The sequence below is a fragment of the Eleutherodactylus coqui genome, chromosome 4 (assembly GCF_035609145.1).
Source record: "Eleutherodactylus coqui strain aEleCoq1 chromosome 4, aEleCoq1.hap1, whole genome shotgun sequence".
Taxonomy (NCBI): Eukaryota; Metazoa; Chordata; class Amphibia; order Anura; family Eleutherodactylidae; genus Eleutherodactylus; species Eleutherodactylus coqui.
This window is the reverse complement of record NC_089840.1, coordinates 236,175,672-236,247,417: the sequence shown is the minus strand read 5'-3', so window position 1 is coordinate 236,247,417 and position 71,746 is coordinate 236,175,672. Positions and strand designations below refer to the sequence as shown.

General features: G+C 44.6%; 3 protein-coding genes and 1 long non-coding RNA gene across 8 annotated transcripts in view; 2 read left to right on the top strand and 2 right to left on the bottom strand.

The window, feature by feature from the left end:
* The window catches only part of CYP17A1 (cytochrome P450 family 17 subfamily A member 1), a 22,052-nt gene extending 20,480 nt beyond the window's left edge, over positions 1-1,572 (bottom strand). Inside the window, exon 1 of the mRNA XM_066600915.1 lies at positions 1,250-1,572. Coding sequence (XP_066457012.1) covers positions 1,250-1,564 — 315 coding nt within the window. The 5' untranslated portion in view covers positions 1,565-1,572. The remainder of the gene's footprint in view (positions 1-1,249) is intronic.
* Positions 1,573-16,687: 15,115 nt separating this feature from the next.
* On the top strand, positions 16,688-29,475 carry BORCS7 (BLOC-1 related complex subunit 7). 5 transcript variants are annotated; one of them, XM_066600909.1, is made up of 6 exons: positions 16,688-16,800; positions 17,978-18,150; positions 18,915-18,977; positions 22,825-22,868; positions 22,955-22,975; positions 25,880-29,475. In XM_066600909.1, the coding sequence occupies exons 2-6, from the start codon at positions 17,989-17,991 to the stop codon at positions 25,929-25,931; spliced, it is 342 nt and encodes a 113-aa protein (XP_066457006.1). In that variant the 5' UTR covers positions 16,688-16,800; positions 17,978-17,988; the 3' UTR covers positions 25,932-29,475. The 5 variants fall into 5 exon arrangements, with proteins under 5 accessions (XP_066457006.1, XP_066457007.1, XP_066457008.1 ...); XM_066600910.1 differs by having other exon boundaries at positions 17,973-18,150; XM_066600911.1 differs by having other exon boundaries at positions 16,688-16,842.
* Positions 29,476-32,914: 3,439 nt separating this feature from the next.
* Positions 32,915-60,890, top strand: AS3MT (arsenite methyltransferase). The gene is made up of 11 exons (XM_066601661.1): positions 32,915-33,003; positions 42,497-42,551; positions 45,482-45,609; positions 46,946-47,096; positions 47,554-47,690; positions 48,670-48,739; positions 50,646-50,727; positions 52,017-52,148; positions 55,259-55,401; positions 57,118-57,243; positions 60,553-60,890. Exons 1-11 carry the CDS (start codon positions 32,915-32,917, stop codon positions 60,637-60,639), a joined length of 1,200 nt encoding a protein of 399 aa, XP_066457758.1. The 3' UTR covers positions 60,640-60,890.
* Positions 60,891-67,732: 6,842 nt separating this feature from the next.
* Positions 67,733-68,997, bottom strand: LOC136624905 (uncharacterized). Its single transcript, XR_010792487.1, has 3 exons — positions 68,954-68,997; positions 68,515-68,559; positions 67,733-67,777 (listed from the first exon to the last, which is right to left on the bottom strand). It is a non-coding gene; the product is annotated as an uncharacterized lncRNA (long non-coding RNA).
* Positions 68,998-71,746: the final 2,749 nt, after the last annotated feature.

Genomic DNA, 71,746 nt, shown 5'->3' with positions numbered 1-71,746 from the left:
ACCGCTTGTGCACAGTAACGTACATGTACATCATGGAAATTCCATATATGTACGACATGTAAATGGTGCAGGCTCAAAAGCTGAGCCTGCAACAGTAGCCGCCTCTGACAACCAGCCTCTTGCTTGAACAGAGGAGATCGGTGTGAATGTTGATCGCAGCATGTACGAAGTTAACAGAGGGAGGGTGCTCCCTATGTGATGTCACCAGCCATCCACTATGAAATTGTGGAGATCTGATGGGTACCCATGGCAACTGGATGCCAGTCTATGGCATCCAAGTCTGCCATGGCCTGTGATCAATATGATAAGAAATAAAATACTGCAATACAGAAGTAATGCAGTGTATTATCTGAATGATCGTGAGATCACAAGTTCAAGTCCTCTAGAAGGATATAAAAAAGTAAAAGATAATCAAAACAAATAGTCCAAAAAAAAAGACATTAAAAAAAAAACCTTTTTTTGTTTAAAAAAAAAAACATGTTTGATATTGTCACATCCATAACAATCTGAACAGTAAATTGAACCACTTTTATCCTGCATGGCAAACACTATAAAAAAAGGAGAGAAAAAAAGGAGCCAAAATGCTTTTTTTTGTTCATTTCGCCTCCCAAAAAGCACAATAACGGTGATCAAAAAAGCCATATGTACTCCAAAATGGTACCAGTAAAAACTACAGCTTATCACACCAAAAAACATCCCTCATATACTCCGCCGATGGGAAAATAAAAAAAGTTATGGGTCTTTGAATGCAGCGATGAAAAATAATTATTTTCCAAAATATATCATTTTGGTATCGTAATCATACTGACAAGCATAAAAAGTTATCATGTCATTTATAACACATCATGATCATTGTAAAAAAAAGAGCAAAAGGAATGTTTTTTTTTCACTCAGCTCCCTCTCAAAAAAAAAAACAAAAAACAAAAAAACAGTTATAGAATATATTATATGTACCCCAAAATTGTACTAATAAAAACTACCGCTCCCCACACAGAGAATAAGCCCTCATATGGTGAGGTTGATGGAAAAAATAAAAAAAGTTATGGCTTTTGAAAGGTGGAGATGAAAATCCTCCCCCAAATTGTCATTAGGTCCACAGTAGACCACGTCCTTAAGGGGCTACAGTTTGCTGATGGTCCAGTTAATGTTTGCTATGTGTATGTATGTGATTGTCGCTGCATATATGAAGTATTACATTACATTCTCACTACATGATAACTGAAGTCCGACTTATCCCAGTGATACTTACCGTGCGGGGTCTTCCAGCAAACGTCTTACCCTTCTTCAGTAAAACCTCCCTGGCATCTTCATAGTTATTCACCACAACTACATAGTGGGAACCCATCTTAAAGGAGTACAGCTTGCCATACTTTTTCTGCAGGTTACAGAAGAGGATGTGTGGAGGGAGGTGATTCCCAAGGTGGAGTAAGCTCCCAATGACAGGCAATGAAGGTAAGCTCTTGGGATACTTTACTGTCCCATGGCTTCTTAATCCCTGTCTCCGGATAGAGATGAGAATGAGCCCAAAGGCTACAAGTAAAGCACCACCAAGCCACACAATCATGCTGGATCTTCTCCACCTTGTAAGGACTGTTACAGTTCAGAGCTCAAATAAGTATTGCTGGGATTTTCACAGCAACCAATCACTGCTAAGAGATCATTAACTCCCTCAGTACTGGAAATAGTTGCTGTTCCTCATTTCCTTATTGCAGTTAAATAAATTGTATCTTTAACCCTTAGTCTATACTGATAATTATGAAAAGTCAGTATTAAATTTGCAAAAGCAGAATAGTTTTGAGAAATGTTTTGCATAGGTACTGCCCAAACTTAGAACGGGCTGCAGCGATTCAGACCGTATTGGGACCCTATTATTGGACTTGGAGTTTGTTTTGGAACTTCTTGTGACAAAGCCTATAAGCTGACAGTTATATATTGTACTAAGCATGAGAATCGTTTTGCCTGCCGCTGGCATCGCTGCACCCTCTGTGATGGAATTTGAAGAGAGCATGAACCATCTTCTTAGGCCTCCTTCCCACGAACGGAAATCCGCTGCGTTGCCCGCAGCTTTATGTTCTATTGAACCTAATAGCTCAGTGCGCACGGTGCGGAATTCCACCATGGAATTCCGCACCGTGAATTCACCCGTCCTCACCCGCGGCAAATAGGACGGTTGAGGCTCTATTTGCCACGGGTGTACGCGCGGACGGCTTCCATTGCAGTCAATGGAAGCCGTCCGTTCACGCTATCTTCCGCTGTAGCACAGTGGAAGATAGCGTGAAAACGCTTCCCCCCCCACCGCCAGCGCGTCATGTGACGCGGTGGGCGAGGACACTGGATCCGCAGGTAAGTATGGGGGTCTCCTGGGGGGCGCTGTGACCGGCTCCGCCGCGGAATTTCGCGGCGGAGCCCGTCACGGCCGTGTGCAGTCAGCCTTAGGCTGGGTTCACACAGGGCGGATTTGCCACGGTTTTGCTGCGCGGAATTTCGCCGCGGCAAATCCGCCCGCGGACGCTAATCTCGGGATTAGCCAGCCATGTGGACAAGATTTCTCAGAAATCTCGTCCACACGGGACGGCCAATCCACTGCGGTAAGTCAGCCGCAGCCGCGGTTTCAGAATATGCAGCATGTCTATTTATCTTTTCTTTCCGCCGCGGCCGCGCTCTCTTTTATGGGAGCGCCGGCCGCAACGAAAAAGCAAGCGGCCGGGCCGCTTCAAAGCTGCTGCAGGTTTTTCCGTGGCGGTTCTCCCGGCGGAAATCTCGCGGGTTTTGCTGCGGCCAAACCACGGGATTTCTGCTGGGAATACGCCCGTGTGAATCCAGCCTAAGGGTGCCCACCCACTAGCGTTTTTTTACTGCGAAATTTGCAGCGTTTTTTTTTTCTGCAGGGGTCTTTGGGCTATGGGACATGCAAAGCTAAAATCGCGTTCGCGCAAAATCGCGATATCGCGGTAAATCGCGATTTTGCGAGATCGCGATTTTTACATTACAAGTCCCATAGACCCCCTGCAGAAAAAAAAAACCTGCGAATTTCGCAGTGAAAAAAAACGCCAGTGGGTGGGCGCCCTTAGACTTCATAAATCAGTTCATCAGAAAAGAGGAAATGTTAGAAAGCTTGATTTAAGGGTGGGACAGATGATGATGCGCGGCACAGTTTTCTGGATATGACACGGTAGACGAAGTTACAAAAATATATGATATTATAAAACAAAGAACTGTAAATAAACAATATGTAAAGAAAACAAAGCAAGTGTTTTGGCACCATTAGGCTGGGTTCACACGAGGGAATGGCCGTGGAATTTCACCTGCAATCTTAGAGACTAAGCAGCAAAGTCGACCAGATTTGAAAAAATTTTTGTCCCCGCGCTGCGGGTAGCCCGCTGTGGCCCAGCGGCGCCAAAACTGACATGCTGTGAGGAATTCAAAGCCGCGACATGTTGATTGTATCATCGTTTCCGTTCTCTTCTCTCTATGGGGAGAGATGGCCACAGCGAAATTTCTTGGGACTTCAGATGTGGAAATCTTGCAAAATTTCAGTGCAGTCCTGCTACGGACATTCCACAAGATTTCTGTCCCATGGGAATATGGTCTTAGAGTGGTTTCACACCTGCGCCCAGGGTACCGCTTTCCTAACCCTTTCGGGGGAATTCCCTTAGCCGATTGGCTCTGTCTCAAGATGGAACTGAACAACACGGAATGGACCCCAATGACTATAATGGGGTCCGTTTAGTTTCTGCTCAGCAGCCAGGCCTTTAGACAGTAGAAAAACGATGCAATTGGTGATTTTTCTTCCTGTATTTTGAGCGAATCTGCAGCAGAGCCTCCGACCGGAAGTTCCAAAGCGGATGTGAAACCACCCTTACTCAATCCTAAGGCCACCTGCAGACAGCCGGGTCGGATCCGGCAGCGAGAATTCTCGCCGCGGGACCCGACCCAAGCGCCTGCAGAGAGCAGCGCGGAACTCACCCGCGCCCCACAGCTCCGGATCTTTCATGTGCCGGCTGCCGGGCAGCCGGCGCATGCGCAGACCGGGGCCGGCGGTGGGTGAGTGACGTTTCTATGCGGGGCTCTGAGAGCAGCGCACAGAAATAGAAATGCCGCGGCCGTCTCCATAGGATTGCGTTTGTTAACGCAGGCTTCCAGTGGCGGAAATCCCGCCGCGTAATTTCTGCCCGTCTGCAGGCGGCCTAAGTATAGCTAGCTAAGGCTTAGAAATCTTAGTTTATGCACAATACAAAATAGTACTGACTGTTTCCCACTTTTGTATACAACAAGTCCAGCATTGGCAACACCCAATATCAATAGGGCAGATGAAGTTTTAACACCAAACGCAGATTTGTGCACACAGTCTGTTAATAAAGGAATATTCCTTCATACTTCACGGTATCTGGCAACTGTTTACTAAAACTCTACTCGTATATAAGTGTCTTTAAAAAAGAGATTAAGGGCAAAAAACACCGCAAATTTACATGTGATTGTAAAGACTTTGAAACAGTTCAGATTTATTTTAAGAAAAATAATATGTTTCCACTTCAAAACAGATACACCGACATCTCCGAATCAGAGCAACCAGAAGAAGATGAGAATAGTGCCAACAGACACCCTAGAAAGTCAAGAAATAAAGTATAAAGGGAAGTCTTATCGCACTTGTGCCACTTATCTTACATTCCCCAACACTGGGGACAGGTTTACAACGGAGCACAATTTCCCCTCTACCCTCTCTGACAAGATCTTCTAAATTAAATGATACACAATTACTGAAGGGTACTATCTCAAAGATTACGCCACTGTACCCACCCTAAGTTCCAATATGTACCGCACCATTGGTAAATATACGCACCGAGGGGTTACCTGTTATCTCCTCCACACTTTTTCGAACTACAGACTCAATTGAAGTCTCTTCACAAACACCAGAAGCATGCCTTGCGGTGAACTCTTCCCTGTCACGCACCGCTGCTAGTTTTTTAGGACAAGCCACTATGCAGTTACCGGAGCGAGACAAATTAACTCGCTCCCAAAAATAAATGAACTCACTCAAAGGCATAGCTAAAGGCTGAGGTGCAAAAGTTTATCTTGGGGCCCCCCAACTTCTCTTAACCCCTTAACCAGAGGTGTAACTTGAAGCTCCCGGGCCCCAATGCAAAACCTGTAACAGGGCCCCCAACTATAATGCTTTATTCATAGTACTGGGCTCCCTATATGGAGAAGAGAGGCCTTATGGGCCCCCTAAGGCTTTTGGGCCCTGGAGCAACAGCATCCCCTGCATCCCCTATACTTACACCAGTGAACCCACTGCTGATTTGCAAATATGTAATCTTTCTTTTGCGCAACTCACGGATGCACAAATTTCGGTCCTGAAAGAAGCACTATCCCTTCCTCCCACTCTGTCCTTCTTTCACTTTGAATGAGTCAAGGATAAACATCTGTTTTCTAGGAAACTGGTTTTGTACAAATATCACATTATGAGAAGCAAATTGACTCCATGTGAAAATGTCTGTTCTGACCGAGATACATTAGAGATGCTAAGTGATCTGATTGAGGAATGGTTCTGGTATGATTAATGTCAAACCACCACTTACAAATGGACTCAATGAGGGTTTTTCATTTGGGCCTTTCTTTAATTTTACCTATTAGGTCAATTGTAAAATATACTATAGGCAGTTCATTGACATGTTCATTATTATTGTAGTTTGGATGTTCACATGGACTAGTCTTCTGGCTCAGTAGCACACACAGTGACTGCTAGGGAGTAAACAGCCATGTAGGAACCCCACCACCTTCTCACGGAATTTCGTTCCCCTTCTTTTCTTCTCCCACTCATTTTTTATAGTCTGCATGATACCACCAGATTACCATGATTTAAGTATGTTGTCAGTATATATAATTTCAATGTGACTGCCAAGGTTTACTGAGTATTGCTTGGGGCTTTGTCATCTTATCGGCACGATCAAGTACTATTTATGCGCTAATCTAGCTGCATTTCGGAGATCTTTTATAGTTATAGCAGAGCTCCCATTTAGGTTTTATTCCAATGGGTAGACGATCGCATGGGTCTTATATATTTCATCTACTTTTAGCGATGGACCAGCCAATCATGCAGGAGACTGTCTCTTCTTTTTGACATAGGACATGCGTGGTTATCCTCCCCGAGTCCTCAGCGATGCATGGGCAAGTGAATGCGTGCTTTCTCCTAATTTTATTGGCTTTTGCAAAGTATCAGCTAGACATCTCTAGAGACTAAGTGTCTAGTGTCTTCTTACTGCGAGCTTACTGGGAGTTCCCAGGTTTGGTGTAAATTGGGTCCTGCCTCCCTTTCATTGGGTTGGGTATCAGAGGTAGAAGAGCTCCAGCCAATCATTGGCCGGGAAGTATGGCACAGAGTTGGTATTGGTGGTTGAATATACTGGGGTCCCGCCTTGTTGTGTGATAAATGTGCTGACAAAGTCGGCCAGCACAGTATTAGCCTTGATATTCCCTGAGGGCGCCAGGGAGCTGGAAAAACATGTTGGGAAGCTAACAGCAGTGTTTTTAGTACCAGTTGCTTGGCTGCATTTTGCCCTCTGCCATGAGCGCTTGTTTAATGATTCCCCTTGATACTGAGGAGGGAGTTTGAGTCTTCCACTTGCACCTGCATATGGGTGTATCATCTGATGATTTTTCCCTTTTTTCTTGTATATGATTTTTTGCCCTTAATCGTGACCATATATTTTAAGCATTTTCCTATACTGAGGAGGGAGTTTGAGTTTTCCACTCATGTCACTGAGAAATAGGGCAAATCTGTACTCTCATACACCTAATGATTGCCTATTTGTTTCAGTCAGCCTGCAATCTGGATTTTTAACCTTTCAGTATGTGAATTTAAATTTATATCTAAAAAAAGTGATATTTTAGGGAACTTGGTATAGGGGTTAATGTCTTTTGGCAGACTCGACCCTTGTTAAAGTCCTAATAATAGTTACTCCTAGCTAGTCAATTCCTGGGTAAATCCCTACTGTCTGTGTAGCTAGTATTTGAATTCTCACTGACATACAGCAAGCCTGATGGCTAACTCACAAGTCACTATTGCTGTCCACACCTTCGGCTTTTTCTGAGGCCGACCTCACTTACATAAGTCATGTGGAAGTACTAGCATCGACCAGCTCAGGCTAACTCCAAGTTCAGAGCATTCATTGATCTTGATTTCCAGGTTTTTGGATGGTGGACCCGAAGTCATCTTACAGTCGAAGTGAGAACACAGCGCTGACTGTCATCCTCTCTTTCTCTGTCTTGCAGACTGTTGCACCCAGGTTAACAGCATCCTTATAATCCTTGGCACCTCTGGATCAGCTCCTCCATAGTTTCAGACAACTTCTGGTCCTCAGTATAATGGACCCAGCATTTTCAGAGAATCTCCTCTGCTCAGTCTGCCGTAATGACTGGCCTCCTGCAGGCTATCATGTCCCAGCTTGCTCCTGTGTCACACAGCACTCCTCTTTACATTAAAGTCCCTGTGCATTCTCCTGGCTGTGACGCAGCTTCCACATCTTATATAGTGCTGACATCTCCTCTCTAGAATGTCCTCACAGAGCATGATCAATTCCATATTGCTGAAATTCGGTGCAAATTTTGGCACAAATCATAGTCTGGCATCAAGTCAGCAATTTAACCCTTCAGGATACCCCCTTACATTGGTGCTTTGGCTCAATACACCAGAGTTGACTTTGATTAGGAACCGACTATTCTGCCAGCAATACCTGCTGGTATTTGTATAAAAAAGGGAATGGGGGAAATTGGACAGGAAGCTTAACTTTGACAACCAGTGCCAAGAAGCTGCAGCAAAGGCAAAAAAAAAAAATCATAAGATGCATGAAAATGTCTGAAATACACCTAATGAGAACATAATTTTACCTTAAGGAGTCATGTCCACGGGCGTTTGGTAAAACGCTGCAGGTCTCCCCGCAGCATTGTACCAGTGTTTGCCAGCAGAGAGCTGTCAGAGATCGCATATGGGCAGCAAGTGTACTGCACATGCCCGCTTATCACACGAAGTGGTCATGCACAGTGGGACTGACTTAAAAAAAAAATGTCCATGGCACGTGCAGATTTTCAATGCGGATATCCACGGCGGATGCACTGCAGATCATCTTAAAAATGATATTTTAATGGCTTGTGGGTGATCAGTTTACATCAGTTTTTGCACCAAAATTTTTGAGCAATTTTTGGCACATCAGGTTGCATTAGGCACCTGCTAAAACATTCCCTTCACAGTGAAAATAGTGTCTATAACACATCATAAATGTGGCGCAAAGCATTAAAGACAGTTTTGGTGCAATTTCCATTACATAACTGCCGCATTTTCAATAGTAAATCTGCCCCATTGAGTAAATTTTTTGGCACTAGAGTATAAGAAAAATGTAGCTGAACTGGAGCGGATTCACAGGCGGATGGTGAAAGTCATTAACCCTTTCCAATACGAAAAAAATGTCAGGGAGGCGTTACCCGTGCTGGCTTGGAGCTATCAACTCTTTGTGTAGTTACTCTAAATAAGAGTTAGAGTACTAAGAAAATAAGTAAATCAATTGGACTCACCCGGTGTCTGGCGAGCACCCCTGTACAGAGGTCTCACCAGCACCTCCACATCCTCGTCGGCTTTTAAATAATCTGGTGTGTCCGTCCGGCTGCTGGGCTCCTGTGTCCTGCTGGCTAGCAGGACCCACTCGAAGTATCTTCGTATAGGGACTTGGTAAAAAGAAAAAGCCCGCGCCCTTCAGGACCTAAACACCAAGATCGGGCTACAGACACCACTAGTTTCAAACCTTTACAGAGGATATTTAGAATAAAGGTTTGAAACTAGTGGTGTCTGTAGCCCGATCTTGGTGTTTAGGTCCTGAAGGGCGCGGGCTTTTTCTTTCTATTAACCCTTTCCAATCCACTGTCTGACGTCTAAAGACATTATGATTTAAGGCTATACAGCTCCGATATTGGAAGACGTCCAGGGTTCTCTTACTGTATATTGCCAGCCTCTCTGCTGTCAGAGCCTATCCAGCGTGTCACCTCACGCAGTACTGGCTTTAGCCAGCATATAGCGCCGTTGTATAACAGCAGAAAAAGAATAAGCCCCCTAGGAAAACCAGGATACAAGCTGGATTGGAAAGGGTTAAGGGAATTAGTAGATGCATCATGCTCAAATAAGCTGGGAGCATATCAGGGTGCAGATATTTTCAGAAGTACTGAACAAGCATGGAGCAGAATGCCAGGAGTAGCTGCAGAGGGGCACATGTGATCATTGCAACCGTCACGTGTCTAAACAACACACTAGAGGTCAGGATGCCAAGATGGGGGGGGGGGGGGGGGGGCTGGGGAAGGTGAATAAATGTTTTATTTTTGTTACTTAACAGATTTTTTATTTTACAAACTTTGCATACCGGTGGATCATCAGCAGTAAAATCCGCAACAATTGAACTCAATGAAGAAAATCTGCGGCCAACCCATAGGTCAGTTTATACTACGGATTTTTTCCCATAGAGTGGGAATAAGTTTTGTTGAAAGCTCATCCACTTCACTTCTACCATAGGCTCTGTTTACACAGCGGAAAATTGGACGTGGATTTGAAACGGAATCTTTGTCAAATCTGTGCCCTATGGGTTTTAATGGAATTTTGTACTGTAGTCTATACGGCATGTTTTTTTCCCATCTTTTGTCCTTAGGGAGAGGTATTGTTCCATCTCCCTTATTTGCATTTTTTTCCATACCCGCATGCAGAAAAAAAAGGAATTGACATGTCACCTCTTGTAGCAGATTCTGCACTGCTTGCATGCTGATCTATCCAATGAAAACAGCTAAGTCCACATGTGGATCCACAGCCACGAATTGCACAGCTTGTACTAAGCTGTGGATTTCTGCCATGGTCTTCAGGCAGAAACATAACGTGAAGCTTCTGGGCCCCAATGCAAAACCTGTAACAGGGCCGCCAACTATAAGGCTTCATTCATAGTACTGGGCTCCCTATATGGAGAAGTGAGACCTTATGGGCCCCACTAAGGCTCCTGGAAGTGGGTGCAACCGCATGAAATCAGTATTTGATATCACTATGTGCTGCATGTAAATTAGGCTAGAACCGACTGGTGTATGGTCTATTACAAGCGAATGGTCCTGGGCCTCCTGCATTATACAATATTCAACCCCTTCATATGGCTCTTGATTGGAAGGTGGCATCAGACAATGGGATGAGTACACACCATATTTTCAAATATGTCCTAATAAAGTGATTATTCATCTGTGCATCAAGTCTTATCTGGATCCACTTGTCTATTTTATGGTGTTAAGCTGCTTCTTTACTTTCTCTATGATACGCTTTATGGGAGTCTGAGATGGTCACAATGGGAGTAACCTCCAAACTTATATAAGTCCTGATCCAAGGGTAAAGTTGTCCATTAGTGTGACTGGCACAGGAGTGGCTCTAGGTAGGATAAAGGAAAATATGATGACTTTCTGTGAAGTCAGTGTCAATAAAGAAACCACTGGCACCAAAACCAAGAATAGCTGCAGCTTGGCTTTGGTTCCACTGAGACAGGACAGAAACTATCAGGTAATTTGAAGGGAACACAGGTGGGTAACAACTGCATCAAATAATGTGAAGGACTTACCCAAACAATGCAGTCAGATAGAGCAAGTGTTCGGAAAATGTCCAGACTTTCCACAATACAGACAGAGATAAGCTTGTTGTCACCTGTCATGCTCCTCAGAATTAAAAGCAGACTAAGTGAAGCCAAACATTGGTTTGGGTTCAGAAACAGTAGAGTCCTAAGGGACTCTTAAAGAAGATGCTGGCGAATCCAACCAAGTGGTTTGGACAACCTGGATAGACAAGTTGGTGGTCAACCCGGATAGACAGCTGGGTAAGAGCTTCTAGAGACTCCAGCACACCTGTACGGGCAAGTTTATCCTTGAGCTAATCCATTAGCTCCAGATGAAATTGTAACTTGAGTGCTGCATCATTCCATTGTATATTGGCAGCAATCCTCCAAAATTCCAAAATGTGGTCTTGCACTGGCCAAGGATCCGGATGTAGGGAGCTGCTGATGGAAGACTCTGCCCATGCTATTTTTTGGGAGTCATCATGAACTATAGCCATAGCATCTCGGAAGGCATTGAGCTTGAGGAGCAAGAGACTATCCTATTCTAGATGTTTTTGTATCTTTCAGCAATGTAAGAACAGTGGCCACTTTAACACGGTTAACATAAGTACAGGACTTGGGAGAAAAAGAGCAAGCTCAAATTGGTCAGAAATAACCTATGCCATCAGAAAATATCTCAAGGGTTCAGGGGGAAATAAAACTGGGTCAGAGACTGCAGACTGGGGAATCAGATGATGGTGCAGAAGCGGATATCACAATTCCTGAATGCCTTTTCACATAGTTTTCTTCCAATTCTTTCAGCGTAGAGCATAGTGATTATTACCGCTACCTCATGAGTCTTGATACCACTCTAGCAGTTTCATCAACCTCCATCCTTTTGTCGCTGTTTAATGGCTTGATTATATTATTACACTGAAGTACAATCAGAGCGTACCTGAATGCAGATATTATCAGGAGTACTGAACACAATGGCAAGGAGCCAAATACCAGGAGTATCTGCAGAGGTAAGTATGAGGTCCAGACCCACAGGGTCGAGGCTGCAGAACATCAAAAACAGTACCAGATTGCCTTAAGTGAACACCAGGGAATATGTATTTCTGGCAAGATAATCAAGCAATTACCTGCTGGTCAAGTGCTCTTTTAGAGTATGTCCACATGGGATGTATATTCTGCCACAAATCTGTGGCAAAATCTGCTTTTATTTCACGTGGATTTGCATGGATTTTGATGTGGATTCGCTATGGATTGCACCTCTGCATTTAAAGGAGTGAAATATATATCATTGTTGCAGTGATACTGTCACCTTTGTCACCCAAAAATACTGGCCAAGGTAAAGGGGGGGGGGGGGGTGATTTAGAGGACATGGCTTATCACGACGTATGATTTTTTTCCTTGGTTATTCTAGTGGCCCTCGTAGTAATAGTTTAGATCCCACTCTCAGTGGCCCCTACAGTAATAATGCCCTCTCTCAGTGGCCCCAATATTAAGCATTCTCTCTTTAGTGGTCCAAGTATAATAGTGACCCCCTATAGTAATATTGGCTTAGTAGTAAAAGTGCACATTTTATTGGCTCCAGGAGCAGTTGTGTCCCCAGTAATACTAGTGACCCCCTTAGTGGCCCAGTAGCAATAGTGCCCCCACTTTGTGCCCTCCCTACTTCTGCATCTCTAGCTGGGCAACAACCACACCATGAAGTACTTTAACTAACTCTCTAGCTCCGGCCCGTCATTGGCTGATATAATCAGAGACTCTGATCCCTGACACCTCCACCAGCGTCTGTACTCCGTATAGGATGTGTAGGACCGCAGGCGCCGCTGGCCAAACTGGAGCTAGAGAGTAAGTTAAAGAACTTCATGGTGAGGTCGCTGCATGGCTGTGCTCACATTTAATATTTATTTTTTATCAGTCATTAATATGGCTTGTAAAAACTAAATACGGACCCTGGCCTTTGGATTTAATTACCGGCTCGGCCTGTGATTTACCAGTCAGGTGGCAACCCTAGGTGTGTAGATGAGATCACTTGAAATCGCATTCACTTGGTTTGCCATCTTCTGGCCATTTACAGAATGACAAAATGAACCAAGAAAAATAATTTTTTTAGTGAATTTAATTAGGGTTTATTCTCATAGCGTTTAGATTCTTGAGGTTCCATTCCAGGGTTCTATCTGGATTGCCAAAAATGGTGTCCAAACGAAACCCTGGATGGCTCCAAATTAGTAACATGGAGACCATAGCTGCAAGTGATGAGAACGTAGCCTTAACTACATAATATAAAATGAGGCTCAGATAACCTTGTTGGGAGGTAACTTGGTACAGATTTTAGTCCATAATTTATATTATATTACGTCTGGTACCTCCTACCTCTTTCTCAGTCATCTCTGAAATGCCAAGGTCTGTGGCATCTTTTAAGGTTTACACAGGAGTAATAGTCATTCTGTGAATGGAGATGAATGATCTCCGTCTCGCTAACTTCCGTTCACGTAAAACAGGCAATCGTTTGCACGTAGGAGGAAACTTACTGTGGGGGGGACATAGGAGGACACTATCACTGTGTGGGGAACACAGGAGGACACTTTCACTGTGGGGGGCACATAGGAGGGCACTATCACTGTGTGGGGCACATAGGAGGACACTAATCAAAAATCAATTTTAAAAAGATACATTACATTAATTCATTGCTCAGGAATAGGGCACCAAATTGTATCTGCGCCCCAGGTGCATGAAGACCTAGCCATACCTCTGATCACATGGTGACTGGGTGAGGGAGACGCAAAAAATAGAGCAATTTTTTTGTAAACTGAATTAATTGACATGCCCTAATGGTCATTGGTGCTAGACTAGACACAGGATTTCATACACTGCCAATCTTGTGGGGTTTTCTTACAGAGAATGTTGTAATCAAGGAAAACATCCATCAAAACTGGATCCTGTGGATGTACACAACTTTACAAAAGGGGTCAGAGGAGGATGTCAAGAATCATTCTGATGAACAGTTGGTGCACAGTCAATCAAATTGTAGCCAAATATAATGCTGGTGCTCCAACTAACATATCAGAATGAACAACTTGACGTTCCTTGCCAGAAATAAACCGCAGTAGAAGACCAGTCCCAGTGCTATTGCTGACTAAGGCCTCATGCGCACGGCTGGGTCGGATTCCAAATGCAAAATATCGTAGTGGTATCAGACCTGGCACCCTTATACTTACCTATCCTGATCTGTGGCGAGAGTCTTGGCCGGCGGGCCACTGCGCATTCGCAGTGCAGCGCATGACTCACCAGTGCTGAGCTGTGGCGCGGTTTCTCACTGTACTTCCACAGTGCTCACAGCGGAACTATCGTGGGACGGACAGCTTCCATCGACTGCAATTCACACAAGAGTAGGCATTTTTACGTTTGCCTGACGGCACCGTAAAACCGTGTGAATGGGCATTTTTCCGCGACCCCAGCCAATGTTTTCTCGCCCATTCACACGTCTGTGAATGTTATTTTTAACGAAAAAATACACAGCACCCTGGAAAACCCTCGCTATACAAAAATCTCGAGATGCGTTCCAATGCCTATATAGAGGCACCTGTAAGTTTTTCACAGCGTTAGACGCTGCTAAAATGCGTCCCCCTCCCTTTTTTCCCCCCTGCTCCCATAGGAGTCTATGGGACCTGCCGGCGTATATTGGTCAAAAGCTAGTTCCAGAACTTTTTGGCCACCGGATGTATTTCAATCACGTATGTTCTATTTTCAGTGGGTCAACGTTTTCACATGCCGTATATTCAACCGTGTGAACAAATGCATTGGAAACCAATGACTCAGATGGTTGTGTATATACGGTCGGGCGTAAAAACGCAGCGTATATGTGCTCATGTAAATAAGCCCTGAAAGTGATGCATCAGCACAGCTATACCAGTGGCTATATGATTTCTTGCAGGTAGGACAGTTTAATTATCTTTACCTTCATCTAAATAAGCTACAGACCATAAGTATACAGCCAGGAGGATGAGCTGTGATCTCCTCTATTATAACTGTATGAAAAGAGCTGTGTGATCTTTAAGAAGGAACATGCCTGTGATGCTTAACAAAGATCAACAAAGTATCTCACAGCACGGTAGCATCACGGCCCTTGCACTCTGCCGGCAGAGACCGAGTGGGGCAGCGATTGGCAGAGCGGGGATGTGTATTGAAACGCTGCCCCTTCGCAATACCTGCATAGAGGCAACGTTTCATACATAGTGCTGCGTATGATATGTGAAGAAATAGAGCATGCTGCGATTTATGCTGCACACTTATGAACCCATTTTTTGGAATGGAGTCATATACAAGAGCGATCCCCCCCCCCCCCCACATCGCACAATTGCAAACAAATTGTGGTACATCCTATCTTTTGGCGTAACCTCGCATCGCATTGTCAATTGTTTTTAATGGGCCCGGCGGCAGCATCGCACCGTTGCAATGCAAGGTTTGCCCATTGAAAACAATGGGAGAAATTCCATGATCGCTACTTCCCCGAAGTTATGCGAGGTGCTTTTGAGATAAAAAGACCTTGTATCCGTGGGGAAATCGCATGCTGACGAGCGCAATATCACACTCACCCGTGTGAAGTTAGCCTTAACTGACATATATACTGGGGAAAAGCTGCATAATGAATGATTTAAAAAAAAAAAAATCAGCGGAGTGGCCCTTTAAGAATCACCCATTACTTTCTATGAGAGCGTAAATAAAAAGCATCGCAATCACATGCCATGCAATTTACATACCTGTGCAGTAAGGTGTTATTCACAAGAGTGTTTTGAAGGGGCTATGTAGCCACTTTTTCACGCCCGGTCGATATACGCGGCCATCTTACGCATTGGATTCCAATGCATTCGTGCACAGGGGTGAATTTGCAGTGTGTAAAAATATCGCACCGGAAAAAAAAGAACATACGCGACTGAAATCGGCAGGGGGCGTTTTTACACACGTCCGGAAAAGAAAGTCCTGGTTCTACCTTTCAAACGATATGCTCCGGCCGCTCCCGTAGACTTCAATGGGGGCTAGAAAAAAAGGGAGGGGGATGGAGTTTAGCAGCGTCCAAGGCTGGGAAGAGCTTACGAGTGCCTCTATTTAGGCATTAGAAGTCACTCCGACTGCGGCGTATTTTTTCGCTAAAACATCGCGCTTGGCCGTGTGAATGGCCGCGAAAATGCTAGTTAAGCTTAGGACTTGATTGCAGAAAATCATCCATTAACGCAATCGTAAAAACACGTACGCTCGTATGAAGGAGCCCTAAGTTAAAAAAAACTCCCTTTTCCCAGTTGTCTCATCAAGAAATTAAAAAAAAATGTAAAACGAGGTATTGCTGCATCCGTAAGTCTAGAGTCACACAAACATAATTTCGCACCCTATTACGCACGAAAAATTTGCACATGCAGTAAGCAGTGAATAGAACCCGTTTATTTCAATGGGTTCCTTCATGTAGAGTATTTTGCACGCACAATTTTTTTGCGCAAAAAATCCACAGCATGCTGAATTTTCTGTGCATTTGTACCGGGAAAGCGCACATACTGAACTAATCGCGCGAACTGACCATTCCAACGGATGTTTTTTGCACGCACAAATGCGCACGATTTGCACGTGCAAAAAGTACAGTAAAACAAGCACACGCAAATATGTGGCGCAAATACGCACGGCAATGCACTTCCACCGGCCTTCAGGTCAAATTTATTAAAATATCCCATTATTAACCCAGCAGGCTGAACACCATCATAAAAAAAAATGCAAAACAAGAAGTGGAATAAAAGTGATTAAAAAAAAAATTTAATATGAACCCCAAAAAGGTACCAATAAAAACTACCGCTCAAGCCTCATAGCGCCCTATCGATCGAAAAATAAGAAGTTAATGAACTGGGAATGCCAGGACTTCAGAATGTGACCCGGATGCAGGAGCATCAATGAGCCTCGGTCATAAAAGGGTTAAATAAAAGAGCTTCAAGGCCGTCCATTGTATAATGTCTTAAGTCTACAATGCAGCAGACTTTACTACAGAGCGCTGCTAAGGTTAGTGAGACCACGTGCTGCGAGAGGGGGAGGAGGCGCAGTGCATCATGGGATGACAGGAAGCTGCTGCTGCTGCTGCAGGGCGACATGTCACAGTGCAGATAATATGTATCTGCTGGCTGGCTGGGGAGGTTTGCAGGATTCCTATAAAAGTGGGGTAAGGAGCAGCGCCGATAAAGAGCAGCGCTGAGCGTAGAAGGTACAGAGTACGCTGTGCATGCAGTGGATTTGGTGTGTATTGCTTTGTAGCCGATCACCGGATGGATGTTTTTGTTTAAAAAAAAGGATTTTTAATCAAAAATTGCAAGAATTACATGTAGATCTATAAACGTGTCACCGGCTTTAGGAAACGTATGTGGAGAAGTAGACTATATATATTTATAGTGTTGCTTCGCCCGGCCTTTATGAGAAGTGAGAAAGTCGCGCCCGCGTAAATGCGGCGTAAGGCCACTCGCACACAAGTGTATTAAAAACGCAGCGGGTAACTGCATGCAGAGCTGCATTTTTGTACATGCATGCATGTGTTTTTAAAGCATCTTTTGCGCAGTAACAGCGCAGGAAGTTGATGATGTCACAGCTTTTTTCCCCGCTCTTCTGGTGGCATAGTATACTGTATCATACCGCGCTTTTACTCCTTTTTTCATGCACCGTGTTCAGCGGAAACATGCTACAACGCTGAAAAATAGACCATTCAGCGTTCGGTTTAGTACGCACTAAGGCGCTCGCCTGGGAAGCCCTATTGAAATGAATGGAGGCTTAGTGCGGCGTTCGAAAAATGCACGTAAATTGCAGCAAAAAAACACCTGTGTGAAAGCGGCCTAAGGTTCATTTCAAATGGGCGAGTGCAATGCCGGGCCGTGAAAAATGTCTCGCATCACTTCGATGCGATGTTCCGGCGCGGCTCACAGCCACGGCAGAGGAGACCATGGAGTGTTTCCTATTATTGTCACTGCGAAGCCTCGCATCGCACTCGCGTGCACCAGCTTTGCTGGCCCCAATGACAACAATGAGCGATGCGAGGGCACGCCCAATGATAGGTCATACCATGACTTTCTACTTTTCCCCTGCATCGCATCGCGGTGCGGGAAAAAAAAAAGGGAAGGATATTCTATTTTGGGGTGATATCGCTCTTTTTTCCCTATAGACCTTCAAAAAAAAAATTGCGCTGATTTGATTTGCATGATTTGATGGCTTATGACAGCAACATGACTGCTTATGATGGAAATACCCTTTTCAAGAAAAATGTGTAATAAATTTATAAGGGATGGGGAACAAAAAAAGTGACTTTTTTGAACTATTTGCAAATTGACGTATTTCTCTTCTGGCCAGCACAGCAGCTGTACTCATGATGGAGAGGGAAGTGGTGGCTAAGATGGCAGCCTCCGCAGATGGGCAGACTAAATATGGGCAGTCGGTAAAAGGGCTTCTTACCGAAAAGGTCAGTACGTGCGGCGCTGACGTCATCGCGCTCACCAAGCAAGTGCTGAAAGGATCACGAAGCTCTGAGGTAAGAAACGTGTTGCCATGATAAATATTGGCGCGGTTTGGGGCACATTGTCATAGTTTTCTAAACTTTCCTGACCTGATGATGTTTTAAGACCACCACAGATGCTGCAGGGCAGACAAGCACTTCATGCGGCTACTTATCTCACAAAGCATTGGGCATGTTGAAATCCAACATGCCTTAGGGACCTTTTACACGGGCCAATCTGTCCGGCGCAAATATAAGATTGTCTAAAAAGTTGACTGCAGTGCTTGCACAGACACTTGCATCTATTTTTTTTTATTCTTAGTGAAACCTTAAAGGGGTCGTCTTGCGATAGGTTTTACGTAGCATGCAGAAACCTCCACCACAGCTCGTCCCGAAGTGTATGGTAAACGGGGGTCTGCGCATGCACACCACCACTCCATTCACTTCACTGGGACGGCTGGGGGTAGCTGACTTTGGCGGCCCCACTTTAAGTGAATGGAGCGGTGGTGCGCCTGCATGATCATTCACGTCGGGCTATGGTGACCCCACAATTTCAGTGCAAATCACTTACAGGTGAATGTAGCTGCAGAGTAAGGAGTCAATGAGTGCAACTTGTAGCAGCAAAGTAGGCTGCAGTCCCATAGTTCTAGATCAGTTGGCCCTGACTTTGGCTTTAGGTGACCGGGATGGGGCAGCAGCAGCTCCTCTTACATTTAATGACAGTTTTGCTGTTAAAAATAAATTCGTTAATTCCCTTTTTTTTTTTCGTTTTTTTTTTTTTTTCTCTTTTACTCTTTCAGCTCCTTGGCCATGCAGCAAGAAACATGGTAATGCAAGAAGATTCCATTTTACATTCAGAAGATGTAAGGATACTATATTACCTCACACAAACATAACTTATTAATCCCATACCTACGTTTTTTTACATTTTTGCAAAGCACGTTCATATAAGTGAGAGATCCTATATGTCCATGTCTTCATTGAAACGAGATCCTGTGACCAGTAGGAGGCAGAAGTTGCCTTTTGCTCCATGTAGATTGGATTTAATCAATGGCAACTAGAGATGAGCGAGCATACTCCATAAGGCAAACTCCTCGAGCGAGTAGTGCCTTATTCGAGTACCTGCCCGCTCGTCTCTACAGATTCGGCTGCCGGCGCAGGTGAGAGGTGAGTTGTGGCGGTGAGCAGGGTGGAGCGGGGGGGGGGAGAGAGAGATCTCCCTTCCGTTCCTCCCCGCTCTCCCCCGCCGCTGCCCGCCCCCTGCCGGCACCCGAATCTTTAAAGACGAGCGGGCAAGTACTCGAATAAGGCACTACTCGCTCGAGGAGTTTGCCTTATGGAGTATGCTCGCTCATCTCTAATGGCAACTAATCACTATCATTGGTTGTTCCTATTAAACAAGCCCGACCTGTAGAGCTGGAATACTTACAGGTCATATCCAGAGGCTCCCTGTGAATAAACCCTTCTGAAGTGCTATAAGGCTCCATTCACAAGGGGGAGTTTGGTTGCAATACAAAATGCACCAAAAAGCGCATTGGTGAAACCATGTGTGTTTTTACTATGTTTGTAGTAAAGTGTGGCAAAAAACGCATGCAGTTTTGCAAATGCCCTTTTTGGTGCGGTTTTTATTGCAACCAAACTGCCCCGTGTGAATAAAGTTTAAGAAAGTTTTTCTAGAGCTACAGACACAAAATCCAAAGCAAACCCACATGCAAACTTTAATAGCATTTGATTAGCATTTATTTGACAGCAACTCAGCGTAACTGGAATACCCCTTTAAAGAGAACCTGCACTTTCACTTCGGAGCACTTCTACTCCATCGGACGCTTCCAGCTCCTCCCAGTAGCTGAAGCTGGCTCCATATAGAGCTATCTTGGACCGTCTTCAGCTGCTAGAAGAATCCGGAAGCATCCGACGGAGCAGAAGTGCGCCGAAGTGAAAGTGCAGCTTCTCTTTAAAGCATCACAGTATGACCCTAAAGGCCCATTTGAGCCATCTTTTGAGCGATAATCGTTGTGTGTATCTGCACTGACATCGTGCAGTTTTCTTTAATGATCTTTCAGCATGTGCCCTATCAGGGATTCACAGCAGGATACAGCTGATACTATTGTTTCAGCTGTATCCCGCTCCCTGATGACAGGCTGGGTATGAAGAACAGAGCCTTCCAGCTGTGTTCTCCATACCCCGCTTGGCTGTATAACAGCCGGGCGCTCCAAGCAGAGAACAGCTGGATGCAGAAGACAACTGGGGCCATCCCACTTGTCTTTTGCATCCTCTGCTCGGAGCACTCAGCTGTATAACAGCCGGGCGCTCGGAGCGGGGAACAGCTGGATGCAGAAGACAACTGGGGCCATCCCGTTTGTCTTTTGCATCCTCTGCTCGGAGCGCTCAGCTGTACAACAGCCGGGCGCTCGGAGCGGGGAACAGCTGGATGCAGAAGGCAAGCAGCCCCGCTTGTCTTCTGCATCCTCTGCTCAGTGCACAAGGTGATGGCTCAACGTTTGAGCGATCACCTTGCGCTGTAAATGACACAACGATTATCGCTCAAAAGTCGCTCTGAGACCTCTTTTGAGCGATAATCGTGTCTAAATAGGACATAGATCACTTAGACTTCAAAGATATCAATCTGTCCAATTAGGAAACATAAGTGATTGCAAATCAATTCCACCTGCTTTGGTGCAAATAAAAGGTGCGCTGAAGAAGCAACAGCAAGGAAGCCCCCAAAAAGAGAATGGTTTTGAATATGCTTACCACACACAATTCCTCTCTCCTTATCCTTCCTGATTGAGTCTTGATTAGTGTCCTTGCCTTTACTGGTAGCATGAGGTGGTAGCTGCAGCCCAATCAGGTGGCACAGGTTGTCCTGCTCCTTCCAGGATGGCGCATCTATACGTGCCATTGCAGGGTTTACCATGTCTCCCAGCATGGAGCAGATACCAGGACACCGTCTGTTCTAGGTGGAGAGTTTTACAGGGTTTTGGAAGAGCATCAACCCAGCAGCAGGCCCAGGGAAACCCTTCCAAAATCCCCAACAGAATGACCCCTATTGGGCTCCCAGTCTGCAGGTTTATGACCAAACTGTTGTAGTGGCCCAGAGTTTGGGGTTCCCACCAGCACTTTAGAATGCATGTTTCATGTATGTCGTGTTGTTGTCATGAGTGTTGTATGGGTTAGTGTTACGTGTATCACAACTTCCAGGCGTGAAAGGGCTAATGTCTGGAAAATGTATCGATTTGTCTGTGAGTTGTGGGTCAGGTGTCAGTAAAGTGGTCGTTGTGAGTTGGAGTTTGAAGAGAGACGAGGTCGAGTGATAGAGATGGAGGAGAGATGGACTGTTGCTCCTGCCGGTGCTCAGACGATTCAGAACCTCTCCTTAGGAGAAGCTTGCCCTTTCAGGGTTTTGGAACGCAGGACATGCTGAGATCGCGTGGGTGTGAAAGCGCAAGAACGGTATGTTCCGATGCAGAAAACAGCAAGTTATGCAAGAGCAGTGAATAACCCCCTGTTGATAGCCACAACTATAAAAGTGTTTTGAAGTCCCTCCAGTTGAGCGTTTCAAATGAGAGAGAGAGAGAGAGAGAGAGAGAGATCCATCACATAACTGTAACTGAGGATATGTGCGCCTTGGGAATGCCAAACTGCATGAGAGTAAGTAAAGAGGCGAGCGATGTAAGCCAACTAATAATCTACTACATACTAGTTGTTTCCCTGTTATATGAAAGAAGAGAAGTTTAAGTAAAGGAACAAGACCGAACGTTCCCGTTTCTTATAGAAAAAGTACTTTCTGTGTATGGACTACTCTTTATTCAAGCTGGGTAATCCGCTGTGGATTTAGGAACGTTGGCGTCACGGTGACAAAACAGGAACTTCGGGTAACCTAGGTTATTAAACGTGATCTTCCCCAGTTAGTAACGTGGTTGGGTTCTTGGCCACCCCTTTGGAGGAGACAGTCGAGCCTCCGTGACAGGTTGCTATTTGGTTACCCCGCTGAGGGCCTGCTCCTCGGGCGCTGCACTGTTAGACTCCATGAGGCCGGCCTGACTTCCTGTAGTGGAATCCGCCATCACAGTCCAGCACCGTGCAGCTTGATTGGCATGCACCAAGAAAATGGATTTTCTGGAAATCCAGCCTTCAATTAGTTGATGAGTTTGGTTTCCATTGACGCGCCATCTTGCATGGTTAAAGGGGTTTTCCAGGCAGCGCTGGCTGTCAGTGCTGGGATACACAGAGGTCGGAGCTGAAGCAGCTGCAACAATCCCTGTGTAGCGGCTGGCGTTCGTAATTGTTAGCGCAGCTCTCATTGACCTCAATGGGACCCCAACCTGCAATTACAAGCACAGCTCCCATTGATTTAATTGAAAGCTGCGCCTGCAGTTACAAGCGCTGGGGTCGGAGCAGTGCTTCTGCTCAAACCCTGGTGTATCTCGGCGTGCGCTGCCTGGAAAACCCCTTTATCTCAAGTAGTTGGGAACTCAATGGAACGGAGTTGCATTATCAGACAAAACTCATTGACGGGTGTGGCGCTGTTTCTGACGGAACGCAGGCATGTTTTTCTAATCCAGTTCAACTCCTTTAATTCTCTATGGACGCCATATAAAGTGTATCTGTCTTGTGAAATGTAATATACCATAGATATGTGTGACATCCAGCTGATTAACCCCATCCGCTTTAATGGCTGTTTCTGACCTGCACTATGTGTGATCTTTGCAGAGCCTGAGAAAAATGGCCATTATAACCACCCATCTACAGTACCAGTAAGTACACTTATTTATTCCTGCGTGTTTCATCTGCTTTAGACTGTACAGTAATACTACTGCCATCTTTATCCTCTATCCTTCAGACAAGAAGCCATCCAGAAGAAGTGAGTGCTTTTATTACCATTATCACTGATAGTGTGGAATTGTATCTGTTTTACATTCTCTTGCCCTTCTTCAGGCTCCTGAGGCTGCTTTCACATCTGTGGTGGGGGCTCAGTTCTCCTTGTGCGTTGAGGAAGCAGGAGAGGGGAATCTCCTGGCGGAACGGACCCCCCCTCCCCCCCCTGACTATAATGGGATCCGTATAGTTTCCGCTCAGCTGCCCGGCATTTTACCGGAAGAAAATGCGCTATTTCTTCTGGTATTTTGTGCCGGATCTGCGACGGAGGTTCCAGCACAGATGTGAAGCCAGACTAAAATTTATGTATTTACTTGCAGTTGCCTATATAATGGCACCAACGTATTCCACAAAGCTGCAGAGAGATTTCCAAGGAGGCTCACAATCTAACGGTCACACACTAGGGTGTTTAATCCCCTTCTGCTTTTTATGCCCCTTGTTTTTCATCATTTTTTTTTTCCTCCCCACTTTCAAAAATGTATAACTTTTTATTTTTCCAGTGACATGGCTACATGAGGGCTTGTTTTTTGTGGGAGGAGTTGTATTTTTTAATGGTTGCATTTAAAGTACCATCTAATGTATTGGATAACTTCTTAAAACTTTCTAAGTGGGAGGCAAAAAGGAAAAATAGTTTCTGCAGCAGTAAAAATGTTATCTTAAGGCCTCATGTCCACGGGAAGTCGAATTCTGCATGTGGGAGCCCGCAGCGGAATCAGACCCTGCCCGCGGCTGAGGACAGTGCTTGCCTTCACTGCAAAAGTGTCGGCCAGCGCACCGCCGCACAGGCATGGTAGAAATTCATTTTTTAAGTTTTAAATCTCCTGCCTACCTGCGGAGTCTGCAACTCAATTCAATTGCGGATCGGAAGGCTTCCATTGACTTCAATGCAAGCCATCCAAGTGAGAACCGCAACAAAATGGAACATGCTGCGATTTGTTTTCCAGACCAGAAGGCCCACAAAACAAATCTGCATGCTTTAATTAAGCTGCGGACGCCCATGTCTTCCTATTGGTGGCTTGAATTGCGGATCGTCGACAATTCAAATTTGCCCGTGGACATTGGGCCTTACTCTGCGAGTCAGAACAATTATGGTTCTAACATAATTATATATATATATATATATATATATATATATATATATATATATATATATATATATATATATATATATATATATATATATATTATATAATATGCTGTGAAAGCCCTCACTGACTCGCCAAAAGTTCTCCAACTTCCCGATATCGTAGCAACATGAATTTTGGCACGAGCATAGATTATCTCCAAAATAGGAAAAGTAATTGGGTCCCAACTCGATTATTCAATTCTAGCGCAAAAGAATTGGCGTCGAAATTTAACGTACATAATCTAAATCTCTCACTTCCCAATGTCATAGAAACTTAAAACTTGGCACGGGCATTGGATATGTCATAAATAGGAAAAGTTAATGGGTCCCAACTTGATTATTCAATTCTATGCGCAAAAGAATTAGCGTCCAACTTTTACCTACGGAATCTAATTTTTTCACTTCCCGATGTCATAGAAACGTGAAATTTGGCACGAGCATTGATTATGTCATAAATAGGAAAAGCTAATGGGTCCCAACTCGATTATTCAATTCTATGCGCAAAAGAATTAGCGTCAAATTTTTACGTACGGAATGTATTTTTCTCACTTTCCAGTGTCATAGAAACGTGAAATTTGGCACGAGCATTGATTATGTCATAAATAGGAAAAGCTTATGGGTCCCAACTCCATTATTTAATTCTATGCGCAAAAGAATTAGCGTCCAAATTTTACGTACGGAATGCAATTTTCTCACTTTCCGGTGTCATAGAAACATGAAATTTGGCACGAGCATTGATTTATGTCATAAATAGGAAAAGCTAATGGGTCCCACCTCGATTGTTCAATTTTAAGAGCAAAAGAATTAGCGTCCACATTTTACGAATGGAATCTAATTCTCTCACTTCCTGATGTCATTTTATATGAAGGAAACGTCGCATGGTTACCTCCCGTGGTGTTTCCTGGGTAACGCAAAGAACTATGCAAAATGGTGAACATATGTTTTTCCGGTATCTCTAAAGTAACCACGACTTCATAAGATTTCCGCGTGAACACCAGATAAACACCAGTACCAAATTAACTCGGGCGAAGCCGTGTGTGTGTGTGTGTGTGTTAGTTATAATATTACTCTTTAAATAACTTAAGAAAAAGTACTTCTTGTCCCCATCTTTTGACCTCCATAACCTTATTTTTTTCAGCGTTGGGTTTTGTACGAGGGCTTTTTTTTTTTCTTGTTGCGTGACCTGTAGTTTTATTTATACCATTTTGGGATACCTATAGCTTTCTGATCTTATTTTTATTTATTTTTTCTTGGTGACGAGAGACCAAAAAAGTGCAGTTCTGGCATTCTGCATGTCTTTTATTTTTTTATTTTTTTTGACTACTCTCAATGTCTGTGATTAAAAATGGTATTTTTAAAAAAAAAATAATTTGGACTTTTAAGCATGCAGATATAACAATTATATTCAAACTAAAAAAAATTTTTGATGCCCATCTCCACTGTATGCAGCTTTGGGTGGTTGTGCTTATGTAAACAGACAAGTGATATTGTCTTACAATGTTTTTGTAACTCCCTTAGAGGTGAATTAATGTTACGGGAATGGCGTCGCAAGCTGCTCTGTTTCCACATCTCCCAGCTGTTTCCCTAATCCCCAATCGGGGTGGATCGCACACATAGGTATGGGTATCCCAACCAAGGCCATGAAAGACTGACCTGGGAATACCCCTTTATACCTCTGACCAATGTGACCACACAACATCTTTTGTGCAGGATATGTTGTTGTATAGAACCATATGTTTAACCCTTTCTCTGTTTTGTGGGCAGTGTTGAGCAGTCATCAAACCTTCAGGATCAGTTGAAGCATCTACTGAAGTGACAAGAACCCAACTTGCTCTGGACTTAATCCTGCATAACCCAAATCTGAAGAGCACTGAATGTTGTCGCTAGTTTACACGCTGTTGGATGGCTCTTGTGGTCGTTCCAGCAGAAAACTTCTACCGTACTTGAAGATGTTGTGACTCATCATAGAGGATTCCTAAGGCAGATATATCAATGTGTCAAAGTTGTAAGACTGGTTTAAGGGTGTATTCACAAGGCTGGGTTTCGACCTTGTACTAACAGCTTGTTCACCTACAGCAGCCAATGGCCACACTATTTTACTAGGATTACTGGCAAGATCGTGCATCCATTGGTTGCCGCAGGTCGGCAGGGTTTCAACCGAAGGTGGTTACTGCAGCGTGGAAAGCTCGCCTTGGAGCGGATGACTGCAGCATATATGGGCAACTTCAACAACGTATAAGCAGCATGCCTATATATGATGCAGATTTCAACCCTAAGGGTGAAAATCCACCGCAAATCTGCATAGTTTAGGATCCGATTTGGCTACTGCTTATTTCCAACATATTTGCAGAGGGCTTTCCACTGCAGAAAGCTTGTACCACACACACGCTGGTTTATGAAGGTACTCTAATCGCTGAGATATTTTATGGAGCCAGTTGCCACAATGAAGACAATTAAGTATTTTGTCTTTCAAAAGGGACATGGCTTGTTACCGCTGCACTATATTTATCGGTGTCCGCAGACAAGGAGCACGTGTGTGGCAGGTCAGACTTGCAGGTTATTCCCATTGTGTTGGTGCAGTAGGTTCTTCCACTAGTAACACTTTCCAATCCACTGTCTGACGTCTGAAGACATTATGATTTAAGGCTGTACAGCTCTGATGTTGGAAGACGGCCGTCGGGGTTCTCTTACTGTATATTACCAGCCTCTCTGCTGTCGGAGCCTATCCAACGTGTCACCTCGTCGTTGTATGACAGCAGAAAAAGAGTAAGCCCCCTAGGAAAACCAGGGTACAAATTGGATTGGAAAGGGTTAATGCACTGTAACAAACCCAAGATAAATGCATGAGGCTTTTGCAGGGCTTTTAACATGTTTGCAACAAATAATCCCTGGAATTTGTAATGCTGGGCTTGCTGTGAATAAAGCTCTGTTTACATCTGCTCTGTATGGAGCACAAAATCCTAGATGTAATAATGCAGCATGCTGCGCTACTTTGGGAAAAATTCAGGCAAAATACCGGTGGACTCCATTATAGCCGGTGGGGTTCATCAGACAGGTTTGGTGTCAGTAATGTGCCGGATTTGGCATTTCTGCCATTTTTGTTGATGAACATGTGACCAGCCCTTATATATTATGACCGTTAAATAATATATTACATACTGTATATGGTTCAGATTAATGACTGATGATCACACAGCACCAAACATTCATTCCACGGCAATGCTGATCTACCCCAGTGTGTAACGGATGTCCTATTTAGTTCTATATTTTTATTTAGATTTTTTATTTTCTTTACGCTTGACGACTTGGCGCTATAACTGTATGTCCGCACGGGAAGGAATCTCCACAATGGATAATCTGCAGCAAAATCCACGTGTCACATTTGGATTTGTCACAACTTTACAGCAGAATTCATCCCGCTTATTGAAGGAGGTGAGATCTGCGGTAAAATCCACAACCTAAATTAATGTGCTCTAGACTTTATATTACACCCCAGCTCTATTTAAGCATGTTGATGAAGTTTTTCAATCTCATCAACTTTGCTTGTACTGTACTATGCTTCCAATTAGTAGTGGAAAATCTGCAGTCTATATACATCACATGTGAACATATACCCTACACCTCGCTGTATGTTTCGTACACTATGTAGATATAGTATCCTTCTTATGGCTATAGTGTTGCCCGCACTCCTCCGTCATTGATAATGATGAAGACCTGGAAGAGGAGGGTAAAGTATTGCATATCTGGAGTTCACATTAAAGGGATTCCGTCATCCAGTTCCTGCTGCCCAAACAATGAGCAACATGAACCTGGGACGGGGAAGCCTGATGCACTGAAAGCGAATTAGTCTGAAACTTTGTGTCATTTCCGAATAAGTATACTGTGAAGTTTGACTCTGAGTTGAGTTCTGAGTCATAGAGGCGGGCCGCATCGCCTCTGCCCACCCGTTGCATAAAGACGACAACTCTCTCCTTCTGTGATAGAGAAGAGCTGTCATTCTGCATGCAGCCGATGGGGGGAGGTGGTGCGGCCCGCCTCTGTGACTCGGAACTCAACTCCAAGTCAAACATCAAAAAGTGTAATTATTCTGAAAAGCTGCAGTATTTTAGAGTAAAGCACCAATACGGGCATCGGGCTTCCCTGTCCCAGGTTCATGTTGCCCGTTGTTGGGGCAGCATAGATCTGACGACAAAATCCCCTTTAAAGGGGTTTTCCAATGAGAATACTATTGATGACCTGTCATCAATAGATAATCGGTTGGAGTCTGTATCTCAGCAGAATGACCGATCAGCTGAGCGGGCGCATGCTGTCATCACCGCAATAACACAGAGGTCAGGGCGGAAGTCTCAATGCCGACCTCTGTGTAGTGGCTGGCGCTTGTAACTGCAGGCATGGCTCTCATTGAAATCGACTCAAGCTGTACCTTCAGTTACAAGCGTCAGCCAAACCCCTTAACGTCAGCAGATGTTAGTTGTATTTTCATGTACAAGAAGGTCATAGCAATATAATCTGAAAATACAATCTTCACTTGCGTTGGTTCCCAGTTTATTTGAAATGGTGCTGTGATAGGTAAAATATGCACAGAATTAGATTGCAAAACACACAGTTTACGGACAAGATACATAGTTTCTAGATACAGACCATTTTTCTAACTCCTTTCTAACTAAATTCATGTATTAGTCAGCATGGTCTATAAGGGAGGGTCTCCAACTCCCATTTCCCCATATAGCCAACGCAGGGCGGTGTTAGGCCTAAGTCATATTGACATCTGGTGACTTTTAGCCACTCGTGCTATTGATCCATGACCTATCCAAAGTGACTGTTCAACTACATAGTCACTTTAACTCTCCATGTACTGATTTTCTTGTGACCTTTTGTTTAAAGGCAATAGCCAATCTGAAAATGCAGAGCTAAAGTATAAAACATGACAAAGAGACGGAGCAGCGACCTGAGCCTGCAATGACACAGGAAGTGAAAATTTAGACCGTTCAATCAGAAAAGATCGGTTTGCTCTCCTGATTTGTCACTTTTTATAAATCTATTTCTCTTTTTCTTAGAACTCTGTTTTGTTGTCCCTCTGTTGTTCCTCCTGCAATTATGTGAATGAATTGAAAACTCAGTTTTCTCAATTCTCCTTTTTGGTGGGGAGCATCCCTACACTTTCACACGGTCCAGTCAGTACTGAAATGACAAAGTAGCTGCTTGTATCCAGCTGTAGAGAAACATCCGCTGAGAATGTACAGAATGTTGTTTGTGAAGCTAAATTCTATTGTTAAAATGTGTTTTCATTTTCTGAAGACTTTCACTTTTATAAGGAGAATATTGTTAACGATCTTACATAATAAAATGTGAAAAATTCAGTTTGGGCCAAGTACTGTGTTTTTGTGGTTGTTGTTTTTTTGTGGATATGGTTGTTGATGTGTGTGGGTTTATATTTATTGGTTTATTTTTTTAATACTTGGCTTTCTATATTTTGTCATTTTTGTTTTTGCAACAAAAACAATTCCATTAATTCTAAGGCCGGCTTCACATGGGCAATAAAATTGTGCAAGATTTATAAGTTGAGACCCACAAATCTTGCTCAAATATGAACCCCGTTCTTTTGAATGGGGTCCTACACATGAGCGATGTTTTCCCGCATGGCACCGCGATGCAGGAAATAGAACATGCTGTGATTTATCTGTTCATGCTCTCACATCGCAGCCCCATTGTTTTCAATGGGGCCAGTGGCAGCATTGCACCACATGCTAGGTGCACGAGATGTGAGGTCTGCCATTGAAAACAATGGAAGAAGCTCCGCTATCCTCTACTGCAGCTATCAGCTGTGGCGGGGGGATTCCCTTCATCCCTGAAGTGATGCAAGGCTGTTTTCACATTAAAATTCCTCATCCCATCGCTGGGCAATTCACATGGTGGGGAGCGTGATATGGGGGCAGGATTCATGGCCCTATATCACACTCGCTCGTGTAAAGCTAGCTTTAGGGTGCCTTCACACTTGTGATAAAATCGTGCAATGTGAAAGCGAGGGAAAACACAGAATTATGAAACCAATGATTTTTCAATGGTTTCCTTCACATTTGCGATAGGGTTAGGGTTAACCCTGTGTGTGGCGTTGCAGGGAGGGGAGAAGGCAGAGAGCCACAGACCCTCACAGGTGACTGCACACGGCTGGAGATGGGAAGCTGTGGGGTACTGGAACGGCGAGCGGAGGCGGCCCAACAAGAACAGTGCCGGAGCAGGGAGTGGAGGCGGCGGTGTGGGGAGCCGAGCCACTCCAACAATTACAGCGCAGAACTGGGGAGTGCTGCTGTGCATTCAATGACAGGGGCGCTGCAGGGAGCCGAGATGTGAGGCCAAGCGCTGGGATGAGCCAAGAAGACCCGTGTGTGATGGGCTCTCATCTGCGCTGCTAAAGATTGCTGCTGTCACTCTCACCATCACTGCTGTCACCTGCTGTGAACTGGCCCCCGCTGTAAGTGTTCCCTGCTGTCGCCTCAACACCTCCGCTCTCAGTGTCCTCCTTGCCACAGTGCGAGCCAATCGGCAGCGGGGGGCCGGACAGCGGCGTTCCCTCCTGCTAAGGGCTTTCAAACCCCTAGCTTCCGGTGTCAACAAGATACACCAGTACCTGTACCAGAGTACGTCACTAAACTTTTGGAGCTCTGCATCACTACAGTCTAACACGAACCAACATTTAACATTACAGCATTACCATTCCACGTACATTCTCATCTTGGTGCTCTGTGCTGCTACCCCCGTGAGCCTCCTAGAATCATTTAAAAAAATGGCGCTCTCTTGTGCCTGTTCCATGGCTTCCTATGTCTCTCGCTGCCTCCCCTTCCTTGGCAGTGGCTCTGGTCAGTGGTGGGGAAGCTCTTAGCACAGTAACGGACTGGAGGAGGTGGAGCCTAGCCTGCAAGCCGCTGTAGCGTAAGAGGGAGCACCGCAGCAGCACTATTCCCTTACAGATGTCACATAAGAGATGCAATCACCCTACAAACATTTGCTCGTTTGTCTGACGATTGCCAGCAATGATCAGGTGGACGAACAGTTAGATAAGTGATTGCCCGTGATCATCAGCCCATGTAAAAAGGGTCTTAAAGAGGTTGTCCCACAAAATTAAATTACTTCCTATCCACAGGATAGCAAATAACTAGTTGATCGCCGGTACTCCAACAACTAGGTTCCCCTACTGATTGCATACAAAATGACAAAAACCTAACAGAATGTCACATATACTGAATTATAACAATATAGGGGCAGACAGGAAACCTTTCTGTAGTGCAGAAGGTGACCACACTGCACTCCCCCAAAGTGTGAATCTCCTATTGTTGCCTCTGGAAACGGCATATTTTACTTGGAAGCCTTTCTGATGAACAATGGGACATGCTCTGGAGCTGCTCTAAATATTGTACTAATACTGGAGATTTGAAACATACTATATTAAGGCTATGGACATCTTTTGGGGAGAATCTTTTCACTTAAATGTATGTATTTAGGACTGACAATCATTTCTGCAATAGGATTTGATTAAAATTACAGGAAGAAATAGCCAAAAGAACTGGTGATTTGGCGCAACACTCCAAATATAGATATATTTATTCAAAATGTTGCACCATTTGTCTTCTGCAACTTCTACATACCTCTGTACATTGAAACTGCAGTCTAATGGGCCATTCACACAGGTGTATTTTCTGTCCGTATTCAGTTAGTATATTTTATAGACTGAACCCAGCCTTACAGATGCTGTCCTGCTGGAGAACAATAGCGATGTATTTAGAGAGCAGACCACCCACTGTTCTCTAAATATATGCAATGAAGTGCTAAAGGACTGATTAACCCATTAGTACCTATGCAAAATGATCGCTCAAAACTGTCACTTTCTGACTAATTTTGAGCAATCATCTGTGTGTGTAAATGCACCTTAAGCCATCTGTCCAGTTTAACTGATAGATGATCTATTGACTGTCTGCTGTTAACTATAACATTGATGAGCAGAAACTCCAGAAGACTAATGGTGCAAACATTTTAAATAAATGCTATTGCAAAAATGATTTTCAGGCCAAAATTCATATATTTAAAGGGATTGTTCAGTAGTAAAATATTAATGGTCTACCCTTCAATAGTATATCAGTGGGGGAGGAAGGGGGGTGCCACCCAGGATCCCCTGCCAATCAGCTGTCGTCTGGGCACTTTGTGTGTAATACCAAGCCTGGCCACTGCAGCTGGAACAGAGCTGTCTGCTTACTGTAGAAATCAGCTCAGTGCATGAGCGCAGTGGCCCAGGTGCCAGACTCTAGCCTATCTATTACTGATGGCCTATCCTAAAGATAGAACATCAAGTTTACAACTAGACAACCCCTTTAACCACTTCAGGAATGCCCATAGACTATAAATGTCATGGTAGTCCTTATCCCTGCATGGACTTTTAAAAGGTCCCTGCAGAGAATCCCCCTAGAGCTCTCCTGTTCTGCAGGAGCTCCCTGATCTGAGAGTCTAATGACAGTTCAGATCATAGGGCTTTGCCTGGAGACCAATAAGTGAGGTCTCCAGACATGTGATGGCCATCCTCTCCAACTCAGAAGTCAGGCAGCTAGTCTAATAGTCTAACAAGGTAGTGTTAGATTGCATCAAACCGAAAATATCACTAGAGGGCAAAATCAATAAACAGCGGCTCTGTTTTTTTGGACACGTGTTGCGCGATAACTCACTGGAAACAGTACTGATGCTTGGCAAGGTCAGTGGGAGGAGAAGATAGGATGACAAAGAACAAGATGACTAGATACAATCAAGGCCACCATGAACATCTCAATTGCCGAACTGAAAGAAGCGGTGAAAGACAGGAATGCGTGGAGAACATTGATCCATGGAGTGACTGAGGGTCGGATGTGACTGAATGCATAATCATCATCATGGTAAGACTACCTGTATTACAAGAAAAAGAATGTCAAATTTTGAAAAATGCTAATTTCCAAATCAAAAAGTCCATCATCTGCAGCCAGGCCATCACATACAACCGGATCTGCTCCAACCCAACAGAGAGGAACATCTATACCATCTTGAAGGTCATTTTAAAATCAAGGCTACCATCCATCATACCCTACACAAAAATGAGTATCTGAAAACCATACTCCCCTTCTGTGTTACAGGCAACCCCCAAATTTGAGAAACTTTATAATCAGGAGTGCATTTCCCTCTGACAGACAAAGAGGAACTTATCCCTGTAAGACCTGCTCACATATACTGCTGCGGACAGCATACAAATCCCCAACACACAGCAGGACTGTAAGATCCTGGGGACATTCACATGCTCCACGTCCGATGCTATGTACCTGATCCTGTGCAGTAAATGTCATGTTGGGACCTTTATGTTGGAGAAACAGGGCAAAAACTGAAAGCGAGAATAAGGTCTCATCGTCACACAATTAAAGAGAGAAAGACAGAATTACCTGTGGCCGAGAGACAACATATAACACATGAAAGTTCTTATACTTAAAAGCAATTTCAGATCACAAAGCCACAGAAGAATTTGGGAGTACAACTTTTGACACTTTCAACAGAGGGTTAAATTGTTAGAGGATTCATGTGTGAATGGGAAGTATGAGACATCTATAGCACAGATAACACTCTGGCCTGGTGACCCTCTAACACTAATTCAGGGACCATAAAACCGTCACATATTTATTAGTGGACTTATTAAGTATTTATTTATTTCTCTACTCATCCTGTTATAGTATCCTCTCGAGTGCAAATTAATCACATCCATGTCTGTGCCTTTTCATAAGTATGTGTGTATATATACATGCATCTTCGGATCTATTTCATTACGCCTGAGGAAGAATCCTGAGAGGTTCGAAAGCTTGCTATAACATCATGTCTTTTTGGTAGCCATTAGAAGGTATCATATCTACAAGATTACTTGGTGTCTCTTGCTGGGAACAATCACATTTTCCTACATAAGGTGAAAACGTCAGATTTGAAAAATTGAACTTGGCCACATAGGCCAAAACTGGTTTGAGGAGCAAGCAGTTAAGTGAAAAGACTTCTTGCCGATAATTCCTTTTCCATGAGTCCATCCTGACAGCACACATGGAGGTTGCCCGGCCTGTGTTCCTTGGGACAGGAAGAGTTCTTTAAAAGGCCACCTCCCACCGCTTGACACCAGTGACTTCCAAATCATCACAACGGATACGTGGCCCAACAGTTTTTTTTATTAGCATTGAAAGACATCAATTCATGTAAAAGCATTATAAATCGTACAAGGGTGGGAAAGTATGTGCTGTCATGATGGACTCATGGAAAAGGAATTATCAGTAAGGAATAATTCTAGTCTTTCCATCACGTCCATCCTGACAGCACACATGGAGGTATACCAAATCATCAACCTTTGGGGGGGGGGGGGGACTACTGCCTGGAGAACCTTCCACCTAAAGGCTAGCGCCCCATCAGTATAGAGATCCAAGCGATAATGCTTAGACCATGTGTGGATGTTACATCATGTTGCAGCTTTATAAATGCTCTGTAGAGCTTCACTGCGTTCAGCCCATGAGGAAGCGAGAGCCGTTGTAGTGTGGGCTCTCAACCCTCAAGGGAAAGCAGATCTTTGGCTTTAGATGCTCCCTGAAATGATGTTTTAATCCATCCAGCGATGGTATCCTCAGACGCTGGTTTTTCCTTCCTTCTGATATTTATATTTATTTTTATTTTCTTTAAAAGGTTTTTGAGACCTGTGAATAGGCGAGGACTGCACGTCTGACGTCTAAGCTGTGCAAGCACCGTTCTTTGTTGTTTTAAAAACCCGACAGAAGGAAGGCAATATTATTCCCTGTTTCATGTGGAACGTCGATACCGCACTAGGAAAGAGAAATAAGTCTAGTCTCATGACTATCCTGTCGTCAAGCACCTTTAGGTAGGATTCTACAGGATAATGCTATATCTCACCAATCCACCCAGGGGTTGTAATAACTACCAGCAAGGCTACTTTGATGGATACGTCTTTCCGTGATACTGAATGTACAGGCCTCAGAGAACTGTTCATAGAGGCTGTCTGACCCTAAACTAGGGTCTCAGATCTTGTAAAGGTCCCGGCTGCTGGGATCTGGACTATCTGCTCCATACCAGTCTTGTATATATTGGAGATGGATTTCTTTCAACCCTTAAAGGGGTGGTCTCGCGAAACCAAGTGGGGTTATACACTTCCGTATGGCCATATTAATGCACTTTGTAATATACATCGTGCATTAAATATGAGCCATACAGAAGTTATTCACTTACCTGCTCCGTTGCTGGCGTCCTCGTCTCCATGGTTCCGTCTAAATTCGCTGGCAGCTTGCTTTTTTAGACGCGCTTGCGCAGTCCGGTCTTCTCCTTTCAGCACGAGCCACTTCAGTGTGCTCCCCGCTACAGCTCTTCTGCGCATGCGCAGATGAGCTGTCACTGCTCGGGAGCGCGCTGCAGCGGCCATTCTGTACCATCCTCTGTTAGAGGAAGGTGCAGAGCTGCCCAGCTGTCCGGAGAAGCCGCCCAGCTGTCCTGCCGTCCAGGTAAGTGATGGGCCGGGGGGGCTGCCGCTGCGCTGGGGGGCTGTCGTCGCTGCCGCTGCGCCGGGGGGGGCTGCCGCTGCGCTGGGGGGGCTGTCGTCGCTGCCGCTGCGCCGGGGGGGGGCTGTCGCTGCGATGGGGGGGGCTGTCGCTAGGCCGGGGGGGCTGCCGCTGCGATGGGGGGGCTGTCGCTAGGCCGGGGGGGGGGCTGTCGCTGCGATGGGGGGGCTGTCGCTAGGCCGGGGAAACTAGCGCTGGGCCGGGGGGGCTGCCGCTGCGATGGGGGGGCTGTCGCTAGGCCGGGGGAACTAGCGCTAGGCCGGGGGGGGGCTGTCGCTGCGATGGGGGGGCTGTCGCTAGGCCGGGGGGGCTGTCGCTGCGATGGGGGGGCTGTCGCTAGGCCGGGGGGGCTGCCGCTGCGCTGGGGGGGCTGTCGCTAGGCCGGGGGAACTAGCGCTGGGCTCCGGGGCCTTCACCTGGGCTCCGGAACCTAGCGCTGGGCTCCGGGGCCTTCACCTGGGCTGAGGGTCTAGCGCTGGGGAGCCGGGGGCTAGCGCCGGTTACCTGCTGCCTGGCGGTGGGTGACTGGTCGGCGGCTGCAGGGCGTCCGGTTGCCATGGAGATTACAAGCATTTGAATTCCCCGCCTCCAGAGATGACGTCATCAACAGAATCACGTGACTGGCGTCTCGGGAGCGCGCACGTCGGGCTGAAGCAAGGGCTGTACACTTTGGGAGAAGAACCGGCGGCCATCTTTGGAAAAGTTTTTAAAAGTTGCTGAAACGCTGGAACAGTGAGTAGAAACCGGCTTTAAAAGTCATTTAAACGGGTGCTTAGTTTTGTATGCTGAATAAGGGGGACTGGGCAAAAAAAAAAACTCACTGCTTCCTCGAGACATCTCCTTTAAGGACTATCTAGTTCTCTGCCCAGAAGAATATTCTTTTGATAGACATTCGAAGATGGTGTCTGGTGCTGAATAAGACACCATTGGCCAACAATATTTTTATGTGTTTCCCACGAATTATATTTTCTGTTTGAATCGATACTTAGGGCGCCCACCCACTGGCGATTTTTTTTTCTTTGCGTTTTTCCTGCAGAGCCATTAGAATTGAATGTACTCCTGTCCACAGGCGTTTTGCGTTGCGTTGCGTTTTTTAACATAGGAACTGTCAGTTGCATATGTGTCCTTATTTTTCTCCTAATGCACCCATGAAAGTCAATGGAAATTAATGGAAAAGCCGCGAAAACGCCGCGAAAACGCCGCGTTTTTCACGCACGAAAATCGCAAACGCCAGTGGGTGGACGCCCTTAATCTGCTCTGAACTTTGTAAAACTCCAAGATTTAGAGCAGGCATAAGCCGGACAGAAACCCCACTGTTCCCCATCTGTCACCTGTGCACCCTGCAGACTCGTTTTATTTGAGGAAAGGAGTAACCCTTCAAGGAATCAAGAGAACTTTTTGGGTGTCTGGGTTCAGGCTGAAAATAAATTATTTCCAACTCATTTTTACCATCATCTAATAGATTTTTGGTATGCCAGGTGGATGGGAATATGTAGTATGCGTCTTTGAGTTCAACGTGCAAATGACGCTGCCCTCCTTAAGCCGGGGAATCAAGACCTATTAGAATTCATTTCAGACAAAATTCAGCAATGTACTGATTAAAGGACTGTATGGTTAAGTTAGCAGCCCAAGCAAAGACGAAAAATAACCATTACAGGGAAAAAAGGGGCAAAAATAGAGATTCTATTTTGGATCCCAGAGATAAGGTCGTCCAGGGCAAAGAGAGGCTATTACACAAGCCATCTTTTGATAGGTTCATCTATCAGTTTTTTCCTTGCTGTGTTTTTCCCCAAAAAAGGAAAACATTTTCCTTGAAAAGTATGGCTCTGCTGCGGCATCTGCCAGCTTCATATAGTCTCCTAGCTATGAGGGCCACAGGCACACTAGGCGTGCCACCAAGGTGGCTACTATAATGGTTTCTAGAAGAATACATGCAGTCTTCATACGATTTTTATGGAAGCTTGCCAGCTTTTTTACAAAGCTGCTCCTTTCCGCTTTAGCTCTTGAATTTTAACTTTTGTCCTTGTATCTGTGACTCTAGTATCACAGATATCAGTTCTACTAGCTGGATCTTTATATAATATTTTCCCTTTAGTGTAGAAAGTAAGGAACTGTCACCCTCAGGGTGCTCATAAATACGGGCCCTTATTTGCTGGTCTAGAAGGACCCAGCTGGGGTTAGAGACTAGTTCTCTGACCGTCTGGCGGAGATTACTTTAGCTCCGCACTGATTAGCCTTCCCCAAGCCTTGACTATGGATTTCCGTCCTGCAAAAAAACAGGTGATTGCTATTATATCAATCATATACCATGAGTTTCTGTTCCAGAGAACTACTCACCATGGCTTTTTTCTATGGAGTTTCATCTATGGCTTTGCTATGGAGCTTCATCCTGCAATAGCAGGTGATTGCCATTATATCAATCATATACCATGAGTTTCTGTTCAAGTGAACTACTTGACTATGCAGCTTCAGCCTGCAACAAACAGGTGATTGCCTTTATAACAATCATACACTATGCTCAGTTTGTAGATTTCCCCTGCTACCTCCATGCTGTCCATAGTGTTAGGAGAAGATGCAGAGCTTGAATCCCGTAGGAAACATTCTCAAGGATTCAAATCCCCTACTCTGAATGTGGCGCGCTGATGCCACTAGAGTGCATCCATCATCACGCACGGTGCAGCACTGCATCTCCACGGAGCCAGCCGCTAGTCGCAGGATGCAAAAGCATTTGCCGCAGTTCCCATATCTTCATGGGGACGCCGCCGCAGCGTGCGTCTGACATCCTTGCATACGTGTCATCACTGCGAGCCGGCCGCCGCTGGACGCTGGGACCTAAGCGCATGATGCAATTGCACCTACCGCAGTTCCCACGGCCTCCTGACCGCCTTCACCTTTTGTGCAAAGACGCTGCCGGGCGCGCGCGTCTTACCTCATCGCATACGAAGCAGCGCTGCTTCCTCACAGGAAGCCGCTGCTGCTCTTGAGTAGGTTGGATCCTGGACTCCTGGTGTGAGAAAGAAAGTCTTTGTCCAAGCTCCGGCACTAAGAACTCTGTGTCTGTAGCGTGCGTCATCGCGCACAACGAGGCGCCTCTACCTCACTGAAAGCCGGACGCGGCTAGACCCCGGGACTGACGCACAGTGCAGCTGCACCTGCCCGGGTCCCCCTACCACTGATCCGGATCGTTGGTGCCGACTCCTGGATGGTGCCACAGCCCTTGACCGCTCAGACCTGGTAGAGTACCCGCGCCTCGGTGAGTAAAAGAGTCCGGTCACCGACTGCCCCTAGCTTCCATCCTCGGCACGGAGAACTCTCCTCTGTGTGCGTATGGGACAGGAAGAAACACGTCAGTCAAGCAGTGGAGGTGGCCTTTTAAATAACTCTTCCTCTTCCTGTCCCAAAGAACACAGGCGGGGCAAATTCCATGTGTGCTGTCAGGAAAAAACATTTCTCCTAGAGGCGCCCATAGCCTTTAAATTATTTTTATCTTCTGCGCTAGTATACTAAAATGAAATAACACAGCAGATCATTTGTAGCCCCATAATCCATAGAGACAATAAATATGGCGCAGGCTTGCGTGACCTATTTTATATAAGACAGCAGAAATGTGCAATGTTACTTGCAAAGCATAAGATAGGAAAAAATGGGTTCAGTGTTTATGTAATCACCTTAGACTTTCCTCCCAGCACATTTAAAGAGGTTGTCCCGCGCCGAAACGTTTTTTTTTTTTTTCCAATAGCCCCCCCGTTCGGCGCGAGACAAACCCGATGCAGGGGTTTAAAAAAAAAACAAAAACGGATAGTACTTACCCGAATCCCCGCGCTCCGGTGACTTCTTACTTACCTTGCGAAGATGGCCGCCGGGATCTTCACCCTCGGTGGACCGCAGGTCTTCTGTGTGGTCCATTGCCGATTCCAGCCTCCTGATTGGCTGGAATCGGCACACGTGACGGGGTGGAGCTACGAGGAGCAGCTCTCTGGCACGAGCGGCCCCATTCAGAAGGGAGAAGACCGGACTGCGCAAGCGCGTCTAATTGGGCGATTAGACGCTGAAAATTAGACGGCACCATGGAGACGAGGACGCTAGCAACGGAACAGGTAAGTGAATAACTTCTGTATGGCTCATAATTAATGCACGATGTATATTACAAAGTGCATTAATATGTCCATACAGAAGTGTATACCCCAACTTTGTTTCGCGGGACAACCCCTTTAAGTTTATTTGTGCTGCCTAACAGAAGGCTGCATTCTCCTATACTGTACAATGAAAAAAGGGTATACCAGCCCGCCGCGTGCCCAAAGGACACATACAGTAGGCAGTGCATAGCCAAAGGGAATATGCATACAGTGCAGTAATAATTCAGATAAAGGAGTCCAGTTTATTCAGTGCATACAATAGGAGACACAAATCAGAGAAGCGCCTGCTAGTTAATAACCGTAACTAAGACAAATACTAAAATGAGGGGTCAACGTTCACATACAAGGCCTTTATGTTGGAGCACTGCTGAGATTAGTGAGATCACGTACTATGTATCTAGAGAGTGGGAGGCGGGGGCCATGCAGCTGCAGTGCATTATGGGATGCCAGGAAGCTATTGCTGTAGAGTGTGGATATGTCACAGTGCAGGTAATATGTCTATGCTGGTGTGTTCATGTAATAATGTTATATATCTGCACAATTTTCACTTTTTACAAAAGTAAGGGCCAGGCTCCTTCAGCAAAGCAGCGTAGTCTGCAAACTGCATAATCCAGCTGGGGGTTTGGTAGAACTGTACTTAAATATCTGATATATTATATATATAAATATTTTATATGAATATATGATATGATATTACTGGCTTTAGGAAATATGTATTATTTACTTAACATTGTGTGTTGTACATATGATACATATTAATAATAGTAATGGATAACCCGAGGAGCTGTCACCTCTCCTGACACATCTGTTTTCCTAAATGCTTGTGTTTCCAATAATATAATAATTCTGGAACCTCTTTACTTAGAACTCTTCATTGTGCCATTCCTCTATTTTCCTCCTAAAAATCTATCAATAACGTGACAACCGGTTGTTACCATTTCCCTTGTCAAAGGGGTGTATCCCTACATTGTCAGCACTGATTGGACTGTGCCATAGTATGCAGGGACACCCCCCCTACTGGTAACACCTAGTTGCCAATTTATTCAAAATTTCTAGTAGGACTAACAGTGGAACAGCACAATGCAGAATACCATATTTTTCTAAATATAAGACGCAGTTTTCAGTAAGATAAAATCTTGCTGCAAAGTGTTTGCGGATTATCATCCAGATGCAGGGAGGTCTGGTAGATCCAGATACCCCTGCCTTAATGATCTGGCAGTGCGTTGATTGATCATTGGGAGAACTCTGCAGCCATTCATACTGCAGCTACACAGTCCTCTGTCCCCTCCAGTAGATAAGGCTGCAGATCACTCACATATCCACTCCTTCCTGGAGTGCAGGTCCTCCTCTGTGCACACAGGGACAGACAAGAGCAAAGATCAAAGGTCTTACAGTAGCAGTAGGACTGCAGATGTCATAACCATGTGACCAGAAAGCAGCTAGAAGGGGTCATATTTTACTACACCTGTATGCAGGGAATTAGTGTTAGGGCTCCGGCAGCTGAGTTCGACCCAGTGTCCGGCCGGTGACCCCTGCTTACCTCTCCGATGGCTTCTTTCTGCATCGCTCATGTGCAGTAGCCACTGAGGATAGGCAATGAAGCGTATCCCACGATATTTCTGCAGTACTCCCTGCGGAAGGGCCACGGGACGGACGGCTTCCATTGACTTCAATGGAAGCCAGCCGTGCGTAGCACACACAGAATCGCAACATGCTGCGATTTCTTTTCCGCGAGCTGAAAATTGCAATTGATTTCTGCTCATGGAGATTAAATGGCGTTGTGCCATTGCATGCTCTGGGGCAGTATTTGCTGCAGAGTCTTGAGGCAGACACCCACAGAGGTCTCCGCAATGCAAATCCGCCCTTGTGCAGGAGGCACTAATAAAATACAGTGTTTAACATGCCAGGTGCAGGTGTGTGTGTGCATGTAGCAGAGCCGTGTGTGTGCATGTAGCAGAGCTCTGTGTGTGCATATGCATGTGCATGTAGCAGAGCTGTGTGTGTGTGTGTCTGTGCATATAGCAGAGCTGTATGTATATGTGTGCACATAGCAAAGCTGTATGTATGCATGGGAATGCTGCAGAGCTGTGTGCATGTACAATGTGCGTGTAGCAGTGCTGTGTATGTGTATAATGTTAACCTATATGCTGGCACCATTGTTTGGATGTACACACTAGGTTTAATGGGAGCTGACAGTTAACGGTTCTTTTTTCTATGCTAGAAGACCAAAGTAAATGGCGTAGCCCCTCCATTTTGTTAGACCCCCATGATGTTTAAATTAGTAGGAAATATGTTTTCCTGTTTTCTGTTGTGTAAACCTGGGTGCATCTTATAACCCGAAAAATACAGTAATAAGGAAAGAGCATTATTACTTTAATACGGACACTTAAATAAGCCCTTATTAAGGCTCCTTCCGGCGGCCCTACTGCTATGACGTATAAGGACAAACTGACGTGCCTGGTCTCAGCTTATATCTATCTCAACATTGAAATGCTAGCAGTGTCATTAAGAACCTCCACACTACAAACCTTGGGCTTGATGATCTGTTTTCAAAGGACTACTTGCAAAGGTAAAATAGGAAGTCATTGTGGTTTGAGGTTAAGCCTTGAAGATTTCTAATGTTCTCCTAATTTTGATTTGTCTAGTTCTCCCATATCCAGCTGCTGCTCCCAAGGTCTTCAAACCCATGAAGATGTCAAGGTATCACTGACCATGATCCAGTACCTTATTATGTCTGCTCAGATAGTGCTAGTCATTTTCTGCTCAAAATCACAAAAACCTCTTTTTTTAACTCCCCCATTAATCTGTAACTAGCTGCAGCAGTGGATCCTGATGTTCTCCCATTGTTCTCAATGGAGTCGGCAGCAGTAGGGCTGGGCCCATTGAAATCAATGGCAGATGATCGCGATCCTCTGCCACTGCTGTGACAGCAGAGGCAGGGGACTCCCTGCAGTGAGAATTTTTTGGGGGTGGGGGGCTTGAAATATAAGCCCTACCATGAAATTAATCCCTAATTGTAGTAAAAAATAATAATAATAATACATCATCTTAGAAGCGCTGTCATCTCCAGCGCGTTTTCTAGCAGGTCCCCGGCAGTCTTCTTCAGCTTCTCTTCTGGCTGGGGATTAAAATATACCCGCCTCCTGAAAGCACTGTCTCTGATTGGCTGAACGCTGTGACCAATCAGAGGCAGAGCTCAGCCATTCATTGAAATCAATGAATGGCCGAACGATGCCTCTGATTGGGTGAGCGCTGTAACCAAACAGAGGCAGAGCTCAGCCATTCATTGTAGATGGTAGTCTCCTGGATTCTTCTGATGTCCTATCTTCTACTTCTTTCTCATCTTTATTTTTGAGTTTCATATGAGCATCTTCTATTAAGCTTTCCAGGTATCGTTTTTCTTTGAAGCGTACTTTGATGATTTTTGCCTGTATCTCAAATTCTTTTTTAGAGGAGCAATTCCTATAAATTCTTTTTAGTTGGCTATATGGCAGTGGTGGCGAACCTATGACACGCGTGCCAGAGGCGGCACACAGAGCCCACCCTGCTGGCATGCGTCACCATCGGCCGCTCACCACGTTAGTGAATACCGGCAGGGGCCACGGCTCCCCTGCCGGCATTCACTGCTAGCTGCACTGATCCCGGTGCACACTGTGACGTCAGTGTGCAGCCGGGATCCTCCGCCCCCCCTCCCCCGACGTCTCCTACTTGGCTCCGCGAGAGCAGGGGAAGGAGGCGTCCGGTAGGCATAATAACTTTTTCCACACCACTTCTGCCCTATTCAGCCATTCCAGCAATCTGATTGGTTGTTTGGTGAATCAGTCAACCTTAACAACCAATCAGGTTGCTGGAATTGCTGAATAGGGTAGAAGTGGTGTGGAAAAAGTTAATTTGCGCGCCGGGCAGAGGGGGAGCAGCGCTTCCATGAGGAGGAGAGGGTAAATATGTGGGTCTCGGAGGGCCGCTGTGTGGTGTCACTGTGCTACTGGGGGGCCACTGTGGGGTGTCACTGTGCTACTAGGGACCGCTGTGGGGTGTCACTATATTACTGGGGGGGCCGCTGTGGGGTGTCACTGTGCTACAAAGGGGCCGCTGTGGGGTGTCACTGTGATACTGGGGGGCCGCTGTGGGGTGCCACTGTGATACTAGGGGGGCGCTCCGGGGCTCATTGTGCTACTGGGGGGCCGCTGCGGAGGATCACTGTGCTACTGGGGGACCACTGTGGGGTGTCATTGTGATACTGGGGGGGCACTGCGGAGGTGGGGTCACTGTGCTGCTGGGGGGCCACTGTGGGGGTTCACTATGCTACTGGGGGGCCGCTTGTAGGGGCCCACTGTGCTACTGGGTGGCCGCTGCGATGGGTCACTGTGCTCCTGGGGGGCCGCTGCGGGGGGTCACTATGATACTGGGGGCCGCTATGGGGGGGGTCACTGTGATACTGGGTGCCGCTGGGGGGTCACTGTGATACTGGTGGCCGCTGTTGGGGGGTCACTGTGATATTGGGTGCCGCTGGGGGGGGTCACCGTGATACTGGGGGCTGCTGTGGGGGGGCTCACTGTGATACTGGGGGCCGCTCTGGGGAGGGTCACTATTACCTCTAGGGGAGGGAGTCACAATTATACTGGGGGCCGCTGTGGGATGTCAATTTTATCGCTGGGGGGTGCTGTGGGGGAAGAAGGTCATTATTATCGCTGGGGAGGGGGGTGTCACTATTATCGCTGGGGCTGCTGGAGGTGGTCACTATTATCGCTGGGGGTGGTCACCATTATTGCTGGGGCCGCTGGGATAATGTCACTATTATTGCTGGGGCCACTGGGGAGGGTAGGGGGGCACTATTATTGCTGGGGCCGCCGGGGGGGGGCACTATTATCACTGGGGCACGGGGGGTCACTATTATCGCTGGGGCCGCTGGGGGGGTCACTATTATTGCTCGGGTCATTTGGGGGGTCACTATTATCGCTCGGGCTGCGGGGGGGGGGGGGGGGGGTCACTATTATCGCTGGGGCCGCTGGAGGAAGTAATTATTATCGCTGGGGAAGGGGGTCAGTATTACCGCTGGGGTATGTTTACCATGTGGCGGAAATGGGCAGGGCTGTTTCAAAATAGACAGCGTGCAGATTTTGACTGCTTTTTGGATGCAGAAATGCTCCACAGAAATTTTCGCTGAGGATATTCTGCAGTATTATTGCATCCAAAAAGCAGTCAAAATCTGCACTCTGTCTATTTTGAAGCGGCCCTATCCTTTTTAGAACAACGAGGGTAAAAATCATACGTCATGATAAGCCCCGCCCCCTGATGTGTTGGCACTTTGCAGTAAATAAGTGGGTTTTGGGTTGCAGTTAGGGCACTCGGACTCTAAAAGGTTCGCCAACACTGCTATATGGTATGTTATTTTTCCAACTGTTCACATGGCCACACAATGGGCTCATTATTTACAAGCTCTTGGTGCAACCCTTGTGTATTTAGAAATTTTATATCTTCCCTCCATTTGGAAACTTGAAATACAGTCCAACTTTAGTGAATAGTTTTAAGCTAGACGTGTTTTGTTTCCTCAGGGACAATGGACAGTTTAGATAACCGATTACTGTATGATCATGTGTTTATAGACACTATTTCCACCAATTGCATAGGAATATTATGGAAAATACCTAAAGAACTCAAAGTATTTGAGAACCAACGCATGCGTAACACCATCCAAGTCAATGCCGAAATTTATACAGGATGCACTAACAGAAGTTCATGAAGAGGTTTCCTCATGGTAAGGAATTTAGTTGAATGTAGTCACTCTGAAAAATAATTACAATCATACCCTACACTAGTGTTGAGCAAACTGAACCTGTAGATCTCTGTTTCGGGTTGAACTTTGCTAAAAGTTCTGTTCGGCACAAATCCGAACTGAGCTTTTAGCAAGGTTCTACCTGAAACAGTGATCAACTGGTTTGTTTCACTCAATACTAGTCCTGGACATTGGTGTATAACACTGTCTAGGAACCAACGGCTTTTATGGCTCTTAGACAGTGTTCTACACCAGTTTTAGTTGTTTTGACGAACCTCTAGTTCAAACTAATTTGATTAAACCAAGTTTTTTTTTACAAGAGTTTGCTAAACTGTCCGAGCCAAATTTTTCAAAAGTTGGTTCATCACTTCCCTATACCATGTGCCACAAGAAAACTGGTTATGTCAGGTGAATGGAATCCTAGGGATGCATTGGACATATACACAAAACTTAAAATGCACAAACTTATTTGCACATCAAGCCAATGAAGAAAAAGGCAATAGATTGCCCTAATTTAATGCATTCCTAAGGTACTGGTGCAGCTTGTCTCCACCAGAAGAATGGGTGGAGACCTGGGGGGGGGGGTGACTTATAGGGGATGGGCAGGTGACAGCCACTAATGTGGATTGGCTGCTCCCCAGACGCAAGGGCACACCTTCACCTGGTGTTCAGGCATGTATGCTTTCCTCTGGCCTTCTATCTGTGCTCCTGCCGCCGTCCTCCCATATCCTCCTGTGGCCTTGCTGTCAGTCTCCTCCTGGCACCCCGCTGTCACTCCACCTGCACGTGTAACATCATCTCCCCTCCAGGCTTTCCCTGTTGCTCTCCCTTCTCCCCTGCCACCTCCGGCGCTGATAGTCTTCCCCATGACTCCTATCTTCTGTATAATCCCTGTGCCCATCCTGCTCTAGCCCTGATGGCGGCACCGCTCTCACATGGAAGCATTTAGGCTGCCCTGCCATCAGCCACTGTCACTCTCCCCACTGCCGTTCAATGTCTTCTCCCATCCACCGCAGACACTGAAGCCGGTCCTGCAATCCTCCTGTGCACCGCCGACGCTGAAGCCGGGGCCACTCTCTGTTTCCCCGGCCCACGCAGGCTGTCACCGCAGTCTTCACAAGGTAGCCAATCATCAGCAGGGGGAGTTCAGTTTTACTCCACCAGCACACACCCATGTCTCAATCCACAGTTCTGGTGGAGACAAGATGCACCAGTACCCATTCCTAAACAATCCTGGTATGTCAGGTATTCAAATGCAACACTGTTGTGTTAGTTTAGCTCCTTTACAAGGGAGTTAACACCTGTGCTTCCTGTGTAGCTACTACGGCTGTGGACTTATGGTACCAGAGTGTTTGGAGAACTGCAGGATCCTGGACCTGGGCAGTGGGAGCGGCAGAGACTGTTACATGCTAAGTAAACTGGTTGGACCTAAGGGACACATCACTGGAATAGACATGACTGTTGAGCAGGTAAGATTTGTGACTACGTAATAACAGTAGCGATACTAAAAAAAATTCTAACAGGTTTCAAAAATCTGCCAGAATCCCTAACCCTTCAAAAGTGGTGCGTTAAAATAATTATACTAGTTCAGCAGGTGGAGCAGCTTTGACCCACATTCTTTGTGGGACATTGTGAAATTGGCGGAAAACCTTGACATTGGTTGACTATACCCTAAAAATCCAATCTAATACTCTTCTTCCATGTTCTTCTTCTCCCTTCCCCAGTACTTGATTTTTCTTCTTCTACTGATGCATTCTTAGAGTTCTTCCATCAATTTCAAGAATTGGACATTTTGTTTATGCAAGTAGAAATGACGGCTGCATCACATATCACGTCTCCTTACCCTTTCCTGTACATGTTACGTTTCTTTAATTTTTCTTAGCATTGTTCTTAGCATTTGCCCTATGACCATTCATTTGTGTTTAGGTTAAACTTTCGAGAAATTATATTGACTACCACATGAAAAAATTTGGTTACCAGAAGGCTAATATTAATTTTGTCAATGGATATATTGAAGATCTCAAAGCTGCGGGCATAGGTGAACATAGCTATGACATCATTATGTAAGTATAGATCACCAGTTGTCCAAACAACTGGCATTGGTATTTTTTAAAGGGGTATTTATTAATAATAATAATAATAATATTTCTAGAATTTTTTGATATACTTTCTGTATCAATTCTTCATGGTTTTCATTATATTTGCTTCCATAGGAACCTTCATTGTTTACTTCGATTGAATAAAAAACTGTCCTTGTCATGTTATGGACACCCAGTTGTGTGGCCCTACATCTGTGTCTTGTAAAGCTCCTGTTCCAGCGGTTCTGGAATTGCTGCCCTGCTGATAGTCTGGTGCTGGTTTTGGATGTGTTTCTACATCTTCTGGCTCAGTGGGTTTGGTATTAGGTGTGATGTGCTTGGTCGCACCTGTGAGCAATTCTAGGGTTATTTAATGGCTTGATACTGAACTGAACTGCAGTTGATCCTCAGTCTCTCCCTGACTGGGCTAGCAGTCAGAAGGTTTCTGCTGGACCATTCAGTTACTTGTTTCATCTAAAACTAAGTACTGCATTTGTTTGCATTATTATTTTGGTTTTCTGGTTTCCTTTCCTTTCCCAATGTAGAGTCAACTAGGGGCTGAGGTATGCAGTTGGGGCCGTCCTTATCGGAGCGATCGCCCTGATTTCAGGCAGGGCCCTTCCCAGGGTTGGGTTGTATAGGGACAGTGCTTCCCATATTTTGTTCTATTCTTGTTTTGTCATTTATTTGCATTTTTGGTAGATCTGCGAGTGACAAATCCAGCGCATCCAGGTTGGACATGGCAGCTTTGTAGTTCTGTGTGTTCATGGCATGGCCAGGACAGATTTTTATGAAGATTCCTATGAAATGACAAGCAGATATCTTGAAAAGCATGATGAATTAATACAAAAAGTATATCGGATAATTGTATAACTTTTTATCATAGAATGGATAACATTTATTTGGTGAAACCATAATAACTCTCCAAAATAAATAGACTATAATACATTTTTTGATCTTGTAGATCTAACTGCGTGATCAATCTTTCCCCCGATAAGAAGGCTGTACTAAGAGAGGCCTACAGAGGGCTGAAGGTGATTTAGGAATACTCTAAACTGTCTACATATTGCATAGTTTAGCTCACTCACATGAGTTAGTGGGGTTTAAAAAATAAAATAAAAATAACATAAAAATGGATAAATTAAAATACCTATTAAGGGCCCAAGTGATTCAGCACAGTCTCTCCATTGGCCACAACCAGCAACGATGACATCTCATACACCCACGTGCAGTCACTGGCCATAGCGGTCTTGTGCCTTATATGCACCGTTATTACTGAGGCCAGTGAATAGCATATTAGAATTGATCAAATTTAAATCTGCCAATGCTAACCACTGATCCACTATGCTATCCATATTTTAATTTAATTATCTCCCTTTACCATAGTAAACTGCTGATCTGCGGGAGTTTCAGATTCCTAACTCTTTCCCTGCAGATGCCTCGTCAGCGTACATCATTGTTTTATAATTGTCTAAATTGCAGTCAAGTGTTATAATAATACTGTATATAATATGTTATAAAGGGCAGCCTATATTATGCTGCTGTACTTGTGGATTGTATATAAATACTGTGACATCTGGAGGATTAGTCACTTGTTTAGGATCATCATATTTTCTTATAAGACGTTGGCTCATGCAGTAAATTCATTTCCATCCTAAAGTTTCTCCTTAAAGAGGCTCGTGCCAGCTTTGTTATGCTTCTCCACAACAAATATTTCACCCATTTGCAATGCACAAAAATAACACCTGGCCATCTGCCCTCTTACTAAACATTTGGAATGCCCTCCCTACGTTCAGGCCTAGCATCCAACACTTCAAAGACTATATATACCATATATTAGCACAGGGTGCATCTCATACCTTGTTGTGTGAGATGGTCGGTACCATATGGCTCCACTGGCCTTTTGGCTTGGCTGGTCTCTTCCAGGTTCAGAATGACAGCCACATCTGATAGACTCACACCTCTTTTTAATAGGGTTTTTCAGGTGGAGCATAATCAAGCAACTAGACAGTAGTGGACATCTTTGTGAACCATTTTTCTAAACTATGGCGTATTAGTGACTCAAACATGCCACAATACCTTAGTGGGCCACCGTTGGACAAAACGTACATCAGAAAAGTTAGATTTTAACTGCTCAATACTATGTTTTCTAAATATGTAGTCCCAAAAGTGTCTGATGGACACTCCAAAGGCATGTTAGAGGACATGCACATGGAGGTGTTATAGCTCTGTATTATAAGGGCTTTTTATGAAACTTCACCAGCCCTCTACTATACCTCTATATGCCTCTAATTTTATTTAGAGGGATACAAAGTTTTTTTTCTGTAAAATACTGGAATGTTTCATCATACTTTTTATGTACAGAGATACTCTTCCCAAGTAGCATTGCTTCTAAGGAAGAATATCTGTATAGATATGGAATCCAATGGAGCCTGTACAGCAGTGCAAGGAGGATGTAAATAAATAAATCTTGTTATTTGTATAGCGCCAACTTATTATGCAGTATTTTTCAGGTATTTTTTATTTATTACCCCCCCATCAAGCTGGGTACTCATTTTACCGACCTTGGAAGGATGGAAGGCTGAGTTGACCTTGAGCCGGCTACCTGAACCATTTGGGGTTTGAACTTGCAACCATCAGGTTGTGAGTGAGAGCTTACACGCTGCACCACACAAGGCTCTAATGTAGTATATGGCTCCATATACTAAATAAACCGTATGGCTCTGTGCACAGGGCTTTGCCTTGTTTAGTGGGGAATCAGCTGGCCGTCTTTCAACCTACATGGAAGCAACAGTTAATTGGCACAATATTACTATAATTCATGATAAAACATTTTCTAGTATAAGATAGCCCTATATAGAGCAAGCACGATAACATTCTGTGCCGGCTATCTTGAAGCCTCAATGTCACAACATTTAATAAGAACATTTTGTTTCATAGGATGGTGGAGAGATGTACTTTAGTGATGTCTATTCTAACAATCCGGTTCCTGATGAATTGAAGCAGAATAAGGTTCTTTGGGGTAAGTTTAAGTGAAGAAAGTTGGATACTTAGTATAAATGATTTGATTTTTTTCAACAAACAGCGCCCCCCCTGTCCATGACTTTGTCAGGTATGGTAATTTAGCCGATTTGAAATTCCAGTTTCCACTGTATTATACTTATGTTATAAACTGACCAATATAATATACTCTGTCAAACAGTCCAGACATTGGATCTAGGTTCTGAGAGTGTCTGTGTAAGAGGAGAGAGCTCCAACCCACTTCCCCCTTACTAAAGATAAGTGGCTCAGTGCTACCGCAAAGCCCTGCCACGATGTCGTCACTACATTAAGCACAGGCCTGCACCACAGTGCATGGGAATGTGCAGGAACTGAGTATAGAGGAGCTGCTGGTGCTGGGTGGAGAGGCCTCAGAAAGAAGCTAGAGAAGCTGGACTGCCACAGAGTACTGCGCCTATAGAGCATTACTGACAGGGTGTTTGAGAGCACCCAGACAGTGGGAGAGAGCAATTGGGACTGTGTGCAAAGCAAAGATGCTGTCAGAGCTGAGTCTGAGCTACAAGAAGGACCGGGCAGGCTGCTGCCGTACTTTCTATGTGAATGCTGAGATGAAGAGGGGGTAGCCGTCTTAAGTACAGAGAGAGCGCAGGAATCTTGCTGGCAGGCAATGTAGAAAAACCAAGGAGGACATTGCAGAGCTCTTTAGCAACACGTAAGTGAGGCCGGCCTCAGTAAAAGCCATAGGTGTGCACACCATTACAGGTCCAGTAGTTAGTAGGCCTGGCATGATTCTAGAGTGAACTCAAACACAATTTACATGGACAGTAGTGATCTAACTGGGGCTCAAAGACATAGCAGCAGATCATTATTAGGATACTACCCGGAGTCAAACCTGGGTTCTGGAACCTGCAATCGGGAAAAGGTTATTTCTCTAGAAACAAACTGGAAAGTAATATGTGATTTGCTTTCCTGTTACAATGCCTGACTCCCTAATGGAGCAGGAAAGCGAAGTCCCCAGTGCAGATGTGAAGGTCTGGAGTTTTGGGTTCACCAGTATAGAGGTGAGTGGTCCATCTCTTGTACTGTATGTAGCTTGTAGCATGGAAATGCCATTTCCAAATCAACAACATCTAAGCTGTTATAAAGGGGCGATTTTGTAGGCGGGGAAGATCATGAGCACATTTATGGCTTAGAAAAGTAGCTTTTGCTTTGGTAACCTACCAAACGGACATTCCACATCGTATTGATTTTTAGCTGTTGTGAAAGAAGATTGAATAGCTGAAACTGCTTTATCTTCTGTTTGTCTATTAGGAGAATGTATTAGCGGAGCCCTTTCTTGGAATGACCTCTATATGATTGCTGAAGAGATTGGATTTAGCCCCCCTCGTCTGGTCACCTCCAGCTGTATTACGGTGAATAACAAAGAATTGGAGGACATCATTGGTACGTTTCCAGCTTGTGCATTTTGCGGTTTATTAAATGCAGGTTTAGAGAACGATGGCTGCTTTCTTCTAAAATCACTTATTTTTAAAGGAACTTCTTTTTAGCCAGTATAAACAGAGGCAGCCGGCACCGCAGGTACCTATCTTGGTAGTACATGGCAATGCATAAATACAAAAACAGGGAAGCCATCAATTCTCATGTATGTGCGACCATTCCACCTAACACATAACATTTGGCTATACAATTTTCATTTTGACTTGCCAATGAAAGGAACCATAAATGAAAAGACTCCAACTCCAGAGACCAAGTGCAACAGAGAAAAAAGGGAAACAAGAAGAACCCCAATCCCCCCCTAACCCTTAACAACACAGCGTGACTCTTAAAAGGAAGAAGCCAGCTTAAAAGACAGGTCGAGAGGATATCCCCTGACTTATCTCCCCTCAATACCTAGACAGGTACTTCCGTTGCCGTCGCAGGGCAATTTACCCAGTCATCCCAAGTCTTGTCTAGTTTCTATGGGCATCCCCTAGCCATTTATGTCAGCTTGTGCATTGGGACTGCAGAATTTAGCACCTGGATCCATGCGTTCCTGGTCGGCATTCCAGTGTGTTTCCAGTTTCCAGCTACTTTTTTGGCAAAAAACCCAGTAATTTTATATAAAGTGCGGGTTGCCGCAGCCACTGGTAGGTCTCCAACCAGCCCGAAGGGACAAACTCGGGGTTCCCAAATGTGACTTCATGAATGTGAGAATATCCCTCCAATACTCTCGCAGGACGGCGCACTCCCAGAACACATGCATGATGGTCCCATCAGCAACTAGGCATCGTGGGAATATCGCCGAAGTGAGGAGGGGGGGGTAGTAAAGTAAGCGGCTGAACATTTTCAATGACATTGAAATACAAAAATCATTTTTATGTGGAAATACAAGGACTTAGAGAAGAAAAAAGCATTGAAGGTATCCATCGTCTTTAAGTTATGCTGTTTATTTGACTCCCATCTGGTATCTTGCAGCCCACACTGTAGCCAGAGACCTTGATCCGTTATCTGAATACTTTACGTAAAGAGCAAGGAAATGGAGTTTTCAATGCAAGAAGCCATCTGTAGCCTTGAGATATTACACGGTGCTACGTAATGGAATAGAAGTCTGTTTCACACATTTGGCAAATAATAAGAAACTGTGTTCACTTCTTTCTGTTCTTAGGGCTCCTTCACAGGATCGTATGCACATTTGCGCACGCCTCAGTGTTGCGTTTCAAATTTTTTGCATGCTTACCGGCATATCTTACTGTACTTTTTCCAACGACTGGGCATGTTCATTTGCGCGCAGCAAACAAGTTGCACCGCATGAAATGGCTAATTATTTACAGGTGTGTTCTTTTTCCAGCAGAATTACGCAGTGTATCATACATCGCTTTGCATATTGCACACACATTTGCGCCCCTCTCTCTCCGCCCCAATGACTTCTTTGGGGACTATTGGTATTCAAATGTGCAGGAAAATAGACCATGCTGCAGGAGGGAAAATTTATGCATGTGAACGAACGCATTGAAATCAATGGGTTCTATCTGCAAATTGTGTGTAAATATGCTGCTGTGAAGGAGCCCTTTACCTACAGAAGACAGGTGTGTAGGCAAGGATTATAATCTGTGACACTATAGGGCCTTATTCACACGACCGTATACACGCAGCTATGTAGCCGTGTCAAAACATTGCCCAAAAATCATGACCATCTGAAACATTGGATTCCAATGTATTCATTCAAATAAACAAGTTTATGCAGGTCATCTATGGAAATAGAAAAAACGGAGGGAGTTTACCTGCGTCTAACGCTGGGAAAAGGAGAGCGCTGGCTCTATTAAGGGCTCCTGTCCACGGGCATGCTGCGAATTGCCGTGATTCTCCGCGGTGAGCCTATCTGTCAGATAGGCTGACCGCGGAGATCCTTCTCCTGGCTCTTGCTCCCGGGCGGCGGCTCCCGCGGCGGAGATCCGCTGTGGGATTTCGCAACGCCCGTGGACAGGTAGCCTTAAGCATTAACAGTTATTCAGAGGATTTCTGTCGATTGAGGCATTTCCGCACTGCAGTGCATTTTGTTTTGGCATTGCGTAGCCTGTATGAATGGCCAAAAATATGCTGACAAGCATCAGGACTTGATTGCAGCAATTCTTCCTTCATGCGATTTTATGGCGCATATGGGCGAACATAAAAACGCATACGGTCGTGTAAAAGAGGCCTAAGGTGCATGATGATTCTTGTTTGCTGGCGCTGTTAAATCAGGGTTCCCTCTTGGAATTATCTGGATTTCTGCATTGATTACTAATAAAATGTATTCTGATTCTTATCTATACAAATCACAGAAGAGGAATATATAAAAAAAATAAATCACAGAATGCGGCCGTATTTGGCGTGCGCAATTCAGTTGCGCAACAAAATATGAAGCATGCTCCATTTTCCTGCACAGAGAAAGAGAACCTAGTGAGCTCATTGCTCTTAATTGGCCATTTCAATGGCTGAGAGCATTGTTGAGTGTTTTTTTGCAAGTGCAAATGTTCACGATCTGCGCGCACAAAACGTATAGTAAAATACGCAGATTTACATTTTAGAATGACTCAGTCCTGACCTGACCCCTATCAAAAAGCTATGGCATGACCTTAAAGGTGTTGTGCCAACTTACACAACCCTCTAACTATGCGGGGCCCAGGGCGAATGGTCGTCACCCCTGGTCCTACTCTTGGCACCCTTCCACTTCAGAGGAATTGTAGTCTTATTCACATGAATCGCCATCCCATAATACCAGGATGGCCCAAGGTCCACCAGAACAGAAGTCGATCCTACTTTTTTCCAATCAATTCAATCAGGATTTGGTAGACCTGAAAGAAGAGTTATAGTAGAATAATTTGGTAACAGAAGCACGTTTTTAATTTAAAAAAAAGAAGAGGAAATAGAGTGCACTTTACCAAGTCATCCTTCTAAAGTACTGGCATTTGACATTTGGGACAGAAAACATATTAAAACAGTTCTGCGCTCGCTTCCCTATGTACAGACTGGAGCTCCTCAACCATTCTGTGTGCCTCATCTAATCCGTTTTGAGTATTTTATTTTGTTTTTAGGTGACCTGAAGTTTGTTTCTGCTACATTTCGTCTGTTCAAGCTTCCACAGAACCCTGTAAAGGAGAAGGGTATGGTTATATACAATGGAGGAATCACAGGCTATGAGAATGAGATTCAGTTTGATATAAACTTCACATTTAAGGTAGTACATTAATGTAATTTTAAACATTTGCTAGCCAAAGTAATATGGAAGTACTAGTACGGAGCTAAATGGCATCTTTGCGCTACCATATAGGCTGTTATGTGGAATCATTAGGAGGTATATGGAAATAGCATTATGGCATATATACTTGTATGGACACCTTATTACAGCTCCATCAAACTCACAGGTTGTATAAGGCAGTAATATCATAATGTGTATGAGCCTATATAATTATGTTACGTGAAATATCCACTTTCCCACAGTTTAAGAATAATTACTAGGACATGTGGGAATTTTAGGGGTCGCACATTTAAAGTCGATAGGAAATGCGGGATCTTGACAAATGGTTCACTGTAATCAGAAGGTATCAGCTTAGCAACTTAGCAGTTGCACTTGGACCCTGGTGCCTGAGGGGTCCAAAGCACCTCTGCCACATAAGAAAACACCAATATCGTACATGACACATAACATATGGGTGGTTATGGTACAGATTTCCTAATGCAATCCAGAAGCTTCAGGTTATGCCTGCATTTGGTGTGGTGAAAACTTAGAAGCCAGTTGGAGGTTTTCTGGGACAAAAGTTTTATTTTAAATGCGGAGAATGGTGGGGCTTCATCTTCAGCTCTATCAAAGAGTGTGGGTCTTTAGATAGTGGTGGAAGAAGCATGCAAGTTTGAGATATTTATTGCTTTTACTCTGTAAGGAGGCGCCCCTGGGTGGTTAAGGGTCGTACTTCAGCTTGGCATCAGTCTGACTCCCGGGCAGGTACAGCTAAGGTCAGCAAAGCGGAGTCCTCCTCCCAAGGAGTTGTCTCTGGAGCAGGGCCGTAAGCCCAAGAGTAGGCCCAGTTACAGCTTTGCATAGTCAGAGATAGTGGTAGGGATTTAAACATACTGAGCCCGGGGGCTGCTTCAAATTCTTTATTAAACAATAATGATTAACTTGACTTCTATAGTTTGGAGGCACCAGCACTAGTACCGTTACAATTATCAACCTAGCAATCCGAGTCTCTGCAAAGTCTATGGCACTCGGGGTTCCACTCGAGTTCGATATTATGCTCAGTTCCTCATGGGTATGCAAATGTGCACGCAGGGTTATTTTCAGTTCCTTAAGACTGCTGAGCCCACCTGGGAAGTACAGACACTGGTGGCAGATAAGCGATAGAACCACTGAGGACCGCTATTTCGAGAGGGAGTCCATGAATAAAGATGTTCCACTGCCTGGCCTGTTCAAAGATGGCCGCAGACCGTTTCTCAGTAGGCCAACCAGGGAGCCTCCTACAGCACTCCTCCGGTGGCTACAGTATGCCAGCATGCTTACACACACTGTGTGTGCTACGTAAGGGCGCGATCTTTATATCACAACGTGCCCCCAATATTGGTATGTGTCACGTGGTATTTTACAGCCAATCATAGTCTCTTAATACCTTATAATACATAGTATATTACCTACAAATAGCAATACGACCACAAGGAGCAACTACCACCGTACCCTGGGCAGCGTTAACTCACGTACCCTATTACAGCTGTCTTCATATTGACTGTGATCATGCTGGGAAAACAAATGGTAGATTTGACATAATGTTATGCTATAATGAAGAAGTAGGGTTCTGTGTGCATATTGCCAGTTGGATAAAACAGACCAATCCTTATTAACAGGGGTTCCATTATGGTAAAAGAAAACTTGTAAATCCCCGCCACATATTGTTCTTTACAGGAAGGAGAAGCTACGTCAGTGGATGAAGACTTGTGGTGCATCCTGAAGACCTCCAGATTTTCAGATGAATTTTTATTTCAGCCCTCGGGAAAGGAAATCACTCCTGCACAATGCTATTTGGAAAAGGTGAGATATGTTTAATCATGACTTTACCATTGAATAAAGGACTGTACTTAAAGGGGTTGCCCAGCTGTAAACTATTGATGGCCTGTGAAGGATTGGCCATAAGTAGTAGTAGATTGCTGGGGGCCTGCTGCCAGGGGGTATTATGGTATCTTGTCACCACCGGAAGTGTGGGTGGGGACAAGATACAGTGGCTTCCCTGCCGGCCTCCCTGCACTGATAGCACATGGGACCAGAGAGCGGCGGCGGACAGTGAGGGAGCAGCGGCGCAGCATCGGGCAGTCTTACTACAGTGTCCCCGCTCCCCTCCAGCCTTCCTCACAGCCTCCCCATCCCCCTTGCTCATTCTCACTGAGCGCTGTGCTGTTCAGTCCCCGATGCCGTGCCGCCGCTCCCTAAGTGTCCACAGCTGCCGCTGTCTGAAGCCCTTGTCCCCGCCACCGGATAAGAGGAAGCCGTTGTGCAACGGGAAAGCCGCTCTTAGTGAGTGGCTTCCTGAGCAGGGGTCCTGCTCAGGAAGCCTGAGCAGGGGGAGGCAGCCCTGCAGCCAATTAATAATTGGGGGCATCCCCAGGCTGTCAAGCACCCTGTATCTTGTCACCACCCACACTTCTGGTGGTGACAAGATACAATAATACTCTGGCAGGGATCCCTGACGATCAGGTGTTCGCTGAGCTAGTATGCTCATGCATTAAGCTGCTTTCTGCAGCAAGCAGACAGCTCTGTTCTCACTGCAGTGGCTAGGCTTGGTATTGCAGACCAAGTTCCCACTGAAGTAAATGGAAACTTCACCTGTAATACCAGGGTTGGCCACTGCAGTGGTAACAGAGCTGTCGGCTTCCAGTAGAAATCAGCTCAGTGCATGAATGCACTGGCCTGGCAAGCAGTGAATTGGCAAGAATTCCTGGCCGCAGATCCACATCAATCTTCTACTCATGGCCTATCCTAAGGATAGGACATAAGTAGTTTACAACTGGACTGCCCTTTTAATCCCATCTTGACACTGCTGGTTTCCTTTTTTTCATTGTCGCTATTTCATCCTCACTTTCCAAAAACCATTACTTTTTTATTTTTTCTATTAACATAATGATACGATGGCATGTCCTTCGCAGAATGAGTTGTAATTTTAATGCCACTATTTAACCTCTTCTTGGCGCAAACCCTTTTGTTTTTTTTTTTACTTTTTCATCCCCACTTTCAAAAAAATCATAACTTTTTTTTTTCTGGCAACATAGCCATATAAAGGCTTGTTTTTTGCAAGATAAGTTGTATTTTTCAATAGCACCATATATGTCCAGGTGCAGCTCAGCAATTTGTTACCACAAACATGTATTAGCACTAGGGATGAGCGAACACGTTCGGCTCCGCCCCTTTTTCGCCCGAACACCGAACTTTGCGAACACTTCAGTGTTCGGGCGAAAAAGTTCGGGGGCCGCCGTGGCAGCGCGGGGGGGTGCGGCGGGGAGTGAGGGGGAGAGGGAGAGAGAGAGGGCTCCCCCCTGTTCCCCGCTACTGCCGCCTGCGCCGCCGCGCATCTCCCCGCCCCCCGGCGGCACCCGGACACTTACGCGCGAACACTGCAGTGTTCGGCAAAGCCGGTGTCCGGGTGCGGATGTGTCCGTAACGGACACGTTCGCTCATCCCTAATTAGCACCCAATTACCCGACTCCAACCATGTTTATTTTATAGGGAATGGGGTCTCTTTAGTCTCCTTTTAAAGGGGTTGTCCAATTAGAATTCAAACAATAAAACAAGCAGTACTTACACTCAGGAATCCAGTACTGCAGCCTCATGAGTCTCTGTTGACAGCAGAAGTCAGGTGACCACTGCCTGCCAATCAGAGGTGGCAGTGTCACTGTTCTGGACTCCTGGCATCATGGCGCCCAGGATGTGAGCGTTGATGCCTGGAGAATGGGCGGTGATGGGGATCGCTGGGGCTGAGGAGGGTAAATAACTGTTTGTTTTATTGTTTTAAGTTTTGGCTCTACAAATTTCAAAAAGTCCATTTCTAACTGGAGAACCCCTTTAAGTCTCAGTAGTAAATCTTATAGTATTGTTTACAACATTGTGTATTGTACAGAATTAGCACTGCAAGATGCACCGCTTATAATTCTGTTATCTTTTAATATATGTAATAAAAGATAACACTGAGAATTTAACAGATGCGCAATTTATTTTTTCAAACTCCTGGATTATCGAGGTCTATAAAAAAGACAAACTGTGTGTACTGCCACGTAAGGAAGGAATGTTCCTTGGAAGTATGCAGTATCGTACTCTGACCTTGCTTTGTCCTGGGCTGCATGATGAACTTTGAAAGGACAAAACATTTTTGTGATACCATTACTCAACTGCAGGGGATTGCAAGGATTAAACATCGATGGCTGGAGCGCTGTTGGGGGTCCATGTGCCCTTCATTGCAGTATCTAACACAGGACTGCTATGTGGCTATGTCTGGTACTGCAGCTCACCCACAGCTCAGCCCAATTGATGTCCACAGGCGTTAGTTCATTGCGTTACCTGCAGCGATAATCTGTCCGCGGTTAACGCAGTGAACGCTTTCCGTAGCGTTGCTATGGAAAGCGCAGCCCCCTGTCCTTAAGTGGAGAATCACAGCGATTCTCTGCCTGCGGGATTCAAATCACGGCATGACGCAATTCTTCGTGGTGACCCTATCTGTCAGATAGGCTCACTGCAGAGCACTGACAGCTCTCCCCCGCTAGCGATATTCCGCAACGGCCGTGGACAGGGGGCCTTAGTTGGAGTTTCAGGTACAGCTGCACACACATTGACTACACTCCTTGGGGTACTGCAGTGAGTGAATAGGCTGACTGGTGGGGGTCCCATGGGATAACCCTTACTAGCCACATATTAATCCATGCTTATTTAATTTAATGACTAATTAGCATCTAGATGGTGATATTAAAGGTATTGTAATACAAATGGTGTATAAATTGTTTCAACCTGATTTTAAAAGGGATTCTGTCATCAAATTCATGCTGCCAGAACCATGGGCAGCATGAACGTGGGATAGGGATGTCTGTTGGGGGGGGCGCTCCACCTCTTCCCGCCCGCCTGTTGCATGCAGAGTGAGGGCTCTCTTCCTAAACACAAAAGGGGTATATGCTGCCGTAGATACAATATGAGAAGCCAACCTTAGGCAGCAGTCACACAACGCGATAGCTGCATGCAGCCAAAACCCCGTCCATGCGTGATAACCAGTGGTCGGCCATATGGTTGGGCTGGGTTTTGCTGCATGCAGTTTAACGCATCATGGTACCGTATACTTAATGCATTTTCTTTTTATTCTTGTAGGAAATCATCAAAGATCCATTTCAGCTGGCGGAAGACCAAAACAGACAGCCCTTACATAATAGCTGCGGCTCTAAAGGATGTTGCTAGGAGCCAATAATGAAAGAGTGTGGAAGCGATTGATCATTGAAGGGGTTGAAGAACAGAGGTCATGATTGACCTGGCATGATTGGAGCGGAGGTCATATATGCACGCTATTTCTTGCGATGACTATGCTGACAGCAATCTTCAGAGCTGTCACTGTCACAGCAGACCCGGACACTCAGCTGTATTATGGGCTCATATATGTGTTTGTAATACACTCATAGGAAACCAACCTTACAAAACTACTTTCCAGTATTAGGGAGAAATCATGTTAGTGCTTCAATATGCAAATTTTGGTGAAGATATCTACATGTTTGTAAATCAGAACTGATTAATGTGTCATTTTGTTTTATTCTAAGTCATGTGACATCTGTCCAAGAGGCCATTTAGTGCTGCATAACAGTGAAAAGTCAAACTTTTGTTGGTAAAAAGAAAAGGTACCCCCCCAAAAAACTGACACAAGTACCATGATAAATAACCTCCACATCTCCAGGTTTCGGCACATCCATCTTTTTATACCAGTTTTCCAAATGGATATCCAAATGTCAGAATTTAAAATTTTTGTACAAATTGTGCAATTTCCACACTTGCTATTTACATAGTTGAGAACAGGATTTAAAGGGCCATTTAAAGGGCCAGTCCGGTGTGTTTTTCCCTCATTCATTAATTATGTAGCTATTCCCCTCAGTATATATAAGTTGGTTAGTGTTGTCTTGGTTAGTTATTTCCTTTTGTCTGAAACTTCTGACCTCCTTTTCCCCAGATGGTCATGTGATCTCCGTTCTGACCAGCTCAGATCTACTTGGAGGTTATGGATTCATTTTCTTGTCAATTTCTCAGTCTGAAGGCTCTTTCACACAGGCGCTGCGATTTTCATCCGGCTGTGTCACGGCTGCATCTTCCATTTTTGTGCCCGTACAGATGGCCCGGTTGAGGGGAGTATACGCCGCTGCCCCGGAATACCGTCAGGCACGGAGAGAGAGTTTAGCTCTGCTAAACCCCCTCTCCACCCCCTGCTGCTGTTGGCAAAGGGAGGGGGCAGGAGCTAGTGTGCTAAACTCCAGCCCCCTCTCTGACCCTTGCCGCTACCTGCAATGGGAGGGGATGGGATGGGGCAGAGCTAGTGTGTTAATCTCCTGCCCTGCCCCCTCCTTTTGCCACCAGACGGCGAGGGGTGGAGAGGGGGAGGGATTTTAGCAGACATGCTGCTAAACTCCCTCCCACCTCCGTTCTCCAGCAGCTCTCATAGGCACTCTTAGGAGTCTATGGGAGCCACTGCCATATTCCGATCAGAAGATAGGTCTGGCCGGAGTATGGCATAAAATCGCCCGGCCAGAAGGTGTACCGTATTATAGTTACTGGTGATGATTTGAAACTACTGTCACACAGTTATAATAGAGGAGATCACTGCTCATCCCCCTGACTGTATACTCATGGTTTGCAGCTTATTTAGATGAATAAAGAATATTGATAATAATGATAATTAAACTCTCTCCGCCTACAGGCGAAAATAGTATAGCCTTTACTATTGCTGGACTAATGCATCACGGGATTGATTGAAAGCAATAATAAAAAATCTCACCACCAAGATGGTATCTGCTAATGGGGCTGCAAGGCAGGGAAGTGACTGGAATACACAGAGTAGACTTCCAGATTCTGACAGGTAATCAGGCGAAGAGGGGCAGAGAAGGAAAAATGTGTTTTTGCCGGAGTGGCCCTTTAAAGAAAAAAAAATGTAGGTCCATGTCAATTATCTGAATATATGAGATTTATCTCCAGCGAGGGATGAAATGATGCTGAAGAACCATATTGGAATAATCCTTGCAAATTTCAATAACGATATTGGAGCACTGCTTCCTTTTCCCCTTTGTATAGTGTATACATGTGTACGGAGGCTTATATTGGGATCTGTTACCATTGCGTCTATATTCACCTACTACTATGTTTTTCTTTTCTGGCCACCATGCTACTTCAGTGAATGCGCAAATGGTTTTAAAAACAAAATCCAGCCTCCTCCAACTCCTTCAGCCGGTCATTCCAAATTCAGAATTGGTGCATTTTTACATCAATATTTCCTGTTTAGGTCAAAAATAAAGAAGTGCCTGACGGCTGAGAACATCCACCGCTCCGTCATATAAGTGGTGTCAAAAGTGGCCTAAATGTGCCGCGCCACAGTCCCCCAGATGTGTAGTGTCCTACGTTTCTCTTTATCCATTGTGAGGCGCCATCTGCAGGTACATTGTATCGGTACAGCATGGTTGTCCTCCTAAGAACAAACAGCACATTCTTTGCCCGCATTTTGAGCAAAAATTTGGAGCGCAACGCCGATTTGAAGAGGAGGCCATTCACCGTCTCAACACAAGACAAGCCCATAAATATTCTGCACCATCAGGCTGAGCGATAGGAATTTAAAAGAGTTGTCTGTTAGAGTAAGAATAAAATCACGGAATGTTCTATCTTTCTGTGTCTTGGGATTTTTTTTCTAGCACATGTTCCCCTATGGAGCCTCCTTTTCATAGCATCGCAACGCACGAATTTGTGATTTTTGTGCAATGTGATGCGGTTTTAACATTAGCAACTCCTATTGACTTTCATGCGAGAAACTCACGGGCGGCAGCGATGGGATGCACGACTTTTCACAACAAAGAGCATCGCTGAGGCTCAAAAATCACCAGAACAAAATTATGATTTTGCCGTGATTTTCTCGTGTCAGTGCGGAAATTATTTTTAAATGCTTGCTGGTAATCGCAGATGCGATTTTTCTTTTCCACGCAGATGCACTGCGGGTCGTCTGTGCGGGAAAAAAAATCGCAAATTGAATTGCGGATGCATTGCGGATCGCTCGCTTCCATAGAGATCAATGGAGCCCATCCGCGTGGAATCCACAGTGAAATGGAGCATGCTGTGATTTCCTTTCTGCACGTGGCATCGGCGAATCAAATCCACAGGTGTTTAATTGAAGTGCGGACGTCCCATGCTTTCCTATGGGCAGCTTGAACTGCAGATCTCCGCAGATTCCGCAATTCAAATCCGCCCATAGACTTTGGACCTAACTGTGATACAACGCTTACATTGATTTCAATAGGACTTCGCAGTCCAGCACTTGAACGTGGCGTTTCTAATGTCGTGATTTATGTGCGCGGTCTTCTCTATTTTTGTGCTTTTTAGAGCTTATTAACACACCTCATCACCCATCACAATGATGGGGTGCGTTAAAAAACGCTGCCTAACGCTGTAGCATACATTCAAAAATGCTGCCCAAAGTCGCATGAAAGGGAAGGGAATAGAGATGAGCGAGCATACTCGCTAAGGACAATTACTCGAGCGAGCATTGTCCTTAGCGAGTACCTGCCCGCTCGGAAGAAAAGGTTCGGCTGCCGGCGTGGGTGAGTTGTGTCAGTGAGCGGGGAGGGAGAGAGGGAGAGAGAGATCTCCCCTCCGTTCCCCCCTGCTCTCCCCCGCCGCTCCCTGCCCGCCGCCGGCACCGGATCCTTTTCTTCTGAGCGGGCAGGTACTCGCTAAGGACAATGCTCGCTCGAGTAATTGTCCTTAGCGAGTATGCTCGCTCACCTCTAGAAGGGAACTATTCACTGCCTTCACACATGCAAGAAAATCGCAAGTGTCAGCGATGTTTTTGCGAGAAAAAGCAGCGATGGTGCTCAGAAATCGTGGGGGGAAAAAGCTGCGATTTTTGACGCGATTTTCTCGCAGCACAATGGCGATCGCCCGTATGAAACTAGCTTTACTGCATGGGATTTATGTTGGTTCTGGTGCGGTATTTACATCACACACCTCGCATGCATATTTTGGCCAGTCATGTGCGGAACCTGTTGGAAATTTGAACCCCGCCCCTGGGGGCATACATACAATATGGTACCTGCTTTTCATATAAAGTACAGCCCATTGATATAATATATAGTAGTGATGTTGCACGTTATATAATATATGTTACTGATTGTGAGCGGCAGGCTGCAAAGTGGTCCCTGCTACAGTAATTATATGGTGAGGACCAGAGGCGTAACTTGAAGCTCCTGGGGTCCAATGCAAAACCTGTAACAGGGCCCCCAACTATAATGGTTTATTCATAGTACTGGGCTCCCTATATGGAGAAGAGAGACCTTATGGGCCCCCTAAGGCTTCTGGGCCCGGGTGCAACCGCATCCCCTATAGTTACACCCCTATAGTGACTTTTTATTAATTAAACTTTGGTTAGAAGCAACATGACTAGCATCTAGAAAATCCAGAAGATTTAGGATCTATTTAAAAGAAAAACGGTCAATTGCCCATTGCAACCAATCACATGTGGTGTTTTATTTCTTGTTCCGCTCTTGATAAATGAAAGCTGCACTGTGATTGGTTGCTATGGGCAATCAAGATGACTTCTTTTAGGCAGCTGCCTAAATCTGCCCCATAGGAAATACAATCATGTCATCCGCTCCTTCAGACATAACATTGCTCCATATCTGGAGTTGGAAAGCTGTCATTCCTCACATCAGCCACTAGATGGAGCCATTGTCTACATTTACAATCTCTCTACCTGGATAGCAGCTTTTCATTCTGGCTCTAGTAGCTCATAATACTATACTGTCACCCTATAATAATATATAGGCATTGTCTAGCACTATGTGGCTATTTTATAACATTATACAGGCAGAGTATAACACCATGTGGGCACTGTATGACCTTCTTCTATGGTTATCACATGGATTATATATATGCACTTTTTGAAGAGGTTGTCTGGTTAATGGACAACATCCCTTCCATAGGGCTGACTGTAGTAAAATAACAAACTGAAGAGTACTTATCTTTTTGCCGTGAGCATTTGAGCTGCTGACATCCACAGAAGATCTGTGCTTAGTTCTGCAAGATGTTGGAGCAAAAACTGTGTGCAAGTCTACCCAAAAGAATTGATGCTGTTTTGAAGGTAAAGGCCGGTCACACCAATCGTGCAAGATTTGTGAGTTGCTAGACGCACAAATATAAACCCCATTCATTTGATTGGGGTCATACACATGAGTGATGTTTTCCTGCGTGAGTGATGACACATGAGTGATGACACGTAGAAGGGGCGGAGCCAGAATGCCGCTGCTGCCGGACAGACCCGAAAGCAGAAGACCCTTCTGCGCAAGCGCGTCTAATCGGGAGATTAGACGCTAAAATTAGACGGAGCCATGGAGACGGGGACGCTAGCAACGGAGCAGGTAAGTGAATAACTTCTGTATGGCTCATAATTAATGCACGATGTATATTACAAAGTGCATTCATATGGCCATACAGAAGTACTTAACCCCACTTGCTGCTGCGAGACAACCCCTTTAAACTGGTCCCACCAGCGGCTTGCCTCAGACACACACTGGGAGAGTATAGGGAAAGTGGTAGTGTAGGATCCTGTCTTCAAGAGCCCCAACGGTCCTTCTTAGGGCCACATCTGACCGTGTGCAGTACTGTTGTGGCTGGCTGGGAGCAGTAGTGCACCAATTTTTTTTAAAGCATCTGATTCACTATTAAAAGTATTGAAGCAATAGATTGTAAGTGCAGCGCCCCATAATCCACATTTATGTTCAATAATACAAGGGAATATATAGATTAAATCAATCAAAAATGAGGGATAATAGAACAATATAACAATAAACTTTATTAATAAAAAAACAGAAAAGAATATTTAATGGGGGAGAGGACGACACGGCAAAGGAAGGGCTGTATCATCAAGGAAAATCTGAAAAAAATACAAAAACCAACATTAATATTTAAAAAACATCACAAAGACTATTAAATCATAAAGTAGAAGAATCTGCCCCCAGAAATGGTAGACTAGATGAAGGGCATAAAATGGTACTCAGTATTGAGGCCTCCTTGGGACAATCTATTCAGGTTATGAATCCACATTAGTTCTCTTTTTATCAATAGCTATTCTCTGTCCCCACCTCTTGGTGTGACAGGAACATGATCAATCACTTGAAATCTAAACTGACTAATATTATAGTTTTTTTTCAAGAAAATGGTTTGATATTGGGAGTTCCTTATTGCCCGTTCTTTTGGTACTTTTATGGTTTGTCATTCTGGTCCAGACCTCCATCGTGGTCTCCCCAACATACGCCAACCCGCAGAGGCATGTGATGAGGTAGACCACGAAGGAGGACCGGCAAGTGTATCTATCCTTAACCTTATAACGTTTACCCCAATGCGGATGACAAAAGGAATCCCCCCTGACCAAGTTGCTGCAACAGGCGCAACTATAGCAAGGGAAATTTTCATTATTAAGGGCAGCCAAAACTCTCTGAGTGTCAGTCTGAGAAAAACTTAAAGACACAAGTGGGGTCACTAACCTGTCCCTCAGGTTGTATCTCCTATACGACATAAGGGGCCTGTTTTGAAATTCCAAGATCTGGCTGCAAACAGTAGAGAGTATGGACCAATGCTTGTTGAGGATATTGGAAATATGTCCTCTCAAGGGGCCATATGTGCTGGTAAATGGAATTCTGGATGGAAAATGGTCTTTCTTTCTCTTGGGGACCATGAGTTCACTCCTTTCCTTCCTTCTCACCTCCTCAATAGTATTCTTGATTAAATTAGGGGGATATCCCCTACCAATAAATCTATTCCCCATTTCAACTAATCTTTAACCCACAAGAGAGTCATCAGCAACCCTATGAACCCGTAGGAGCTGGCTCCAAGGGAGCGAATTGACCATGCTCCTTGGGTGATTGCTGTCATAATGTAATGTACTATTACGATCTGTGGGTTTAGTGAAGAGGTCTGTTACCAGTTTTTTTTTACTTGTCTCATATAGAGAACCCATTCTTGAATATCCTATTAGGACGCCCCAACATTAATAGTGTGTGGGGAGTATGCCTCATTTATGGGGTGGAGCAGAAGCAGCTTGTGCTGAAGGATGTAGCAGCGCATGTACAGCATTAGATAGGATATTCATTGCTGTCAATCAGGACTGTGTAATACTTATTTTTGCCTGTGGCAGCGCTGCAGAGACATTGACCACTTGTTGCTGTGATCCCTCAATGTTGACCATCTAGTGTGGAGCAAATACAAGTCCTGGATGGTATGATGTCCCAGTCTGGGGAGTCTCATACTCACTTGTTATTCCAGGGTCTTGGTGGTGCAGCAGCACAAGATGGATCTAAATAGCCTAAATTTAGAGAAAAAGAAGTGTGAGACCAACAAGAACAGACAAATGTTGTGGCGACAGTAGAGATTAGTGAATAGGGTTTATACTGAAGAAAAGAGCAATAGTGGGGAGCCTCATCAGAGATGACAGTGGAGGCTGGTGACATAAAGGAGCTCAATGGGGCCTATTCATAAAGCCTTGGATGACAAGATTTTGTTATCCAAAAGTGGCAATTTTGGTACATGTGCCAAAACTGAAACTTTTGTGGCATTTAAATTGTGCCTTGGCACTTTTTCATAATTGGGCAAGGTTTGGCTTTAAGGGGTTGGCTGTGTCCACCTTGTCACATTTGCTATAATCTTTGGCAAAAACTGGCATAGATTAGAGCCAAAACCTACTCAAGCTCATAGCTGGCATATGTTTGCATCTGGAAGCTCGCAAATCTTAACATATTTGTCGCTCATAGATGAGCACAGTGTTTGCTTAGACCGGAGTGTGAAGCATCAATCTAAGTAAATAGACCCCGATGGTTGTGATGCATGTAGGAGGGATAGGAGAGACACAACCTCTGTCTTCCTTGCATTGCTCCATGTACAGTTCTATGGTAGTATTAATCTAATACCTAGTAATCATGTGAAGGTTATAACATGCGCTTTGTACATAGGGAAATGCAGCAGAGAAACTAAATCTGTCCTCCCTGCTTCAAGGAATCTCAATGAAAGAAATGCAAACTAAGCATTATTGAAATTAGAATTTACCGAGATGGAAGACGGCTGCTGGTACGGCGGCTCTCGCTGCTCCTGCTGTGGAGAGGAATATCAATGGAACACAAATACTGTAAATATCCAGTTATATAATAGTTCGAGGCAGTGGTGTAAATTGTGCTGTATAATATCTGTAAGTTAAAGGGGTTGTTTGGTTATCGGATAATATGTCCTCTTTAGCACCCACTTTACTATTACTAATACTTCTTTTATTCATGTTGTCCTGTAACCAAAAGCCTCTTTAACCGCTTGCCAACCTGATTGGCCAACTGGAATCACTTAGCTATGGCCGATTCAGGATGCCGTTAGCAGACATATTTCCTGTAGAGCATCTACAGTATTAGATACAGTGATTTACAAGGTCTGTTCTGGGGGCAAAGTCTACATCAAAAAGATACAGGAGCTACCGAGATAATGCCACTAAATGACTTACATGTTTCTCCGTAGGCATTTCGGAATCCACCATTTTCGGGTTCTGAAAACAAGACATAATCAGATATAATGGATGAGAGGAGAACAGATGATATGATCAGTCCATAAGATTCTACATATGGATATTGTTCTGTGTAATGTTCTTTAGCTACTACCATGAATGATACAACACTACCAGTGTGGAGTAGAACTGTTTCGTGTAGAACTTTGCAAAAAAAAGTCAGTTTGGGTTTGTTGCAGACCAAACTTTTTGTAAAGTTTGACTCGAAAAAAGGTTTCACTGATTCGGTTTGCTCAACAATATCCTGCAGTAGAAATCCAGCTCTGTACCTTCTAGAATCTTCCTGGAGGGATTCATTGCTTGCCCAAGCCTCCTTTACATCATGTTGTATAGGTCTATAATGGAGAACGCAGGTCCAGTTATAATCATTGATAATTGCTCAATTGGAAACTTACAAAAAAGAATCTCATCTATAGAATCTGTTCCTACCAAACTGAAGGACCATAAAATGCAGATCCAATAGTGAAACCGTCTGGACAACCCTAATCTACAATGTTATAAAACGCATATAGTCACCATATAATAGGCAATAATAAGCTTTCTACCAACCTGCAGATGGTCTCTTCTACGAGATCTAATGTCTCTATCTCTTCTTCATCCTCCACATCTTCCTCCCTTTAGAATAAACAAGGTAAAACATAGGTACAGAATTCTGAAAGCCAACAAGAAAACAAGAACTAAAACCTAAACTACAACTATATAGTGATTCCACACTTGGCCAGGCCTCCTTCACATGATGTTTCATAGGCCTATAATGGAGAACGCGGGTCCAGTTATCATCATTAATAATTGGTCAAGTGTGAACATACAGAAAAAAAATCTCATCTGTACAATCTGTTCCTACCAAAGTCAAGCATCATAAAATGTAAATCCAATAATGAAACAGTCTTGTCACCTCAAATCTACAATGTTCTAAAATGTATATACAATAGTCATCATATAATAGGAAACAATAAGCCTTCCACAAACCTGCTGATGGTCTGTTTGACAAGATCTAAGGTCTCTACTTCGTCCTCCACATCTTCCAACCTTTAGAATAAATAAGGTAAAACATAGGTACAGAATTCTGAAAGCCAATAAGAAAACAAGAACAAAAACCTAAACTACAACTATATAGTGATTCCATGCTTGGCCAGGCCTCCTTTACATGATGTTTCATAGGCCTATAATGGAGAACGCGGGTCCAGTTATCATCATTGATAATTGGTCAAGTGTGAACATACAGAAAAAAATCTCATCTGTACAATCTGTTCCTACCAAAGTCAAGCATCATAAAATGTAGATCCAGTAAATCGCTCTTGTCACCTCAAATCTACAATGTTCTAAAATGTATATAATCATCATATAATAGGAAACAATAAGCCTTCCACAAACCTGTTGATGGTCCCTCCTTCCTCCTCCTTCTCCTCCTCCACCTCCTCCACCTCCTCCTCCTCCTCCTCCTCTTCCTCCTCCTCTTCCTCTTCCTCATCTTCCTCCCTTTTGAATAAATAAGATAAAATATAGGCACATTATCTGGAAAGCCAATAAATAACCAAGAGCAAAAAGCCAAAACTACAACTATATAGTAGGCAATAACTTATATAACAATTTCCTCATACACTGCTGGAACTGATCTCCCTCTCTTTATGAGCGGGGGGTCCTGATCCATGACCATGGCAGTGGTAGAGAAGTCACATTCACCAGCTGTGCCCAACCTTCTTATAAATATAACCCTGCTTCTCCTATAGACTTACGGAATTGTCTCCAGACTCGGTGGCATAGACACTTCATTGTATTTAAATCGCCTACAATAGAAAGCAGAACTGTGGTTAGAATAATCAATAATTATGTGACGCTACACAGGATCCATCTATATATAACTCATCTCTCTTAGGGAAACACATAGGAATACATTGTAGCATCTCCTCCTCTATATATCATGATAGGTAACACAAGAAGATTGTATTTTATCTAAACATTGTATCCACAACAGCCTCCTCCTATATGACTCTGTAGGGTAACACTAGAGAAATACAAGCATTATTCTATATGGTAAGTACCGGAATAATGGCCTCGCCTCCTTCACCTTCTGCATCCAACTGTTATAAGAAGAAACATGACAAATATTATATATACAAGTTATAGAAAGTACCAGGAATATACATTATACTACTGGCATCAGATATAACATCCAGTACAGTCAAACACTGGAGCTCCGGCCCATAGAGGATAGTGTTATATCTATTGGGTGATGTAAACTAGATGTTGGGGGTAAAAGGCCCAGTAACAGGGGCCACACAAATTCTATAGGACTCATTACAATGATTACTTTGGAGAGAATCAAACCAGTAGAACCCTGTTTCGGGTAGCACTTTGCTAAAAGTTTTGTTTGGCATGAACGTGAACTGAGCTTTTAGCAAAGTTCTCCAAAAAACAGGGTTCACTGGTTCAGTCCGTTCAAAATTAGTCCTGAACACCGGTGTATAACACTGTCTAAGGGCCATAAATCCCCTGTATATCACTCTGAGTGTTTTACAGGGCTTTTATAGCTCCTAGACAATGTTGTACATTATTTTAGGGCTTTTGCTGAACCTCTAGTTTGGTTCAAACTAAGAGTGAACACCCACTTGTGTTTTTATAACACTGCGACATCGCTGCGTTTTTTTTAAACGTGATTGTCAATGGGACTTTCTAAGGTTAAAAATGCATTGCAAGTTTGTGCTTTGTGATTTTTGAGCGATGCGGTTTTAA

Bases quoted from the DNA above. Each gene is read 5' to 3' on its own strand.
- BORCS7 (XM_066600909.1), top strand. From the start codon at position 17,989: ATGATGGAGAGGGAAGTGGTGGCTAAGATGGCAGCCTCCGCAGATGGG. The intron at 18,151-18,914 runs GTAAGAAACGTG...TTACTCTTTCAG, and splicing joins AAGGATCACGAAGCTCTGAG to CTCCTTGGCCATGCAGCAAG. The intron at 22,976-25,879 runs GTGAGTGCTTTT...TTTTGTGGGCAG, and splicing joins CAAGAAGCCATCCAGAAGAA to TGTTGAGCAGTCATCAAACC.
- AS3MT (XM_066601661.1), top strand. From the start codon at position 32,915: ATGAACATCTCAATTGCCGAACTGAAAGAAGCGGTGAAAGACAGGAAT. The intron at 45,610-46,945 runs GTAAGGAATTTA...CTTCCTGTGTAG, and splicing joins CATGAAGAGGTTTCCTCATG to CTACTACGGCTGTGGACTTA. The intron at 48,740-50,645 runs GTGATTTAGGAA...TTTGTTTCATAG, and splicing joins AGGCCTACAGAGGGCTGAAG to GATGGTGGAGAGATGTACTT.